We start from the raw sequence: 72,089 nt of genomic DNA, 5'->3' as shown, positions 1-72,089 counted from the left end.
GCCAGCGCTTGAAGCGGAAGCCGGGAGGCGCGGCTGCCTGCTTCCTCGTCCTTATAGTCGTCGATATCCACGCGTATGATTTCGCTTTATCAATCAATCAATCAATTAATTAATTAATTAACTCTTAATTCTTCAATTCCCGTGGTGGTAATGGACTATCCAATATTACAAGTCTTATTTTAATTTGTCAATCACGTCACCCTAACTTTAACCTCACGGGTGAACACCACCGAATTTTGTGTCTAGAAGAACTAATTGCAAGGTTTTATGTAGTGGAGGCTTTGTGTGCATCGATGATCGTTTGTTAATGGTAATTTATGATTTAAATGTGTGTTTTTTGTTGTGATATATTATATATTTTAAGAGCTTTTAATTAAAAATATATTGAAATAATAAATATTTTAATTTTTTATATTAGCAAATCAAAATCATTCAAAAACACATAAGATTATTAATTTAAATTTTTTAAAAATAAAAACTAATTTACTGTCCATGAATTATTGACTTTTTAAAAAAGTTTGCTGCATACTATTTTTTACTCGAGCTGATATTAGATACATATGGGAGTGATAAAAATTAAATGAAAAAATAAAATATTTATATATAAGTATGATGGGTATGGCATGCATGGAGGCAGAAATATCACCATGCATGGGCGACAACATACATATATCAGTGGTTGGGGAAATGCATGCAAGCATGTACCATAGCAATCTGGATTCTTGTGAATAGTTTAATGTAAGTACGGCGCATAGGCAAGGCGACGAATCCGATAACGACAGACAGGTTGAGCGCCGGCGGGGCGGCGTGTTTGCGTTAAAGTTGTTTTAAACACGGGGTCCCATTTATCACTACCACCATCAGAGACGGCAGATTGCCTAGTGATACGCCACGTTTCACGCAAGTAAAAAAATATTAGAAAAAGAAAGCAAGCAACCGCCAAAATAATAAAAAACTTGAAATTAAAATAAAAAGAAGCCCTAACCACTTATTACTATTAAGATACAATAAAATAAGAAGGATTAGGTTTGGGGCGGCTACTGGGCTGCCGCCTTTTTAAGTGGACTTTTTGTGTTTTTGTTGCCTAAGGAGGTGACACCTCCACCATCCCTTGTTTTACCAACCTATCTGGGTTCTAGAAGGCTCCACCACGCCGCTGCTACGGCCGCCGTTGTGAATCTGGGAGCGGTTCATGCTTTCTTGGGCTAGAAAATGTGGAAACCGAACGTTGAAAGTAGCTGAATTGAATTGCAGCTACTAATTATTAGTCAAAAAAGAAAAGAATCGCAGACACATCCACAATCAAGCAAGACTTCACTCATTGGGCATCATGGGCAGCCGTGAGTGCATGCCGCCTATAATTAACATAATAGTTTAGAGTTGATTCAACAAAAGATTAAGAGCACCGTCAACCAAAAATATGCGCGGAATGATGACAGAGACTAGCTGCAGATCACTAAGAACGAAAGACCTGTGTGGGACTGTGGGTGCTCAAACTTTAGGCGGAAAGGTGGCCGATTGAGAGAAGAACAAAAAAAACAAAACAACAAGGATCGAATGAAAGGAAGCAGTTGCATCCATCAAGAGGGTTATTAAACATGTATTGACTGATTTAATTGTTTTTTTAAATATATTTTTTAATATATTTAAATAATATTTTTTATTTTTTAAAATTTATTTTTAATAATAATACATCAAAATAATTAAAAAATATTAAAAAAATTATTTTTTTTTAAATTTAATATAATATCAGTTCACTCAAACGAGATCTAAATGATCCATTTGAATCAAATATATATATATAAAAAAATCTGATCAAATCATAACTGTTGAAATTCAGTAAGAATTGGTTCACTGGACAGATTGATTCAAGTATAAAAACAATTATAAAAAAGGAAAAAGAAAGAAACTTCAACTTCAAACTCAAGTCAAAGCCCTGATAGACATAAATGGAGTGTTTAAAAATATGGTACTGTTTTTTTTTAAAAAAAGTTTTTTTGATTAAAAATATATTAATTTCTTTAAAAAAATTATTTTTAATATCAGTACATCAAAACAATTCAAAAATATTAAAAATAATTAAATTTTAACAAATCTCTGTTTGTTCCGCAATCCCTAGCAACTCGAAATAATTTCAAAGAAATGACAAGTTCAAGAAATTACTTCAATTTTTTTCTTTTTCTTGTGATACCCAAAAAAATTAGGATTGCTTGAATTATCTGAATTAAATATTTTTGTTTTATACATTCTTAAAATTTATAGACTTGTACTTTTTCTTGGATCTAATTTTAGCTAGTAAAAACTCTCCCCGAGCCTAATTTTGGCTAAGTAATTATAACTCTTTTAGATCATAGGTGAAAAGGAATTTAATGAGTAATGGGTAAAATTTTTGGATCAACCAATGTGAATTACGTGATCTGATTGGGTAAATTTAATAGAGAAAAAAAAAGCTCAAGAAATAAAAGAAATTGTAAATCTTAAACCTAATTACTCGAATGTTAAAATTTTTTTGCAGAATATTTTCTTTTGGTGATGTTTAAATTGAAGAATTAATTAACACTTAATCCCCATGGTTTCTATTAATTAATCAATTAATAATTAATTTAGTCCCTGTAGAGCTGAAAATAGTTAAATTACTCATTTGGTCAAGTTGATCATCCTTAATTTAGGGTTTTTAGTTCCAAACCTTCTTTTCTAATTAATTTTTCCATCTTGTCCACTCTTCCTTTTCTATTTCTTGGAGAATAAAAAAACAGTAAATTAAAAAATAGCGTGGAATTTAATAAAGGACTAAGTTACAAGTGGGTTTCAAGGGGGTGTGATAATAAGTCTTGAAACTACAAGGACTAACTAATTAATTATGCAAAACTTTATATAGGGACTAAAATTGAAATCGCTGTGTTTTTGGTTAAATACTGCAAATTTATTGGTCGAGTTATCTTTTCGTATTGGCCCCCTAAGTTATTTGTACCTTTTCAACCATATCAATATTTGACAAATGCTCTTAATATCCTTACATCATGAAATAAAAATAATGAAATAGTTTACATATCTAAGTCAATCAAATCAAATTTTTATTCAACATGAAAAAAATTTCAATTCATAGAAAAAAAAGATATTATCATTAAAATCAACTTAAGAGTAAATTTTAAAATCTTTTTACTTGATTTTGTTTTTTAGTTGAATTTAAAGTAAAAATTATTTTAAAATGATAAAATTAACTTGACAGATTCAAATACAACCCAAATATCAAATAAAAAAAATTATAATTTGACTTTTAAAAAAATCAAGATAATATTTTTTTTAATATTAAAATGATAATATATTGAATCAATCTTGATTTTATGGTTTAACTAGTCACCTTTGTGACCCAAATCATGGAGTTATGGATTCCATTAAAAGAGTGTTTGAGAGTGAGTTTTAATCTGTTTTTCATCAAAATTTGATTTTGTTTTTGCTTCAAATTATTTTTTTAGTATTTTTGAATTGTTTTGATGTGTTGATGTTAAAACTAAATTTTAATAAATAAATAAATTATTTTGATACTTTTTTTAATGAAAAATATTTTAAAAAGCAACTGCTACTACGCTCTCAAACACCTTTTAAGTTTGATAACTTTGTCTTTTTTTATAAAACTATATTTTACTTAATTATACAACAACAAAAATATACATTCACAAAATCAAACACAAACCTAATATATAGTTATGTAAATCAATCATCATGGCATAAGTTCGTAATCTTCAAATTTAAGTAATCTACGTTAATCCTTGTTGATTGAAATATACTCTGGTTAGAGATTAATTATAAATGAATAAGAAGCATATAGGTTAGTGATAAGTGAATAATAATAATAAAAAAAACCGAATAAGAAACAAAAAGCACTGCCACATGAGGATGATAAAATGTTTTTAATTATTCATATATGTGTGTGTTTATCATATTCCTTTTCAAATCACTCCTCTCCTCTTTTGTAATGTTGTTTTATTTATTTAAAAAATAGAAGTTTAGCTCATGAATTAAAATCACTCAAGTTATTATTATTATTTTTTACTCAAGAGTAATTACATTGAAAATTACAATGAAAACCATATGTAATTACTTGGATAACTCAAAAGCAAAATAAAAAAAATCCTCCATCCTCATTATGCACTAAAAATAGCCAATTAAATCACTTTAATTAAAGATTTATTTGAATGCAATATAGTAAGTGATGGTACACAATTTTCACCGAAAAAAAAAAAGAGAGAAGCAACAAACATTGTTGCCTTGTTTTCATTTAGACCTCTACCTAAACAATTACACCGAGTACCATGACTATTATGGTAAAAAAATATTCAAAAAAAAGTAACTCAAATCTTACCAGAATCTATATACTAACTTCTAATTAGTAACTTGCATTTATATAGTATTAATTGTTAAAAAATATAAATAAAAATCAAACATAAGTATATATAAATTGGAGACTAGTGTTTATGGTTGATAAATTAATCCAAATTCAATGGATATTGATACTAATGAGTGCAATTTTTTTTTGATAATTATCCTACTAAATATAATTTTGATATTACCAAACAAATCGATATATATACACATTATTATCATATACATATACAAGTTGAATATTTATACTTTTTGAATCCAATATAATATACACATGCTTTAATATTTATATGATGCATATATTTAAATAATATTTATAATTTCATAATTTAATACATATATATTAAATAATAAATAGTAATAAAATATCTATTAAATAATAATTTTTAATAAGATATTATATAATCTAACAAATATACCTAACAGATATCTAAATCTTTACTTGAATGAACAATAAATATGATATATGTATGGTAAAATTTTTATTCATAAATACTCGTTATTTATCAATCACCTGTGATAAGTTTGTTTGTTTCATAGTTATTACTATCGTTATAAATAATGATAAACCATCATAAATGGAGCAAACTAAATTCTCAATTTCACAATTAAAAAAACATAGTAGAATTAATGGAAAAATATAGGCATGAAGAATAGAGGAGGGGAGGGGATCTCTTGATAGTTGCAAATGATGATATTAAATTATCTCCTTTAAGAATCACTTTGTGACCTCGCCATATAAATGTCATCCATATCTCTTTATAGTTGCAAATGATACTTTTCAATCTAGCCAACTACTAAATTTTTAAAATCATATCATAAATTTTTAATTCTAGAATAAAAACATTAGTCACAAATTCAACTCCCTACATTGATTATTGCAAGTTTTTGCATATTGAAGTACAAGTTATTCTTCCACCATCTATTAGTTGTATAGTCATAGGTATAATATTATTGAGCTTACAATGCAACTTATAAACTACTTGGGTGTTGATGAAATTGTGTGTGCTTCTAGAATCAACAAAGATAAACAATGATTGTTTGTCAATCCTTCCAGTGACTCTAAGGGTGTTTAGGCTAGTAACTCTTTCTAAAGCATTATGGAATATATATGGACTGTAAGTGTCGACCTCAAATTCAGTCGCACCTTCTTCCTCAATAACCTGTTATTTTGCTTCAATAACATACAATAAATAAAGCTTCTTGCTCTCATAAACTTCTCATCATACAAAAAACAAAGGCATTTTACTCTCCTTTCATCTAGGTCCTTGTGCTTCATAGGTCTAGTGGTTCTTTACTTCTTGTGATATTGATGGGGTTATGGTTTGGGGTTGGCAAAATGCATGTATGGATTGGTTTAGAGGTGTCATTATGTTGTTCTAAGTTAGTTTTTGCAGTAACTAAATTCTCATATTGACAATTAATAAATCACATAAGAATTAAGGGAAGAATATAGGCATGAATAATAAAGAAGAGAAGGTAAAATAGAGAGGGAGAAGGAGAGGGGAGAGAAAGGAATTTTTGAATTCCTTGAAGTAATTCTTAATTCATCAATTTTTACTTATAGCATCTGTTACAATAAAAAGCAATTATAAGCTGAGAAAATCAACCTAGAATTCAACACCTCAGCCATTCCTTCCAAAGCTGCATGGCAATTATGAAAGTTAACTAAAACACACAATATCACTTAAACTACGTGTCTTTGTTTTATTTATCCATATTATTTGAACATAACAACTACTTCAACAGTTAGTTCTTTCTTTATTGGCCAACCCTTTCCATATCCTTCTTCTCCTTATTCTCCACTAGCAACATAAAACTTAAAAATAAAACAAAAAAAAGAAGAAAAGAAAACAAAAAGAAAATTTGAGGTCGGTTTAATTTTGGTAGCAAGAAGAGAGAGAGAAAGAGTAAGGTGGTTGTAATGGGAGGGTATTTTTAGTGGAATTAGAGGCTGCAGGTGATGGCTGTTATAGATGCAGGTTCTGCGACCCCCTTTTTGCTCTCACCGATCATCTCCTCTCCAGGGTAATTCTCTCTTTGTTCCTTTCTTTGTTTGCTTTTGTCTTTATCTTTTTTTAGTTCTGGTAATAATTAGTTAAAGATTTTGAATTATTTGAAATGACTGAAAGATTGATTGAACTGATCATTTTAAAGTGAAAAACAAATGGTTTTAGGGTTTAGCTGGGTGTTTTCCTATTCTTTTTTTTTCCTGGAATTTGGACTAAGGGAAGCAATTTAAATCCTTTTGTTTTGGGTTTGTTTCTTGCTGATTTAGTCATTGGATCTTGCATGCAGTGCAGGGATTACTTTTTTTTTTTGTATTTGGGTTTAACATTGTCAAGGATCTAAAATACAAAAATTAAGGACAAGATACATGCTTTCATAATTGTGGTGTTCAAGTTTATTGCCGATGATAATAATGATCTGATTGAGTGAGTTTTGTCAAGGATGATTCAGTAATAACCGAAAGACTTTAAAACACATGTAAAACATTTTTAGGCATTTCATTTGATAAAAAAATAATTAGATTCACCACTGATCCCTTTCACATTAAATGAGCGCATCTGGTGACAATTTCTTCAACCTCATATGACTATGTGCTTTGTGATGGATCAAACTCTCAATTATCGTAAGGGGAGGGCATACTTATTCAGCAATGTGTGAATTCTTTTTAATCTTTGTTTTAGTTTGTTAATTCTTTTTTAGTATTAATTCATTTATTGGCATTCATTATATGAGTGTTGGAGAACTGGCTTAATGTTGTGTTTTGCGACGAAGGAGGTGGGAGTAGGTTTATTGTAATGACTAATTCCTAGCTGGATTGGTTTTTTTTGTTTACCACCTTGATGTTTACAGTAAATAATGAGATCTAGCCATCTACTACTTTGATGGAGAGACAATTAATTATGTTGCTTGGGGTGGTCTTTTATAAACCACTTCTAAAACCTGAAAAGTCCCTCAATCTTGCCCCACTTAAGTGATACAAGAAAGAATTTGAACTTTAAATTTTGATAGCATGGAAAGTCTTATAACAACAATATTTGCGAGGATAGTAGCTTGTTGATTTGAATCGTGTGCTTTTATTATCCCAGTGTTTAGCTTGTTTTTTTGAAGTTCTATGATGGTTTATTAGAATCGATAAGCAAAACAAGTAATAAGAATTCAAACTTTTTTCTTTCATCAAGTATAAAAAGACCAGAGCATATGATCTATGGTAAATTTACCTTTTCCCTTCCTTCCTGCAGGGTCAATATACAAATTGGACCCCCTGAGGAAAGGTTGATGCTTTGTGGTATGTATATTGTAGAAGATATACTTTGTTGTTGCTACAGGTAACTACTTGGTTGGAAATATATAAGCTCCTCTCATCTCATTTATTGTTTCTGGTAGCGAGTGATCTTTTATAAGAAGTGAAAATATAACTACAACAGTATTGTGAAAAGTGCTATAGGTGTCAAAATATCAAAGGTTTTTCAAGCTGAAGCACATAGCACAAACATATGTATGAGCAAGTCGAGGTGCTCATCTTTGAAATAAAGTGTAAAACATTTTACAGGAGAAAAAAATGATAACACAATGGGAGAAAAGTCTTAACACCTTAATAATAATACATTTAGCTACCGGCTCATGTGGTAGGGCATTCCTAGGTTATTAGTCCAAACCCTATATCAACATAGAGATGTTACTTTTCCTCTGTTTGTCATCTCTTTCTTTCTTTCTTTTCACGATGTAAGTGCATGTTAGTCTTTTAGCTGTTTACACTGCTTCTCTAAAATAGGAAGGAGTATCTTACCAAAATGATTGTGTAACCAAAAGGGAAACAATTGTTCTGTGCTCTGCCCAGAAAATAAAAATCACACACACACACACATATATATATATATAAACTATGCATGCTTGTGTGGCCATGTGTCTAAAGAGAGAGGGAGGATTTAATGAAGTTTAATAATAAATAGTGATGGAAGAATTTTCCCACTAACTGAAAAATTGTTGAGGCATACATTTTTTTCTTTTGTTCCTGAAGCCTTTGTCACGCCTGTTATGCCAAAGTGAAGGTGCCTTCCCTCGGGGTTTTGTAGTAAGTCAGTCTTGTGGCTCAAAAATACTCAACAGCTCTATGAACATGTCAAATCAGCTTCAAATTTCTGTCTCTATTCTATTTTCACCGAGAGGAGTGGAGCCTATGGATTGGAACCTCATATTTGGCTTGGCTGTTTATAGTCTAAAAAGTGTGAATAAACTTTATGGGGCTGAATCTCCAATACTGTAAAGGATTTCCACGTTGAAGACGTGCTTCTCGGATGAAACTTTCTTATAAAAAGCATGTTTATTAGAATTATAGTCCTTTGAAAGAATTTGAATCCAGGGTATAGCTTCCATATATGCGTGTCAAATCTTGAGACGAAGCAAAAAAGTATGTTGAATTCCTAATGTCTTGGCTGCTATGATCTTAGATGTTTCTATTCGGTGGCTCGCTAATCATACGTATTTCTACTTTTTAATTATCACAGGTAAGAGAGCAGATTTAGGGGTGTTGTGGCTTCTTTTTCGAAACTAACATATCCATAGAAAATGTTTGTTATGTGGGACAAAGATAAACTGTATATAATATATTTTTTTTTGTGAAGTTGTTTGGTGTAATTTTGGACAGATAAAAATTAATTTTTGTTTTGTCCAAAATTATTTTAGAAGAGAAGTTTTTGTCCCATTAAAAAATAAAACAAACTTTAATTCTTTGCACAAGAATTATTTTATACTCTTCATATAAAACATAACATCACAATATCTTTTCTCATTTTTTTCATTTTACTCGTTGTTGCAAGGAAAAAAGAGAATCATTTTAGAATAATCAAGAAAGCTAGGGTTTTTTTTCTCTACACACAAATCATAATCCATTACAGGTAATCAATGGATACTTTCTTCTTCTCTGCTTCCAATTTGTTCGATACAACACTAATTTGGCTTTTATTGATTTTGAAACTAGGGTTTTTGATTTAGATTAAATTGGAGTTAATTGTCTAGTAGGGAAGAGGGGAGAGGAAGAAATTTGTTCTTGCCTTCGAATGCCTTAAAGGATTGAATTAGAAGCACTTGTCATGTTGATGTTGGTTTTTTTTTTCTTTTCATTATTTACTTGTTGGTTTGAAAGGAAAAAGACAAAAACAATTTTATATATTGCTTTTCCTGTTTAAGTACATACAATTTCATTTGTTCAACTTTAGTTTTCTCCAAATTATGTTTTGATAACCTGTAAATTTGTTTCAACTTTGGTATGCAATGCATACAAGAATGATGTGATGCTCCATTTCTAAAAACAAATGGTCAATTTAGGCTATTGATAGGTGCTTAATATCTATTTAATCCACACTAAATGGAAAATATGCTATAGGTTTGTGAAATGATCAACAAGTCTTGATGACTTTGTATTTTAGTTATATGGTTGGTTTGACTATTATTTTAATTGAACTTGTCTTGTATATAATGGTTTACCACTATGAGGTGATGAATTGTTCGGAATGTTAAAAGTAGTTTACATTGGTTCACATATCTTATGGATAATTGGTGTGGTTTTTATTTAGACATATTTTTGCATTCCTCCTATCAGTAGCTCCCATTATTTGATAGCCTTTTTTTCTATTTTTTAATTCCTGTATTTGTATACATCATACAAAAAGTACATAAATAATTTAGTGGATCCATTTTTTGTAGTTTGCAAGTGGATTACAATCATCAAGATTTGAACTTTCAACTCAGCAGTCTTTCTAAAGATGTAAATTTTCAAGAAATTATCTTAGTTTGGCATATAGTTACCTTGAATGTATGATGACATCAAGAAAATAATTATCCTTTGCATTTTTTTTATCTAATAGACATGTGGTTTAAATTGTGATTGAATAGGAGTAGATTTCATAGAAGTATGGACTAACAATGTAATCAATTTCTTATAAACCTTGTCCTCTAAAGGAATCATATAAACTTGTTAGTCATGTTTTTTATTTATTTAGCTTGGTGCTGCATAAGATGGATTTAAGGTGTAAGGAGAAGAATAGCCTGGTACAAAGGGTATTAGTTAGAATTGAAGCAAGAAGGATGAAATTGAATAATATTCTACATAGAGATGATAACAATTGTGTTTAAGAGTTAAGAATGAGTATTTTTTTTTGCACATTTATGTGATCTACTTCACACACGTGAAAGATTAGTATGTGAAGCCAACTAGGCACAATTGGTGCTGCCAAAGTTAATAATGTTGGGCACCAATTCAATGCCACTTCTAGCACCAATTGATGCCTCTTGTCTTTTGCATGGATGCTTGTCTATAAATAGGCAATGCATCCAGGCCTTAATTGCATCACAAGAGAGAAGAGGAGGAGAGGAAGAAAGGGAAAGTAATCTCATAAAATTATGAGGTATTTGTGAGAGAGTAAGTGAGGTGTTTTCTCCTAGTAATAGAGAGATTTAAGTTGTTCTCCTATTAGTGGAGAGAGGTTGTAATTCTCACATTACTTAGTAAAAACTTTCTATACTTGCCCGTGGACGTAGCCAAATTGGGTGAACCACGTAAATTCTTGTGTGTCTTATTTTTTATTTTATCATATCCCTTGCTTTTTATCTTGTTGGATTTGCATACTAGTATCCTAACATAGTAGATTATAGTTTGATAAATATAGAAGAGCATGCAACTATTTTTGAACACATCTTGGCTCACCATAAGAAAAACCATAACATTCAAGTAAAGTTTAGGATGTCTGATAGAATTGTCGATGAGTATGTTCATCGTGTTTTGTGTGCACTATTACATTGCTAAGATGTGTTGCTTGCAAAACCAGAACCAATATTTGAGAATTGCACAAATAAAAGGTGAAAATGGTTCAAGGTAACAATTTAATTTATCTTGAAAATATATTTTCATTTTTGTATAATCAAGTGTGATTAAATCAATTATGTGTTTTCATTTTTTTAGAATTGTTTGGGAGCATTAAATGGCATATATATAGTTGTAACAACACCTGAAGATTATAAACCTAAGTATAGAACAAAGAAAGGCCATATTGCCACTAATGTCTTAAGAAGTTTGTTCTTGTTATATCAAGTTTATGTTTGTGTTTCCTTGTTGGGAAGGGTCTGCTTTAGATTCAAGGGTTGTGCGAGATGTTGTCGATAGATGTAATGGCTTGAAAGTGCATGTTGGTACATAAAACATAGCAAAAATCAAGTAAATTATTTATCAAAATAAAAATATCTTGTGTTTAACATTAAATTTCAATTGTTTTATGTCAATATTATTTGGTTTATGTTGGACACACAAATGAAAGAGGTTTTCATGCACTATATAAAGGGACACGATATCATTTAAAAAAATTGGCTAGCATTATACGTACATCTAGAAATAATGAAAAGTACTTCAATATAAAGCATTAACAAGCTTAAAATGTTATTGAAAGATGCTTTGGCTTTTTAAAAAACTGATAAGGTATTTTAAGAAGTCCATCATTTTATTGAATTAAAATACAAGGTCAGATGATAATAGCTTGTTTTTTGCTCCACAACTTCATTAGAATATACATACTTGTAAACCCAAAGGAATCCATTCTAGTGTCACTTGAGGATATGTCCATAAAAGAAGATCCACATGATGGTACTATTTCAATTGTGGAGCCAAGTAATGAATGGATATAATGGAGAGAAAGCTTAGCTAAGCAAATTTTTTATCAATAAAGAGCTCGACAAAGATGATTTGATTATAAAGCTAGGCTTAAAATGTATGCTTTTGTTATGATCTTTGCTAGCGTTTTATTAGTTCAATAAAGAGAACCAATTCTATTATATTATATTATGTTTTGTTTTTTTAGTTAATAAAGTTATAATTAATTATAGTTTTTTCTCATTAAATGTTTTTTTTCTTATTCTTTTTTTCCATACAACTTCTGTTTAAGTTATAATCAATTTTTAAAAGAATGTTACTTTTTTAATATTTTTGTCTATCATCAATCTTAATTTGGTTAATGAACTTCCTCTTAAGAATAAGGGCCATTTATGCCACAATATACATTTTTCTTTTTTAGATACACTTTAGGCACATGTACTTTGCTCTTTTGCCATTGATGCACACAATGATTTTGTTATGATTGGTTGTCTTGACTTAGAAAATATAGTTTAAATTTCGAATTGTCCTGAGGATATGGTGATGCATGTTCATCATTGTTCAGAAATGGAGTTATAGCTTCTATATAGAAACATGAAAGCAATTTTTTTTATAGCAGTTTAAGTTGCTATTAGAAAAAATAGCTTACACTTGGTTTTTGATAATATATGTTGTCAATTCATATGTTTTCCCTCCCTCTATTAGATGTATATGGTAGGGAGATGTTGGCAATAAAAATGTAAAAAATAAAGATTAGTCCTGAAATGAGATGAAATTCTAAAGATATTACCATAAATTATCATGATTATGGTTATGGTTGTGTATTTTCAAATTAATATACTTTATTTAATTATAGAAATACATCAACAAGACTTATCTACTTGATAAAAAAAATTATGTTTAGTGTTTTGATGCAATTTATGGAAAAGATCATGCAAATGAAAAAAATAGCTAAATCACTTGGAGATGCATAGGAGAATGTTGAGCTTACAGCTGAAAATGATATTAGTTATGACAACTCTTATAATATGTCATTACCTGCTCCATCAAATGTTATGCCTCTCTCATCTCAAACTGTTAAAACTGCTAGTTCAATTAATTCTAGATTCTCTAGTCAAAATAAAACAAAAAAATATATATAAGTTCTTAACATGTAAGTTGGTTGAAACGTTTAAGATAAGTATTGAGTTATTAGATGAGAATATAAGAATGGTTACAAGCAAAATGAATAATGATGCTAGTGCTAAAGTTAGCATTGTTGCATAACTTAAGAAAATGAACATTATATCAGCTATTGAGTCTCTTTTATTTTTTATGCGATTGGATCTCTAGTCAAGCTTTATAAAATAACACCTATCTAATTTTTTTTCTATGGGCCTTGGCCCATTTAGCACATCAATAAGAAGTTATTAAGCAAACCTCTAACTTAATCAAATCATTTAAAGTCTACATTTCTTACACGGATTTGGGGATTACGATATCCAATTATCTATGCATTTGTCATGGCCTAATGAATAATTTCTAAGAAGTAAATAGTCAATTGCTTGATCAATTGTCAACAAAGAAAATAATTGACAGCGCAATTTCCTGCTTTTATAAAAGGAAGAAGGGGCGAAGAATCTATGGGTCCCAACTGTGCCAAAAAAAATGATAATCAAAGCAGAATGTGTAGAGTCATGACAGCTGATAAACAAGCACTGCAGAATCTGAAGGCCCCACAATATCCATCCCTTTTTGCAAATCTTACATTTCTCTTAAGGGTGATGGCCCACAGAATAAGAGGGTGCGGTTGTGCCTGCGTCCAGCCTCCTGAGCCCCCACAGCTCCTCAACACGCCATTAAAAAAGAAGGGGGGAAAAACAAGAAAAAGGGAAAGACACTCAAAATCATGTCGAGTTACTTACTACGACAGCCTATTTTTATGGTTTTTGTGAGCTACCAATTCTATCAGCCCATTGTTTCAAATTAATATTCAGTCGTTTTCTTTGGGAGGGTGGTATTGCTAACTCCACACTCTTTTTGCTCTTTACAATCACATGGCAACCACACCGGGCATGATTATGTAAACGGAGGAACGTGATTGGGAGGATTTACGGCGGAGCGGAATTTTTTTAAAAGTATTTTTAATATTTTTTAAAAATTTATTTTAATATTATTACATTAAACAATCTAAAAACATTATCAAATATTTTTAGATCTTTTATTAAAAGGAATATTACATGATTAAAATCTTAGTTTTTTTTTCATCTATTTCTTCTTGGATTAATTTTTAGAACTTTTAATCTTTAAATTTGTATTACAACACAAAACCTAAGCTACAAACTCAAATAATATAAATCTAGCAAGTCAATGTATTTCACCTTTTTTAAAAAATATTTGTGCTACTTGTACAAGTTTGATTTGCTATATGTTCTAGTTGACCATGCTGAAAAAAATTATACTTTGGTTATGTATATTTATATTAATGTTGTGTTTGAAGACGTGGTTGAAACTGTATTTTTTAAAAAATTTATTTAATTTTTTTATTTTTAAATCGTTTTGATTTATTGATGTGAAAAATAATTTTTTAAAACTAAAAAATATATTTTAATATATAAATATAAAAACACCTTGTCAGTTGTCACATTTACTAACACCTCTCAAAACATAAATTACGCAAACACGTCGTTTTCAATGCCCCATTTGTCTCTGTAGCTTGTGAGACTGCCAATATCAATTTGCTTTTATTAATTGCTAGAGCATGTCCTCGAATTATAATAGAAAAGTAAGAGAAAAGCAGAAAGGGACAAGAAAGACAATGAACTTTGTTAGGGCCCCACCTCACGACGGGACTCCCTCTGCCACTTCCAGAAAAGTCCCTAGCTAGCCCAAGTCGGAAAAGCCACATCATCACTTTCATCATCGTCATCATCTCCACATACATACATCATCTTTATCCCCCCCCATGACCCATCATGACATGTAACCAATGTGGCATAATGATGCACCCTATACTTAACAGCACCGTCAGGTAATGAAAGACGCGACAAGCTGTGAAAGAAGCTAGATCCTGACTGGAGGACAAGGGCTGTGTTTTGTAAAAACGATGTCGTGCGCCGCCATCGTCACCGACAGGGTCACGGAGTTTCTGTACGACAGACAGCATGAAAAAGCAGCACGAGCTTTTCTTCACGTGGTTTATGTTAGTGTGGTTTAGACCGCCGCGACGCCTCTGCTTCCCACAGATTCGCTTACGAGAACGGACACCAATTTTCTTGTCCAAGAATCGTGCAGTGCTGCCACGTTCGATAGCATGGGTCCACTTTAGCAGATTATTTTGACGATGGAAGAAAAGAAATATTAGAGCATGCCTTTCAAGAGGGAAAAAAAAAAAAACTCGTTTCCTTGAGCTAGTATTTCCATATTTACTAAACCTATTTGTTTTTTTTTTAATTGAATGATAAATCTATAATGACTTTCAAGTTAAATTAAAAATATATTAATTCAATTAAACTTAATTAATTTGACTAGATTTTAATTATTTAGCTAATATTGTAAAATCTGATCAAGTTGAATCTAAGATTTTTTTAATAAAACGATATTATTTTAATTAAAATAATTAATTTAAATTAACCTGATGGTCTGTAAATTAATTCGATAATTTAGTGATTTAGATTTTTTTAAAGCTTAGTTTCCAAGAGCTTGAAAATATAATTATTTCATTCTTAATCAATCTTACAGTATAATAAAGATGTTTTAAAATATTTTGTGATTAACATGTAAAAAACTATTTTTAGGAGTGTTTTTTCAAGACATTGAACTCATAGTCTGCTTATGTTAAATAGAAAATCTTGTTTTTTTCTATATAAATTATTCTTTAATCTTAGTCTTTGTTTTTTTAGGAGTTACTACTTTTCCATTAATAGTATTGTAGTCTCTTTCTCAATATTCTCGTTATCCATCACTCTTTTTTTTTTTTGATAATTTTGCCCCTCATTTGATAAAATAAAAATTGTTGTAGCGAACCATCTAATAGGTGGTTTAGTAGTAAAAGTTTGAGATCAAGAGATTTATTTTCCTTGTGATTTCATCTTCGAGTTATGTAATTGCTAATATGATAGTCACTGTAGATTTATATAATTGTTAACTTTAAAATTTATGGAATTAGTCGAGATACACAATAATAATAATAATAATAATAATAATAATAATAAACAATTGTTGTAGCGCGTATTTCTCTCTCTCTCTCTTTCCCTGTGATAAATATTGAAAGTGTGGTACCACTAACTAATTAATAGTTTTTTTTTTATGAAAAGGAACTTATATTCACAATTTTTTTTTTATTTACGTAGAATAAACCATGAAAAATATGTAGTCAGCTTAGAGCACAATCAATTGAAACGAGATTATAGGCCCAGATGGTGACTCATTGAGATACAAGAAAGGAGATTTTTATACATTGTGGAAACTATACTTTAAATTATGGTTTCACAAGGTTTTATTTTATTCCACAATCAAAGTTTTTTTTTTTAAAAAAAATAGCATTGTCGGCAAATTAATTTTAAAAAATAGCACAACACTGAAAAGAATTAGACAAATAACAAATATTTTTTTTTTACATCAGTGTTATTGGTATAGAATTAAAAAACATTTCTCTTGTCATGCTACTCTCACCACCACAACAAAATCTGCGATATTGTGATTGCCGAAACAATTATGTTTTTTATATGCGGTTGTAAAACTGCTGCATCATGATTTTAAATCGGTACAAAGAAGAGTATGTTAATTTATGTGTTTTAAGAGTATTTTTTTAAAAAAAATTAATTTTTTTTTAACTTTTTTATTAATTTTTTTTATGTTTTCACATCATTTTAATATGTTATGATATTCTTAAATATCCTAAAAAATATATTTTTTAAAATTTTATAATATCTTTTTATTATATGATATATAGTTTTTATAATTATAGTTAATTTGTAATTTTTATACCTTCCATGTTTGCCCTTTAAAATCTTCAACTCCAAGGAAATCATATTACCGCGAGAGTGATGTTTAAGGAAATCATCGATTTAACAATACTTGTCTTTGATAACAATAGCTGGTGGGGGTGGGGCCGGGAGGTCGGGACAAATTAAAAGACGGAAAGTGAGTAGGGGCGTCGCCGGTGGGGACCAAAAGGTGAGCTTGCTTGGGTGGGTAAGAGGTGAGATGACGGCCGGGCTGGGTGCATGCAGCTGCTGGTGCTGGTGCTGGTGCTGGTGCAGGTGCACACTGATCTGCCACTGCCACTGCCACGGACTGAACGCAAACGACACAATGGGAAACCTGTAACCCTAGCTTGCGTGTTTGCCTCAGTTTTATGGATTTATTGCTTTTCAATTCCGCTGTAATAAAATCAAGGACGACATCCATTTGCAACTGTTTTTGATATCAGTTGCTACGTTTTCCAAGACAAGGATCGGCCAAAAAATAAACTGTCCATGCGCTGTTCATCCACAGTTCCAAAAAGAAAAGAAAAGAAAAGAGAGGGTATAATAATGGTATATAAATAAACCGACACTTAAATTAAAAATGAATAAAAGGGTATAATAATGATATAATTTACGAACGGCCGGCGTTTTGCTCGACCTGAAAATGACCACTGAGGGAGACACCGATGCTTCTCTATCATTTCCACCCTTTTCTTCTTCTTAAAAAAATGGCTACCATAACATTTGAGGGCTCCTTTCGAGATTTACATGCTTGGTAGACAAACCCACCGTCCAACAACAACAAAATGCAGAAAATGAACTTGTTGACCGATAAATTGAGGCAAGATCATCCCACTCTTGTCTTTTCAAATTTCCCTAAATTATTTCACACTCAAAAGAATCTAATAGTTGATTTGATATGAAACCTTACACGTTAAGAATGGGAGACACATTAAGACATGTACAAGATTAGAGCTTTCCTTTTACTATATTCTAATCCTTGTCTTCTTACACCGCCTCCATTATAATATTGTTTGGCCAAAACCGTGTACGAGAATGTCATGCATTGGCAAGGTTGGTGTCAAACGACGTGTTTTTTTTTATATTTAAAAAATATTTTTAATATTTTTTAATTTTTTATGGTTTTAAATTCTATTGATATGCTGAAGTTAAAAATAGTTTAAAAAGTAATATTATTTTAATATATTTTCAAACAAAAAATATTTTGAAAAATATTAAAAAATAATATAAATCATATCTTAGAACCTCATCTAATAAATAACTTACGTTATTGAGTTAAAGATGGTTCTTTAACATGGTACTAGAGCCTTGATGTCCAAGCGGTCACGAGTTCAAATCTCATCATCCTCATTTATTTAATAAAAATTAAGCATAAGGTAATGTAGATCATGCAAATTTCAAACTTAAAAGACTTTCACTTAAAAAGATATATTAAAAAAATAATATAAATTATATTTTAAAACATCAACTAACCACTTAAATTATAAAATTAAAATAATTTTTCAACCAGAAAAAAACCACCACTGCTGAACTAGCTAGTTGGAATTTATAGGGATACCTGGCGACTGTCGTTGCCGGATTCCTATCTTCAATCTTTTAGTATTTGGAGCTTTTACTTTTCCATTAAATATATCAAAATATCTCATTGAACAAGACAACTTGGATAATGGTGTGGTCCTGGACAAATCTCTTTTACCCTATGAATATTAGAGGGTGGAATCTAAAAATGCTTTGTTTATATGTAATCCATCTTACAAATTAGGTCACGAGGATGTACGTATTCAAAAGTGAGGGAGAAAAGAACACTATGTAATTATTTACAAATGTTTAATCATGCCCTAACCCAGTTCATGCATGAGTCTCAGCTACTATGAGAAATTATTTACAAAAGAAATTAAATAAAACCAGTAATGGTACAGGCGAGATATTGTTTTTGTAATTTATTAATAAGACTCTGTGTTTTCCAATTTCACAGACACACAGATTCAATTTTTTCTCTTGCTAATTTGATTCTTTTCTGTTATTTTGGATTTTTTTGGGTATTAAACTTTCCGTATAGAGAAACGTTCACGGAGGCATAAATTGTTTTTTCAGTGAGAAAAATGATTTTTCACCTCGAAATCTTTTCAAAGAGAGAATAGGAAATTAATTACCTTGCTACTCTAAAACAAATAAACTACAAAAGATATCACCATCTCAGTATTATCAATGTACGTAGTCAATCAACTGGATGGTGAATTTTTCAGAGTAAACAGTAATACTTATTTGATTTAATATATCATTTTAATATTAAAAAAAATATCTTGAATTTTTTTTATAAAATCAAATTATATTTTTTTATTAATTATCCGGGTTTCCTTTCGAGCCTTGAAGTCGATGAATCACATGGAATAAATTTTTATATATTTTAATTTTAAATCTAAATTAAACAAAGAAAAAATCAAGTTAAAAAATATTAAAGTTGATTTATTGCATTGTAAATAATTCTTTATGACTTTAAACCTTTCTTATATATTTTTTTATTTATTTAATCCGGAGCATGTTGCCATGCTTTAAACACTATTACTCAACAATAACAAGTTAAGTTAGAGGTTAATAGCTGACCTTATGACTTTTTTAAAAAATAATTATTGCAAAGTTTGTTGAATTTTGACTAAATTAACTCTTCCATATTCCTAAATCATTTCACCATCTTAGGTATGAATTTTTAATTGTTAGTACGTGGTCTCGAGGATTCTTTGCTTTAAACCTTCCACAATTGGTTTGAAATCATTATTTTAAAGCTATCCCTAGAATGGGAAACTTTATGCAATGTTTTAATTCATGCTCTTTTTCATTTTTAATTTCTCTTCTTTTTTTGTTTTTGTTTTTGGATAGATATTAAAGCAGGAAGATAAATACAAGGAAGGCAAGAAATTTTTCCCATTTGCAAGCTTACTTTTGAGTATCTTTAGTTGCTGGTTTCCAATGGAACTGCAGGCAGTACAAGGCGGCGGATAGTGTTTGAAATGCATGCATGCGGGCCTATGGTGGATGGCCAAATTGTGATTTTTCAAAGAGTAAACTAGGCTGCTTCTTAACTCCATTAATTTGTCTTACTCTTCTTTGTTGGGCGACAGGGGAGTTAGGTGTGCGTGCCCTTTCTTCATCTACCATTCTGGTGCATCACATTTCTATGAATCTAGCTAGGGTTTAAGCTTTGGTAAGCATCCTACGGTTTTTCCTCTCCCATTGTCTTAATCTTTGGTTTTTCAACCGTCTTTCTCTTTTCTATTTCGTTTATATTGTTGTTAAACCTCGTACATGTTAAACCTGGTTTGATAAGCTGGACTACAAAATTTGAAACTCAAGATCTAATCCATGATCTAAATCAGTTTTCAATTGAATTAAATAAGAAATTGCTGGCTTAAAATTCAGTTTATTTAACTAAGTTTTTAGTAACTTTGACAAATTAACACCAATAAATTTTAAAAAGAGCAAAAAAAAATATTTTTAATTAAAATAATTAATTAGGATGAGTAGATGACTTGAGTGTTGACTTAATAACTCATAGTCATTCTTTTAATCAGGTTTCACATCTATATCATGGAACACCCAATGAATTTCTTACAAATTATTAAATTTGTCCAAATCATCAATAAGTGAATGATCTTAGAACTTGAATATTTTTGTATTTAAATTAACTAATTGATTGATTAATAATATGTCAGTCATAAAATAATGTGTACAGATTAAATGATGTGTAAATATTTAATTGATTTGGTTCATGATCTTAGGTGATAAACCAAGTTCATTTATGTATTGTTTGGTATGATGTGATGGTTCCTTGCAACTATAGTACTCCTCCATTACATACAAATTTTACAAATTGCATAACCAAACATGGAAACATAATAAACAATTACATTACATGATTTATTAATTACATTCGATCAAATACGTTGTTAATACTTAAATTAGCATGAGTGTGTAATTAGTTAATTAAATAAGAACATAAATTCTTAATCCCATTATTTGAGCACCATATGGTTTGTACTTTCTACACATATTTTTCCCAAAACAACCCAGAGAACATCATCTCCAAGGAGCCAAGGAAATTAATGGCAGATCATCAAGCAGAAATGGGTTGCGACGTCACCATCCCAATTCATGGCATTGGTGTCCAAAGTATGGCGGCTTGAGCCTCCTTTTTAGGCATCAGACTTTAGTTCTCTGCTTCAACTGACGGTACTTTGTACCTTGTCTAAGCGAAAAGGTTGTCGTGTGAAGCCGTGTTGCGTTTGCAGGCCCTAACGACTAAGGTAACGTGTGCTAATCGAACATGTAAGTAAGGAGTTTCTCCGCCACACAGGTAACGTGTGCTAATTGAACATGTGCTCAGGTAACGTGTTGCCTTTAACAATACGATCATGGATGCTTTTTACATTTTTACTCCTTGACACTAGTAGTTCTTCTCTTTTTGTCTATGAAACCTCACCTTCCATCCTCTTTCTCCATGGAAATCTACAATTTATTATAACATCACAAAATATATCATAATTTCCTTAAATATTAATCCTAAAACAGTCTCAACTTTAATAGTTATTACAAGTTTACAAGGCTAGAAGAAAACTATGATCTTTGCAAAGCTAGTAATGATGTGAGGTGAGATGAAGTAAATGAACTGTTGTGTTTTCTAATCATTAATAATCATGAACATATATAAAATAAGTCATTCATTAAACTAATGAGACCTTTATATGCTTAGGTTAGCACTAATGTGAGAGAAATTAAGCGTTAAAAGTTATGTTATGTGTGTTAGTGGAGAAAATATAAGATGATTAGAGGTTGAATAAGAAGATAAAGTGATATAAGAGATTAGAACTCTTTACGTGATTAAGTTTGACAAGAAAATGGCCTATTTGGGTGTAGCTAGGGGTGATCATTTTCGGTTCGATTCGATTTTTACCTATAAAAACAACTAAATTGAAATTTTGAAAAAAGAATCTGAAACCAAACCGAACCCGATTCCAACCGACCGGTTTTGGTTCGGTTCGGTTCTGTTTTCTATGTTAAAAACCGAAAAAAAACTTATATTTTTAACATCCAAAAGCCATAAAATCAAACTCATCTTCATCACCAGCAACCCACACGACAGTGTTAAATCCATACCAGCCTTTTCTCAAACAAATGGCCTCCCATAGAACCACAAAATTAAATACACCGTGCTCTCTCACAATAATCAATCACTCACTCTCACAAATCTAGAAACCTACATCACCGAAAGCCATACTCTCAAACACAAACCATCACCACCACAATAAACACTGTCTAGTGTCCACTGCCACTTTCTTAACACATTTTCCTTTCATAAAAAAAAAATTCTAGTAACTGCCAACAATCCAAACCACAGAATTAAGCCCAACCCCCACCCTTATTGCCTCTACTAGTCACCCGTACCAGTCGCCCTTATCCCCAAACCACACCAGTTTCTCTAAAAAACACACGTTGTCAATAACCCAACAACCCAAACCACCACTAAAACCGAAGATCACTCATCATCAAAAGCTCCACCTTTCTCTCATCTCTCTATTGCCCAATTAAATATATTCATCAACTCCTTTCATTCTTCATAAATAATCATCAAATGTCAAATTAATTTTACTTTCTGTCAATAAGTTCTGTTGGATTTTTCTTTTTGTGGCATGGCTAGAATGGTGCCAAAGTGAAAAACAAAAACTATTAGGCAAAAAAAAAAAAAACAGAGAGAAATCTTACTGCTGCTAAGGCTTAGGGGTGTTACTGGGATGATAAATTTGGAGATGCAAATTGAAGAATGAAGATTGAAAGGTTAGGTGTGGCGTGTGAGAGCTTGGGCGGGGGTGGTTGGTTTGCAAGATATGGTGATGCCTAATGAAGATTATGGAATGAAATTAATGAAGATTGAAGAACAAAGAATTGGGTATGGACTTGTGAGTTATGAGTGATGTGGGATTGAGAAAGTATGGTGTGGGTTGTGTGGCATGTTCGTGTGAAGGGTATTTATAGAACCTTTTTTTTTTAATTTGAATCGGTTTGGTTAAGTTTGGGTTCATTAGTTTTAGCATTACGAAACTGAAACCAAACCGAATCGGAAGTTTTTCTAAATATTCTAATCGGTTTTTTTTCATGGTTCGGTTTTTTCAGTTAATTTTTCTTGGGTTTTTTTGCTCACCCCTAGGTGTAGCAATTAGATTTAGAGGTATAAATCATGTTTGGAGGTATAAGTTCTGTTTGAGAGTACAAGTCTTGTTTAGGAGAACGTGTGACCAGTTTACCGATAAGGGATACAAAGTTTGAACAAAAGACATGGTTAGTCCACTAAGAAGGGATGCAAGGTCAATATAGGGGATGCATGGCCAGTTCATTCACGTGGGTGCATGGTAAGTCCAAAAAATTCGTGGCCATTCCTCTAAGGAGATACATTATCAGTTGATTGACAAAGGATGTATGGTCATCTATTAAAAAGGAATATGCAAACCATATAGGACTAGTCTAGAATAATGTCTTGTTCGGGTTCTATAAACACTTTAGATCCAATCTAGTAGGTGATGTAGGGGAAAATAAATTTCATCTCTCATTAGTCGCCCTTATCTTAAAGTGAGGTTCACTTTGTTTGAGATGAAATAATTTTCTTGAATGGTGTAATTTAAGTAAACTATGGTTTTTAATATACAGAATCACCTATTATGGAATGGGCATGGTCTTTACTTGCTCTTATATGGGGAAAAAAGCATTTATGAGCATTTTTACTTGTTGGACTAATTGAATAGATTTGGAGAAACTGATGAAAAAGGTCTTAACTAGCTTATATCTTGAAGATTTTGGATTGCCATCTATGAAAAGAATTGAAAATATATATGAAAAGTATAGAACTTAAATTGGCTCTTGTTTAAGATTTCTCATAAAAGGTGCCACTAATAAGGTTAGAAGAAAAATTTAAAAGGTCTAGATTTTTCAAAGCCGATAATGAGCTAAGATGGTGTAAGTGAATTTGTATAATAAGCTATTGTCAAGCTTAGAGGACTCTCACATGCTTAAGTTATCACTATTGTAAGAGGAATAAAGCCTTGGAGATCATGTTACGTGTGTTTGAAAAGATGTCGAAGATTATCAAAGGTTTAAGAAAAAGATAAAATGATTTTAGAGATTGGAATCCTTTATCTGCTGACTTATAGATATTTATATACTTATTAACCACACTAACTTGTATGAAAACAAGTATAAAGAAGGGAAAACATTAGCACCTATCTTTGAGTTTCTTTACTTTTCAAAAAAAAAAGAACTTTGAGAAACCAAATAAAGAATTTAATAATTTCAAGGGGAAAATGTTTAATTGTTATGAAATACTCAAAAATTCAAGGTTGAATTGAAGTTTTTCAAAATTTTAGGGGTGTCATGTCCCTGAGAGTAAAGGGTAATTCCATCCTTGATGCCTAGTCATTGTTGAAAGAAAATAGATTTGAATAATCCTATTCAAAGTAAATGAAAAGAATGTAATTTTGAAACCTTAAATAGTACAAAAAAGGGAACATTTTTTTAGTCCTCTTGTTTGGAAGGACTATTTGTTGGAAAAAAATTAAATAGCATTTTTTTCAAAAAAATTAAAAAACAGCATAAATTAATTAAAAATACAAAATAGCAAATTTAATGGGTCACGTTGTTAGGAACGACTCAACCATATAGATTACGTTTTTTCTAATAGTCCAATTGAATAAGTTATGTTATTGAGAACAATGTAATCTATTGAAATATATTTTAATTTTTTTAGTTTAATTTAAAATAATTCTTATCTTTTATAAATAAAAACAATAAATTTATTGGTCCTCAATAGTAATCTATTTAAATTTCAATAGGATTCATTAACTTTTTAGGTTAATTAATAATTATGATAATTATTAATGAAAACAATTACTTGTAGTCAAATTAAAATTTAATAGGATTCCTTAATAGGTTAGTTGTAGTCAACTTAAAGTTTAATAAGATTCCTTAATAGGTTAATTAGTAATTATGAATAAAATTTTGGGAATAAAATAATGACTTTAATAAATCAATTTTTTTAATAGCAAAAAAATTGATACAAAATTTTTGATAGAGAATTGATTAAAATAAGAAAAATATTGAGAATAAAAAAATAAAATAAAATAAATTTTTTATTTGGCACATCATGAATATGTGAGGACATAATTTTGTTTAAAAGAGATAAGGGTAAGATTTGGAAAATATTTATTTAATAGAGAAACTAATTTAAAAATAGGTAAATATTAAGAATATAAATAGGTAAAATAAATTTTTTATTGGAACATTATTAACATGTGAGGAAATAACACAATTTATAGGATTGCATTGTTTCTATCAACATAATCTATTAAAATTTATTGTTTCAAAAGATTTCTTATAGTGCTTTATTGTTATCTTAATATATATTTTTAATCATGTTAAAACAATTTTATCTCGTAACTAAGTTCGTTAGCGCAAGGGACAAGCAAGAGATTGCAGGTTCGAGCACGGGGGCATAAATAAACTACCTATTTTCTGTCAGATCTTTTTATCTTAAAAAATACATTTTGTACACACCTTTAATAATAATAATAAAAACTAAATTAGGGTATTTTTTTCATATAAAAATAAAGGGTGGACAATATGTCATTCTGCCTTCTAATAAGAAAAATGCCTTCTAATAAGAAAAATAAACAGGGCAAAGCAAGCAGGTCTATCCTGGTATTGTCAAGTCAGGCATTGAATCTAGCTCTTTGCTGTCTTTTTCTTTCTTTCTTTTTTTATTTTTTTTTGGGTTTTTTTTACACTTCAAAATTCTTTACTAAATTCACTTACTCTTTAGTTTTAACTTGGTTCTTAAATACTATTAATTCACTTACTTTTTAGTCTTGACTTAATTTTTAAATACTATTATAAATTTTTATTTGAATTTTAATAATTTATTTTTTTCAAGTATTATGTATCTGATATGAAATAATAATTCTAATTATGAATTGTTTATGAAAATTTGATTAAAATTGATTTTTTATTATTAAGATTTTAAATAGATTTTGAATATTTTTTTATTATATTTATGATTTTCATTTTAGTTTTTAATCACACATATATTATTTTAATATTGGTTGTCAACTTTTTTTAACAATCATTAAATATTTTGTTTTTAAACAAGAACAATAATTCCACTTAAAAATATTACATTGGCTAAAATAAATAAGAAAAGTGTTTATTGAAAATTTTATATTGAAGAAATTTTTTTTCAAAACAATTATAATTTTAGATTTAATAATAATATTAAAAAAAATTGAATTTTCAGACGATCGCCACGGCACACGTGCGATAACAGCAAATAACTTAGGGCGGATATACAAAATAATTCCTTGTAAACAAACATATCATTTATGTTCTTACAATAAAAGATGGCATTAAATAAATATTTTATATAGCACTATTTTATGAGGGCCAAGATGAAGCTCAACCTTCAAAGCACTAGCGCGTCTCAAACAAGCGCGTGAGATGAAATTGCAAAAGGTAAGGAAAAACAAAAGAACTCTTTGTTTACAATAATATTATCATTTTCTGTCTTCTTCGTGGTGTGGGTCTAAACCAGGACGCAGAATCCAGGCCGGAAACCGCAGAGATTGACAGGTATATTATAACGGATGAGAAGAAGTTGCCACTGATACAAAAAGAAGCTGAAAAGCAAAATTATTATATATACTAGCAGAAGTGCTTCATGATTCTTAGTTTTTAATGATTTTGTTGTTAATATTACTCCCTCCTTTTCTTAATACAAAGAGAAGATAGTAAACAGTACAGAAGGGAGATAGAAACTGGAAAAAAAAAAAGAAAAAAAGAGATGGTGGTAAGGTTAATAATAGAAACCTAGAAGACGAAGAAGAACAAGAAGATACAGCCCATCATCATCAGTTAAATTATAACTAAAAATATTCAATCACAGCCACAAAGGCGGGGGCTCGTTCAAATCTATTGGCAGCCCACGTCGCACCATCCCCAAAAATGAAACTGGAGCAACATTTTCCGGCGCCGGAGTTCCAGCAACAGCACCAGGACCAGGACCCTTATTCTTCGCTACTGACCCAGAAGCTGCTGCAGCCTCGGTAGCATGGAGGTTCATTTCATTAAAAACTACTCCAGTCTGCAAGAACTCACCAAAACCACCAAACCTGTGAGACCCCAAATGAGGACATGAACTCCAATGAAGATGGTGGTGGTGAGGATCCGATGGAAGATTGAGGTCAAAAGAGAGACCAGAAGTGGAGGGAGGTGATGGGAAGTTAGTCTTTGCTTTAGCTCCACGAAGAGAACGAGCTGCACCATCATAAGCAAGCGCCGCTTCTTCAGGTGTGTCAAATGTGCCTAACCAAACTCGTGTTTTCTTCCATGGGTCACGTATCTCTGCAGCATAGCGACCCCATGGTCTCTTTCGAACCCCCCTGTAGTGTCCTTCCCTCGAAGAAGCCATGAAAAAAAGGAAGCAGAAAGGGAGAATAGAAAAGGAAGCTCTGAAGAAGTAGTAGCAAGAGAGAGAAGTGAAAAGAGAAAGGAGAGCGAGGGAAAGAGAGAGGGAGTAGAAAAAGTGGAGGGTCCCACTTAGTCACCCGTAATCGTCGGCTGGACGGCACGACCAGGTTGTTTATATAAAGAATTGATTGGCCCTTTGTATGTGCAAATCCATATTTTAATTAATTTTTCTCATTTAATTAAGGTGTCTGCAGTTCAGTTAAACTGTAATTTTGTAAATTTTATTTTTTATATATATTTTATCAAAAATAAAATAAAAAATACCACACCCTTTTGATCTTAAAAACAGATTGTTTATACGTTTTAAAATATTTTTGAAAAAATTTAATTTTTTTATATTTTTACTTTAAATTAATATTATTTTATTTTTATATTATTTTGATATATTAATATTAAAAATAAATTTTTAAAAAAACTATTGTTTTAATATATTTATAAATAAATTTTTTTCAAAAAATAACTATTACCACCGCACATTAAAAAAAATATATATGCAATTCAAGGCAAGTTAACATAAAAGGACTTTATTTGGAGCTTGTTAAACTCGGTCTGTCGGATCAGTGATCCAGTTGTTCGGATCCCAAGTTGGATTAGGTTTATCATTGAGTCAAGTCTGCGATTAATTAATTCGTGATGTCAGAGTCATATCAAGCTCACTTGATCATAAAGCAGAATTAGATTGAAAAACAAAAAAGACTAAATACCCCCTCTCGTGTTTTTCTTCACCTCTAAGTATAATGATCATTTTGTCAAACCAATCAAAAATTACTTCTCTTTTGACCAGAAATATTTTGATATTTTTATACGGTATATTAATAATTTTTAATTTAATTAGGGTATTTTTATCTATGAACAATTAAATAACCAAAATATCCTCAAGAGTAAAAAAATAAACAATTTTGGGTGAGGGTATTTAAATATTTTTTTTATACATAATAGAATTACACATGTATCCTTGGATCCAAGAAATTTAATTCATTAGGATCAGGGATATTAGGGTCTTTTAGCCTTGATTTTTTTTTGTTACTTATTAGTCTGGTTGAAGGTAATAATGTGATTTGACATTAAAATATTATCTTTTATTTAAAAAATTGCTAATGTGTTAGAGCATCATGCATTTTAAGTGGTGCATGCAACGGCTTCTAATAATAAAAAATAAGATTAAGTCATATCATTTTATTTCTCCCTATCTTTTCTTCCATTATAAGTGATGCGTGTCATCCAAATATGACTAGTTTATTTTCATTAATCCAAGAAAAAATGGAAGTTATTTTTTTTTGTGTATGTTAACTATTATATGTTACACTATACATAAAAGATTTCTATTCCAAGTGTAACTCTGAGAACGACACCATTAGTATTTCAGAAAGATTTCGATGAAACAAATCCAATAGCACAAAAAAAAATACCAACAATGATTAAAGCAAGCCACACGAATTGGCAAATGAGCCCCATCACCTTTGAGAGGTTCGTGTGATCCACTTCGTTCATCGTTAATATCATTGAATTTGTTTCGTCGAGATCTTGTCGATAATACCGTTGGTAATGTCATTGGGAATTTAGTGTGCTTTTGAGGTTTCTTTCTTTCTCTCTCCTCTCTCCCCTCTCTTATATCTTTATTGTAAATTGTGTTAGGTTATTTTACAATTTTGATAATCACTAGTGTCCTTTCTATCTTGCGAGTCTCTAAATTATGATATTTTTATAAATATGTTTTGAACTATGGTATTTTAACAATGTTGATGTATAAAATTCAAATAAATAAATAAAACTCGTTTAATATCACTAAAAATTATGGAAGGATATACAAGTGAATATCTAAAGACACAAGCCAGTCTTGAGTATTATCATTGATTAAAATACGACCAGGTCCTACATACTAAAAAAAAACAATAATAAATAAATAAAAAGAACAATAGAATATCATAGCCGCCGCCTGATTAGACATGACAAGGGAGAGCGTGTGTTACAAAACACAACATATGTACGTGAGCGAGTGGATGTTGTGTGGCCACACATTAGTGCTTGTAATGTTGACGTCAGCCCTAGCAAGCGAGCAAGTAAACAAATCCCCAGATGTACGGTGCTGCTGAGCCCACTGATATAAAAAATAAATTTTAAAATATAAAAAATTATTATTTTTAAAAATATATATTTTAAAAAGCAAACATCCCTTATATTATATTTTAAAATAAATAATGAGGTGGTCTCTCAATTTTGCAGAGGCAGATAGCTAGGGTGCATGCATATGCGTGTGTTATAATAATTATGATTATTAGATCGATCAGATATTGCAGGGTCTAGTGGTTGGCGTGTCTGTTAGTGAGTGGATGGTAGCTGCTGTCGTTTTTTAGTTGCAGAGAGCCGAGAAAAAGAAAAGATGCACAGAGCCCCCACGTGGAGGGTACATGGGGTTGTGGTGTCTGAGTTGGGGAGACAGGCCCGAGTTTGAGTTATATTTAGATACTGTGTTTGACTCAGTTTTTGGGCCTAACAAAATATACTGAAACAACTATCATCAAAATGTATTATCGTGGTAAAAAAAAATCTGAATATTTCAGAGTAAATGACAACTTAGCCTTCTTCTTCTTTAGTTTACCAATGTATCAAATCGATTTTGCCATCGTCATAGGAGGCAGCTCGAAATCATCCTCTGTAAAATTTTGGTCACCATGCTTAGCTATCAGATTCCCTACAAACCCTGGATATCCCCTTTCACCTGAAGTATCTATCTACTCCGGCAACTCCATGGCTGCCACCGATGGAAGAGCCCTTTTGGTTTCTTTCTCCTTTTCTTTCCTTTTCACTTTTAATAATGCCATATCCAACTGAAATGTATAGTTATAAAATCTAGTTGGAGCAAGGTTCAGTTTGAATTTGGACAGTCTAAAATAACGTAATTTCAAGAATTTTTTAAAAAATTACAAGTTGTTTAAGAAAATTACCTGGATTTTATCTACGTTAATCATGTCATAATTTAACATATTAAATGGATTAAATTTAACTGAATAAAATACAACCCTGGCCAAGAATCAAGTTAGCAGGTTATCAGATTTACCCTCCAAACCTGAACTTTGTTTAATAACACTTACAATTGTATGTTTTTGAAAACCCGAGTTGTCAATTGGCAAAAAAATGAAAGGTAGTTTTGTTTTTTAACTAAAAGAAAAACAAAGGAAAGTAGGGTAAGAAAAGAAAAGGAAAAAGAAAAAAAGATTATATATATATATATATATAGAGAGAGAGAGAGAGAGAGAGAGAGAGAGAGAGGTACGGTGGTGTGGTTATGGTGGTGGGTGGTGAATCTTGGGGGTTGTGTTGGTGACTGAAAAATCTCAGGGAGGGTAACTGACACATGTTCACGTGAAAGGGATATTATGATTATTATTATTATTTTCATGATTTTAGTTCTTTTCTTCGACTGTGCTTTAATTATTACATCAGAGACACGTGTGGTGTATCTAGGAATTTTTTTCATTATTTGTTTTTCTTACATAACAAATTTTAGGGGAGGCCGAGGAGGAGGGTGTCTTGTTCTAATCAGAATCATAGTTGATAGGTCAGTTGCATGGATAGGACCACGATATGGGCTTATTATTATTATTATTATTTACTCCCCTAAAATCTGGATCTGCGAGTGCGATTTTTGTCAAGCTTGCATCAACGGATTTATACTCGTAAGAATATAACGAATACATTTTTCTCTGTGTTCATCATGCCTTACTAATGACTGCCACTGATTTGGAGGATAGGAGAACATGAATCAGGAAAACAAAGAAGAAGAAGAAGGAGAAGGAGAAGAACACCATTTTAGCCCTATTCTGCTTTTGCTCTCTGTGGACATTCAACACGACACAGAGTGAAAAAGTTTGCCTCTGCCAAAAGCTAGCCTTGCGGGAGGAGTGTTTGAATGGTTATTTGTCCGAAACGTGGTCCAAAAAGATCAAACTCGATTAAAGAAGAAAAGTAAATTCACTCTCTAGCTATGAGGTCAGCTTTCTTCAGCTTCGAGCCCCCAACTTAGAACCAGATTTCAAATTATGGGTTACTAGCAGTTTGTAAAAGATCTGCTTGCTGCTGGCCAAAGTGTTAAATAAGTTTCTGACACAGAGTTAAGCTTTGTTCTTAACTATCTGCACATATATTCGTTGAATAGTCTTGAGGGCTAGCTGTATCTTCTGCTTAAGCACACATGCATGCATCCAGTAATTAAACAATGACATCATTCATGGATTGTAGTGCTGTCTGTGTTAACTCTAACCATTTATGCTTGCTCCTTGAGCATATCCTTCACTGGATAGAGATGAAGAGATGATGTCGCGAAAACCTCATATTCGCCCCTCTAACGCCACTTTAGACTCTCTCCCTTTCCAATGCTAACCCTTTTTTTAGGTCATGTTTGGTTTGAGGTTAACGGAAATATTAATTTCCAATTCCTTGACCACTTATTAACCTCCTTTTTTTTAATAAGATACATATCCTTTCAAAGTATAGACAGGAATATTACTGATAGGAAGTTTTTTTTTTTTTTTTTTTAGAAGATGCATGGAACTGCTGGACTTGCATGCACAAAGGCTTATATACACCACGTACCTCCAATCTAAAAATCTTGTACATAAACGCACACATATATTTTTTTTTAATGTGAGAATGTGTTTATCACTCGTATATGCACTCAACAAATATCTTCTCGCATGGCAAGTCAGTCCCATTTAAGCTCAACTCCTCTAGCACAAGTACTTAATAATATTCAATTAAAGCTTGGAGTTTAACTCAACAATGGAGAAAGCAAAGTTATGGGAGCTTTGATACTAATTTGTTAGATTATTTTTTTATATATTCAAGGAGATGTATGGGTCTCTCCGTTCACATTAGAATTGTGTACACAACTTATATATTAATCCAGTTCTATATATTAATTACCTAAGCATTAGTGCTGTTACTTTGTAAAATTAAGAATATGCAAGTCAAGTTTTCGAAAGAAAGATAAGAAAAAAGAAGAACGTGAAAGAATAAAATAGTGAAAGGACCTTCAATCCTTGCAGAAATTATAGAACGTGTTTGGCAGTGTGGTTGTGGGTGCTTTTCAAATAACTTTTCGTGCCAAAATGCATGCCAGAGATGTTTTTTTATTTTTTAAAAATTATTTTTGACATCATCATATCAAAACGATCCAAAACGTACAAATCATATTAAATTTTATTAAAAAAAAAAACAAAAAATTTTCAAATTTTTTGAGAACGCGGCCGCAGCCGCGTTCCCAAACGGTGCCATAGAGTTAGCATGGAGTGTCGAACTGAAATATAGATGAATCTATAGGGTCAAAATGCAATTCAGCAAGGCACAAAACATGAAATTAATGGAATCAATGTATTCTTCTGGAGAAAGGTAACAACAGGATAGAACAAATATGAAACAGCTAAAAAGGTTGGTGGCAATTAAATTTGTGTATCTGTTATTATTTAAATCATAGTTTGTGTATATATTACAACAATCTCTTTCTATGAACCTAAAAAAAAAAACAGCAACCATTTTGCTATCACTATGCACCAACCCTTTGAAGCCATACAACCTTCCCTTGCCAGAACTGAACCAAAGAATGGGAGACGAGAAGCACTCTGTATGATTTTTCACTATATATGACATTTGATGCCACTGAAGGAGGATAGGATCATCTATTGATGTTTCTGACTTTATAAACTTCATCACAAAAAAAATTTGCTGAACCCTGAGTTCCACAAGAATGGGAGTTCAAATCGAATTGGGAGGGTTCATGTTCAGAAGGAAACTAATCAGAATCCAAAAACTCGAGTAGAAGCAAATTTCAAACGCATTGGATTCTGTGTTACTTGTTGATTAATCATGAGAGTAAGATAGGTCCATTCTCAGCAGCTGTCCGGGCGTTGCCATGATTATAATGCCTTGTCAACTGGATATCATGCGATAAATGTGTCCTTGCTTTTGCGTAAGGCGCGCCTCTTGCTGTAAATAACAGAAGGAGGAAAATATAAGCTTGCAAACAAGAGAAAACTAATGGTCCTTCTCAAACAGGCATGTGCTTTTGAGCATTCCATCTATAACTGTGTCTGAGAACAAAGTATTCTCTCTATTACAGCAACCAATAAATTGAGTTGTCATTTACAATGAACTTTACGTGCTACAATATTTTTCAGTAAAAATAGCAAGCAAATCACTATTAATAAACGTTGGGAAACCAAATTATGCCATCATGTAGCTCAGAGTTTATCATGCATACCCTTACCTGCAATCTTCTGCGCACGGAGAATATTCTGTCGTCTTTTCCACCAACACATTGAACAGATAACCATTAGAAGGAATCCAACAGAAGCACCAAATGCAACACCAATTTTTGCACCAGCAGAGAGGTGAGGGCCACACGTAGGCAATCCAGGTATGCCACAAAGACCTGCATTATCAGTAAAACTGCACAAACTACAGTGAGTATTATTGTAGACCTGGTAATAAATGGAATTCAGTTATGGCTTCTTTTTTTCCCACCATGACAAAACAAACCAATGGTTATGCATGTCTTTAAGTCAACATGTTCAAACATATCAAAAACATGTTATGGCATGTATTCCGTTCAAAGCCAGCAAATATTTAAGAGCACCACTTATTGCAACATACTTGAAGCTAGTTCCATGCAAAAGCCTTCCTCCTAGTGCTGCTGGGACTCTTCCAGACAGAGAGTTACCATTGAGATTCCTACAACATAACAGCATAAATTATAGTCTTGAATACAATTTTTTTGTGGATTATTAGCTGCGTGTGAAAATTCTTACAGTCTTCGCAATGATGTCAACTGTCCAAGGCTTTCAGGAATTGATCCATTGAAGAGATTGTAGGAAAGGTCCCTGCATGCAATATATATGAGGAGAAATGTTATTAGTACAGTTAGATCACATATTTAGGACCGGAATATGCACTTCTATTTGCATCCAGCTTGTGTTTGAACCAGAAGTTAACAATCAGCTGATTCACATCCCACATCAAAGGGCTTTTATAAGAGTTTCTAGCATACTTGAATGATCATGACTAATGATTAGAATGTGTCAGATTTATATGGGTATTATCAGTTTTCCTTTCAAAGAATAAATGTACCAGATAGAAATTTATTTTGTGCTCTGTTCTTTTTCTTTAAGCATTCCTTTCCTCTCTTTCTTTTGTTGGGTAACCAAATTGAATTAAGCAAACATCAACTTCCTCATTTGCATCTTATCAAATAATACAAATGCAAAATCAGTGAAAGATCGGAGTTCTATTTCCTGTTAATGTAAGCAGGAGATGTGACCAGTTGGAGGAACAATGGACTTGATTAGACAATTTACCTATACACAAATTGTTTATGAGAAAATAAATGATAATTCAAGAATTATCATCTAACTAATCATGTTTTATCAAGTGTCAGTCGCATGCTGTCCCAGTAGCTAATTTGGTGGAATCTATTATCATCAGAAAACTGTTTTGTTTGTATAGAAATCAGAATCAATGGTGGGATAAATGGATAGGCAGACTTACAGAACTACCAAGCCAGCTATTGATCCAATTGATGGTGGAATAGCTCCATGGATGCTGTTGTCACTCAAGTTTCTGTGAACGTACAAAGTTAGAGTGAAATAGAAGATGAAAATGAAGTGTTATTAGAAAGTGAAGTGACCAACGTTTCAGGAGTTTAAAATGCAAGTAGAAATTATATGTGCTAGATGCTTACATGCTCTGCAAATGAAGTAGCTTGGATATGTCATTTGGCAAGAAACCCCTCAAACCTTGGTTGTCAAGGCCACTGCACATGAAGAAGTAATCCATGTTAAGTGATGTATGATATTGACATAAAAAATACCAAGAACTGAATTATTAGTTTTTATGTCAGATTAACTGGAGATGAGACCTATAATTAGTTAATTATAAGACAAATTCAAAGGTACAATTTACTAGTAGATCTACATATTAATTTGATGAAACATATGGATTTCATGTTAAATTCTCAATAGAAAGTCTGGTCAGCAGATACTTAAATCAATTAGAGCTTTGCAAGTTTTCCTTCTCTCCCCAAAATAAGTGCATAACTACAGAGAAATACTTAATAAAGCCTCTTTATATGGATGACATTATTTGATAATGCCATGAAACTTGTTATGCACTGCTGCAGAAGGATTTCTTGTTTAACAATAAATGCAGAGGTGTTCCAAATTTTCTAAATGATTTTTAGTGGCACCATGCACCAAGATGATAATGAGTTGCACGAATGAATAAAAAGATGGAATCAATAAAAAACAATATTTATTCCCAGATAAATATAAGTAAAACGTGAAAATAAATCATTTTGATGAAAAGGATCGAGACAGTACAGTCCATCAATAAACCATTTGCTGCTAGGTTTGTCATAAAAGCAATCTGCTCCATTCCATGGATGTTGTTGGGGAACACACGGATCACCATTCCATCCAAACCGAAGAGGAAGGCCCAATGCACTCTTCAATGATTGTAAGGCTCTAACTGATTAAAGAAGAACAACCAGATTAGTAACAGTTTATACATTCCAAACTTTCCAGAAATGGTTTTCCTATCTGTTGAATAAATCCAAGCAAAAGGCACCACAAGACACTAGAAAAGATGTGTTTAATGTAATGAAGATCAAAGGCAGATATACAGCAGTATAATATGTGTTCGAAACTTTGTCTTCTGAAAACTTGCAGAAGGACTGTATTAATGCTCATGCCAAATAAATCAACAACGTGATGCAGTTTGTAAGGTGATTAGGAACACCTGTTAAATAATGGCCAAAGAGGTGCAACAGAAGATAACAAGAACCAGAACGTATATGTACCTTCTTCCAATAAAGTTTTGGACTCGACTGCAACAATCTCAAACACCTCAATGGCATTGATTATGGCATGACTGCCTTCTTTAGGATGCAAGCTGATGGTCAGAGCTCTTCCATTTACAGCAACTGTGGTGTTAAGTACAAGAGCAGTATAACGATCCCCACTCATTTTGACAACATCCACCTCTTCAAATGCAACATCGCCATTAATCAAAATGTCAAATACCCTTTTCCCTGCAGTTGTGACTGAAGAATCAATCTCAGCAAAGTGTAACCAAATTGAGTAGTTTCTGTTGGGGTCCACATCCATTGTGTATGCTAAATCTGGCTGAGTATCGGTGCTCACAAGGGCTGTCTGATAAAGAGCTTCAGGATAAAAATTTGGTGCATTTGAAGCCATCTTGATGCCACTTTCAGTAGATGTGGCTAAATCAGATCCCTGGCCAAAAGTTTTGATTGGACTCCAAAATCTATCCCCACCCCAATGATCCCCACTATAATCAACATCAAATTTTGGTTTCCCATTACCACAGCTCAATCTGGCAGCTGTTCTCAGGATTATCCCATGACCCCAGGCTGGGCCAAAATAGTATGCTCTATCATCAACTTGAAGAATCTCAATAGAAAGTATAGCTGGATCTCCATGACCTGTGCTATGGAAACAGAGAGAGGCTGTTCCTTCATTTAGAAACACTAGAGCTTCAGTAAAAACTTGGTCATCTTGGTTAGTCCACCCAGATTTCAAAGAATAAATTTGGGTGCCTTCTACTGAAACGTCAAATAAAGGTTCATTATCAAAATTAGGATGTCCATCCAGTCCAAAGAAGATCCTTACAGCATAATGTCCGCTTGGCACCTTATTAATATTGTAGCAATTATTGGGACCTGATGATAGGGGAAAATAACGAAGAGTTTTTAGTGGAGGACTGATGTAGCTGGGAAGTGTAGCATTTGCTGGAATCCCTCCTGTATAAGCAAAGTCCTTAAACCAAAGAGTATTGGTTGGTGCTGTGTGAACATTTAACCGAGCTCCACAACTTATGCGCATAACCCAAGGTGCTGTGCCAGGAGTGGAAATCTAATAAGTAACACTGAAAAGGAAGAATGACTTTTATAATGTCAAAGCAGATATAGTCATTGATCTATCCTCTGGCACTCCATTCTAACATAAAAGATTGAACTCACATTTGCTAAATGAAGAAAATGGTGCAAGCCTCTTACCAAAAATATATGTATACACCTTGTTACTTAGACATTTACTTATTTGATCGTTCAAATGTGAATTTGAACCCAAAAGGCTACGCATTTTTGCTTTGTCACCTCTAATACTAAACAACTTATAATATATCTACCAATAGTTTCTGCTCTAGACTCTAGTAGCCCGGTCCATTGGACAAAGTTACAGAACAGATCAAATACCCAAATACACCTACAGAATCAACAAAAAATAAAGAAAGAATTCTTTCTCTTGCCATTTCAATTTTCCCTATACATTAGAATACAACATGTTTTCATGTTCTTGTCCCCAAAGAAATGATTAGATCAAGAATAACCAAACCCCAAATAGCTGTCTTAGTCCCAGTTTAGTAGACTTCAGTATTCTTGTTTTCTCGACAGATACACAGCAAAGAAAGAAAAAAAAATGTAACTTTCTTTTCCAACACTTTCTTGCCAAGCAAACAGATCCAAATCATATTCAGCAGTCAATATCACCATATCCAAAGATTTTAATAACAAAAATAAAATAAAACACTCATTGTTTTCTCAGTTCTGCTCCTCTCCCCGAACACCAATACAACAAGGAAGTTAAAAAAACCCCTCCTCAGAAGCAGGCAAGAAACTTAAAAACCAAAAAAAAAAAAAAACACAAAATCATTAACAACATTCAAAAGAACAACTCACAAATCATAAAATAAACTAAAATGCAAGTGAAATTCACTTCAAAAATCACCAATCCAAATCCCTAACCACAAAAGAATCGATCTTTTTTTGTAGCACAATTGAACAAGAAAAGTCAATGAAGTTGAGTGGAGAAAGCTACTCACGTTGTTTAGCTAAGCAAGTAGAGAAAGCTAAGCAGAACAGAAGAATCCGTGATAGAAATGGAATTCTCTGCATTTTTTAGCTTCAAAGTTGGCTTTCTTCTTCTGTAGCCAGTCGCCCTTTCTCTATTGTTTGATCGCTTGCCACATTCTTGCACTTCCTTTTTTTAAGGGAGAGAGGAAAGTAGCTGGTAGAGCTAGTGTGTGTGTGCTTGGACGTGTTTGCAGGTAAACTGTTCTATATTTAATTTTATGTTAGCAAACTGCAACTATAGTCCTCGAATATATAATAATGTTTAGTTTGGTCCTGTAAGTTAATAGTTTATGTGGCCAAACACCATCATTTCTTTCTGCGTTTCAAAAGCGCTTTTAAAAAAATTTAAATTTATTTTATTTTTTATTAACTTCAAATTAATATATTTTTAGTGCTTTCAAATCATTTTAATGTGCTGATGTTAAAAATAATTTTTTTAAAATTAAAAAATATCATTAGCATGCATTTTAGCACGAAAAATTATTTGAAAAGCAACCGCTACCACATTACCAAATAAGAAGAATAAAAGATTTTGATGAAGCAATTTTGTCTAAATGAATAGAATAATATCAACTGAATCTTACTATAACAATCAGTTATTTATTCCTTTTTGCTATACTATTTTTTAATTAAAATAAAAAATATATTTAGATAAATGTCCACATTATATTTATTTTATAAGATAACAGCTTTTATATTATGATTAATGACTTGTGTGGAGTGTGATATTGTTAAAAATAGAGCATCGGGGAGTAAGTAGCAAAATCACATACAGATGGTGGACATATATGTAGGCGATTGCGGGGTTCATGAGCGCTGATGGAAGTTTTAATCAGACGGCGCAGCTGGTTCTCGTGTAAGCATCAGATTCGTTAATGGAGGGGCCCATAAAGTGTCTGGTGATGATGCAAGGTTACAACTTACAAGAGCAGGTGCATGTAATTTCAGGGCAAGCAAAGTTACTAATTCCAGTTTCATTTTTGTTACTTCCAAGTGAAAATCCCCTTTTCGTTGAGAAGGGAAATAGGAAAAGAGTTCACGGGGAAGAATAAAATGGGATGCCTTGTATAATTTAAATGGGAAAACTTCAGATTGGTCCCCGGACTATACAGAGATTCTCAATTGATTTCTCAAGGAATTTTTTATTGCAATCAGGTCATTAAAAGTCCCAGATTTTAATCAAATCACCCCATCAGTCTCCAATAAAAACATTTGATGAGCTCCTAAATCCATTTTTCTGAAACATGAGACACCGTCAGCCTTGAATTAATTCAAACCACTTTCCAATTGATGTTGTGATTCTCAATTAAGTTTCCCAAATTCTTTGTTTAAACGAGATCGCATGTACATGTCAGCAATAATATGAAATGTTCTAGTGGATCTCATTAAAAAGCTTTTTAAAAAAATTTAAATTTATTTTATTTTTTTTATTTTAAATTAATATTTTTTTGATGATTTTATTTTATTTTGATGCACTGATATAAAAAATAATTTTTTAAAAATAAAAAATATATTATTTTGATACATTTCCGAGTAAAAAACACTTTAAGAAGCAACCACAATCACACTCCCTAACACGTTTGTAATGATAGTAGATGGAAGGGTTTGATTGGAAACTTTTGATTCTTTGAGAACTTAATTAAGATTTTATGTATAGTTGATGGACTAACTTTAAATTGCTTCCTTCTGAATCTTACGTCAATGCCACTAAGTGTTGTTGGGCAATAGACTTTAATCGGACGGTTGAGAGTACTTGTGAGCTAGCTAGTTTGACTTTTGGTGTCATTTTGACTTCGTCTTTTCTTCAGGGAAGGACCATGAATTGGTGCGCAATCATCGGCGGCGATCAGTGCCGAAAACGAAGATGTTGGGTCAATGTGAAGGGGGGTTGTTCTGACATTGATAGGGCCATGAAACTTGACATGGTCACTTTCATTCTTCTACGAAATCTAGGTCTTGAGTTTCCCAATAATTCAAAAAATCAATATCTAATTCGTTTGAGAGGTAATGTTTGTTTTTTAGGAATAAATGCCCTTTTGATATTTTTATTTTTTAAAATTTTTTTTAAATCTTTGGATTATTTTAATATATTAATATTAAAAATATTTTAAAAAATAATTACTATCACAATATTAAACACTATTAAAATATCAATAATTGCCTTACAAACAAAGAATAACCATAAAAATAGAGTGGACTCCTTTTTTTATGTTTTAGTGCTTCGGCAAGACTTATTGATTAAAAAAAAGAAAGAGAGAAGTTAAAGGACGGATGAATAGCCTGTAAACTACTTTACTTCTAGCTGTGGTTGTTGAAAAATTATCCAAGCTGTGGAGTACTTTTTATATTTTTATTAAATTTAACTACTTACATATGTAACCCGCGCAATCCGGGTTAATAATTTTTGTATAAAAATAAAAAAAAATAAGATCTAAAAGTATTAAGTCTTTTTACAAAGTTATATCTAATAGTCTTGGATGTGGCTGCAACGCCTAACCTAAAGGTAATATTTATAATATTAATAATAATATTAAACTTACATGACCCAAATGTAAGTGGGTCTGACTGCAATACCAGACTCAATAGTCTTGGATGAGGGTCTGGCTGCAAGGTCGTGTCATAAAAATGTGATAATTAAATAGATTAAGTAAAAAGAAAAAAAACCAAAAAGAAAGAAAAAATTAATGAAGAAAAAGGAAAAAAAATTGAATTAACTGGGTTAACATATCAAACATTGGATTCATGTCGTGAAAGTTTGATAACTAAATAGAAAAAAAAAATTGACGGGTCACCATAAAATTAACTGGGTTAACCTGTCAAACCCGGGATCCGTGTCATGAAAATTTGATAACTAAATAAAAAAAATTGAACATTAGCAAACTAAATTAAACGAAAGAAATTAATTAAAAAGAAAAAAAACAAACAAAAAGGCATCAGCCTTTTTACTATGGATTGCAGTGTGTAGTCTACAGTTAAAGGCATAAAAATATCAAAAAACCAAAAAGAAAAAAAAACTAAAGGCATTAGTCGATAACTAAATAGAAAAAAATTTAATATTGATGAACTAAATTAAATAAAAAAATATTAAATAAAAAGAAACAATAAAAGAAGAAAATTATAAGAAGAAAAAAACTAATGAAAAAAAAGAAAAAAAATCTAAATTAAGTTGGTTAACCAGTCAAACCTAAGATCCGTGTCATGAAAGTCTGATAACTAAATAGAAAAAAAAAATTAATATCAACAATCTACATAAAAAAAGTAATTAAAAAAAAAGCATCAGCCTTTTTACCGTGGACTGCATTGTGCAATCTACAGTGAAATGCATAAAAAAAGCAAAAAAAAAAACTAAAGGCTTTAGCATTTTCACTGTGGACTGTATACAATATTAAAAGATGAAATCAGAAGAGCAAAATTAATGAGGAAACAGAAAAAAAAACTGAATCAACCTAGTTAACCCGCCAAATCAGGTTAACCCGTCAAATCTGGAATTCGTGTCATGAAAGTGTGATAACTAAATAGAAAAATAATTTATTATTAATGAAATAAATTAAAAAAAAAGATTAATTAAAAAGGGAAAAGCAAAGAGAAAAAAAACCTACAGGAAGAAAAAAACTAATGAAGAAAAAGAAAAAAATCTGAATTAACTGGGTTAACCCTTCAAATCACGTTAACCCGTCAAACTTGGAATTCGCTTCATGAAAGTTTGATAACTAAATAGAAAAAAAAATTGACGGGTTAACCCATCAAGCCCGGGATACGTGTCATGAAAGTCTGATAATTAAATAAAAAGAAATTTAACATTAGAAAACTAAACTAAACGAAAAAAATTACTTAAAAAGAAAAAAAGCAAAAAAAAAATTTCGGGTTAACTCGTCAAACCAGGTTAACCAGTAACACCCGGGATCCGTGTCATGAAAGTCTGATAACTAAAAAAAAATTAACATTAACAAACTAAATTAAACAAAAAAAATTCATTAAAAGAAAAAAACACAAAGAAAAAAAACAAAAAAAAACCCATAAAGGTATAAAAACTATATATAAAAAATAAAACAGAAAAAAATTAAAAATAAAAAAAAAAAAACAGCTTAGCGTTTCACTGTGGACTGCACAGTGAAACACTGAACATTTTTAGTATATGTTGTTAATTAAAAAAAATTCAGGTTAACTCGTTAAACTAGGTTAACCCGTCAAACCCGGGATCCGTGTTATGAAAATCTAATAACTAAATAAAAAATAACATTAACAAACTAAATTAAACAAAAAAAATTCATTAAAAGAAAAATACACAAAGAAAAAAGCAAAAAAAAACCAATAAAGGCATAGAAAAAGAAAAAAGAAGAAAAAAAATGGGAAAAAATTAAAAAAAAATTAAAAAAAAAAAGAGGAGAAGGCTGCTCAGCGTTTCACTATGGACTTGCATAATGAAACACTAAGCAGTTTTAGTTTATTCTTAATAAACAAAAAAAATTCATTAAAAAAACAAAAAGAAAAAAAGCAAAAAAAAAAACCCATAAAGGTATAAAAACCAAAAAAAAATTAAAAAAATTAAAAATAAATTAAAAATAAAAAAAACAGCTTAGCGTTTCACTGTGGATTGCACAGTGAAACACTGAACAATTTTAGTATATGTTGTTAATTAAAAAAAAATGTGGGTTAATTCGTTAAACCAGATTAACCCGTCAAACCCGGGATCCGTGTTATGAAAATCTGATAATTAAATAAAAAATTAACATTAACAAACTAAATTAAACAAAAACAATTCATTAAAAGAAAAATACACAAAGAAAAAAGCAAAAAAAAAAAAAGGAGAAGGTTGCTCAGCGTTTCACCGTGGACTTGCACAGTAAAACACTGAGTAGTTTTAGTTTATTCTTAATAAAAAAAATCATTAAAAGAAAAAAACAAAAAAAAACCCATAAAGGTATAAAAACAAAAAAAACAAAAAAAATTAAAAAAAAAAACAGTTTAGTGTTTCACTGTGGACTGCACAGTGCAACACTGAACAGTTTTAGTATATGTTGTTAATTAAAAAAAAAAATCCGGTTAACTCGTTAAACCAAGTTAACCCTTCAAACCCGGGATCCGCGTTATGAAAATCTAATAATTAAATAAAAAATTAACATTAAGAAACTAAATTAAACAAAAACAATTCATTAAAAGAAAAATACACAAAGAAAAATGCAAAAAAAAAAAAAAACCCATAAAGGCATAGAAAAAGAAAAAAAATGGGAAAAAAATTAAAAAAAAAAGAAGGAGAAGGCTGCTTAGCGTTTCACTGTGGACTTGCATAGTGAAACATTGAACAGTTTTAGTTTATTATTAATAAACAAAAAAAATTCATTAAAAGAAAGAAACACAAAAAAAAAGCAAAAAAAAACCCTATAAAGGTATAAAAACAAAAAAAATAAAACAGAAAAAAAATAAAAAATAAAAAAAATAGCTTAGCGTTTTACTGTGGACTGCACAGTGAAACACTGAACAGTTTTAGTATATGTTATTAATTAAAAAACAATTCAGGTTAACCCGTCAAACCCGGGATCCGTGTTATGAAAATCTAATAACTAAATAAAAAATTAACATTAACAAACTAAATTAAAAAAAATCATTAAAAGAAAAATACACAAAGAAAAAGGCAAAAAAAAACCCATAAAGGCATAGAAAAAGAAAAAAAAACAGAAAAAAAGGGAAAAAATTAAAAAAAGAAAAAAAAAGAAGAGAAGGCTGCTCAGCGTTTCACTGTGGACTTGCATAGTGAAACACTGAGCAGTTTTAGTTTATTCTTAATTTAGCGAGTTAAATTTAAAAATTTCCGACTTAAATTCTTATCAAATTTAGATTCGTAATTAAATTATATAAAAATTATTTTAATGTAATTTATTTAACTTGATAAATTAAAAAATAAAAAAAATCAAATAACAAGAAATAAAGACCAAGCGTTCAAGTTTAAAAGGAATTTGGATTATTGGTAAAAAAGATTTGAATTTAAAAAAATAAGGCCAACATTTTTTTTTAATATTAAGAGAGGATGATGTATTGGATCGATTTTGGTCAATCAGGGTTAACTCGTCAGATTCGTGATCCAGATTATATTTTAATTATATAATAAAAATAAGACCTATTAAAAATTAACTAAATATTAAAGAATAAAATTTTAAAAAAAATAAGAGAATTATTAAAAACCAAATATTGAATGTTTTGAGAGGGTGAAATAGGTTAATCTAGGCATTCTAGCCAAAATGGCCCAGTATATTAGAGCCTTAAAAATAAAGTTAATGTATGTGGGCCCGAGTCAGGCCCATGCTCCTTGGCCATATTTATTTTTTATTTTTTTTTATAAGGGGAAGATATTATAGTGTTCACCCTTTATAAAAAAAAAACAAAAATAAAGAAATGGGTGATGTGTCACCTGTTGACATGCCTAACTCAAAATCCAGCCATTGTTGTTGTAGTAAAAAAAGAAATTATGAGGTGGTGTTTTTTGGGTTAAGAATCTATTTTTTTTCAAACTATTTTCATTTAAAAACACTTAATAAATATCATAAAAGTCTTCATAAATCACATATTAATCACAAAATATCCTAAAATCACCTAAGAAAACCAAAATCACTCGAACTTAAAAAATAAAAATGAAACTCAATTTTCTTCAGACATGTTTACAGATAAAACCTATCATCATCGAATTCCCCTCATCAAATAGAACTTGTTGGATCAAATTAAACTATTTTTTGTTGTTAGTATAACGACAACCAATTATTTTCTCTCTCTTTCGCTATTTTTCAACAATTTTCTCTCTCATTTCTCTAATTTAAGGATTGAAAAGTAAATAAAATAAATTTTTAGATCAAAATAAAAATTATCATGAATTTGAGGTGAGTAATGTGTTTTTTCCATGTTTTAATTTAGATCTTAATTTTATATAATTAGACCAAATTAGCGAGGAGGCTTATTATTCACATGAACAATGGTCGACCTATTTTTTTAGTTTTTGTTAATGGGTTCGGCTATTCAAGCTTTATATTAACATTAACAATAAACCTAAAAGGATCCTTGAATCCATGAAGATTACGAGGCAAAACATCATATATGCATAAAGCGTGTTGCTTTTTTGTTTTTTTTGTTATTGATTTTTTTTCATTTTTTTCTAGTGACTTTGTTTTATCTTTAAAACTAAGACTAGAATGTCAGCAAAATAAAACTCAGGGACTAAAATGACAACTTTATTTTGTTAACCCAAGCTTGTGCACATGAACCTTTTTTTTTAATTATTTTTTGTTGATTTTTCTCTAATTTTATTTTTCAACATTAGATTTTTATTAATTTTTTCAATTTTATCCTTAAATATTTGGTTAATGATCAATTTTGCGAGCCTCAATTTTTTATCGTATAATTAAATAAATAATAGTTTCACAAAAAGCAAGTTTATTAAATATAGTAAAGTCCACAACCTGCACCACAGATTCGGACGGTTAACCTGTGTTAATGGATAATTTGGCTTCATAATTTGTTTTATTTTGTTTTCTATGAGGTTTTTATGATCTCAAACAAGCATCCTGATATTGTGTTGGTGCTCGATTTTAAAAGTGTCTATTTTTATTTTTATATAATTAAATAAAAAATAGTTTAAAACATGTTATTAAACCTAGTGAAGTCTATGACTTGAGTCGTTAGTTTAACAAGTTAGCTTGAATTGATTGAAAATTAAGCTTTGTTATTTTGTTTCAGTTTATTTTCTATTGGGTCACTGCGTGTGTCAAACAAATGCCATAGTTTTGGGTTGGTGCTCAGTTTTGCGCGTGACTATTTTTGTACAAAAGTATAAACTTTTTTAAGAAAACTCAAATCACAAGTTTGACAGGTTAAGCAATATATTGACCCAATATATTACCTTCATAATATTTTAAAAATAACATTTTGTAATTTTTTAAAGTTATATCATGTTTTTACTGCTCATGTAAGTTATTTTTAAACATATCAAGCCGATTGGGTCAAGTTGAGGTAACTTTCACATAATTTAATTTATAAACAAGACTAGGTAAAAAGTTAGGTCGAGAAGTTTCAAGGATAACCGCTAGGCAAAGTTTAATTACACTTCTAAAATTTCTCCACAACCTACACATTTTTTCACATTTACTGATCCATGACAAAGCTTTGACCAATTATCTATTAAAAAAAAGTTACAAGCTATTGTGAAATAATATAATGAAATCTTTTCCCTCAAAATAAAAACCAAATGAACTGCCTTTCTAAGGTAAAATGGTATTTTTCATATGATCCATTTATTATTATTAAATTAAACAAGGTTATAATGGTCTTTCCATATTTTTCTATCACAATAAAGTTACATATTTATACTTGTAAGCAAAAAAAAAAGGCTACAAAAGGCTTTGACATCATTTATTTTTATCTAAAATAGTAAAATGACCTTAGTGCCCTTCAAGACAAAATTTGTAAAACTAGCTTTAAGGGATTTTTCTATCTTTTCCATATGGCTTTTAATTTTATTATAATCATGCTGACCAGGGGAAATATAGATCTTTTAATAAATATAAAATATTATTTAGAAAAAAACTAGTTAGTGCTTGTTGTGCACGTGTCAGCATGTGGGCAGCTTTCATGTCCTTTCAGAAGGCGCGTAAGCTGTTGTCTAACCACTAAATACTATCTTTTGCGATGGTGTATGATTCATCATGGTGTCCCCTTCATACCCAGGTAGTGCGTGTGGTTGAAGGGGCTCTGGTTTAGCGGTGATGATCTTTTCTTTTCTTTTTTTCTTTTTCTCTCTCTTCCAAGATTCCCATGTCTGACCCTCTAAATTTTTAAATTGACCCTTCAATTTTTTCTTCCTTCACATTCGGTCCATATTATTATTGTTTTTTTTATTTGGGATATTTTATGAAATTGTTAAAAAAATTAATTTTACCCTATCAAATTCTACAATGATCAAATTTGGTCCTCATTCTTTTAATTGCTATATATATATATATATATATATATATATATATATATATATATAGGATGATTTTTAATTTTTTTTTGCAATTTCATCCTGCTTTATTTTTTTATGTTAGGAAAAAATAACTTGGCCCACAATGTAATGCTATTCATCTATCTAGTTAACAAACACTAAGCGTTGTGACCTATTCACTATAGCATTTTTATTGTTTATCCTCTCACAAATTACTATGAATTGAAATAGTAATTTTTTTTAAATTTTAAATTGGTCCTACATATGAAAAGTTCAGTTTAGTCCCTTGTCTTTTTTAGCTATTAAGTAATCCATCCTTTTAGTTTTTTGAAATTCAATTTTAGTACCAAATTTCATTTCTTTTATTTTCAATCTTTTTTATGAGAGGACAGAGAGAGAGGCTCACCGGATTCCGGTGTGAAGAGAAATTCATTATTGATAACGTTTTTAGTCATAAAAATAGTCGATTTTAGTGTCAATGAGTTATATTTCATGAGGGGAGTTTGATCTAGGTGTTTTTTTTTCCTTCTCATTGCCCAAGGAGGTAGATCCAACCACAAGAATCATTTTGGATTCGGGTTAATTTTGGTTTTTTTAGCTTATTTTGTGGTCATGGATAAGTCTATCAAGGTATTTGAGGTGTTTTAGGTAAAAATGGGTTAAAAATGAGTTTTAAATTGAAAAAAATAGAACCCCTGATTTTCTAGCGACCTCTGTCATTGGAATATGTAGAAAGCAGACAATGTCATTTGCTGTCTTTATTTTTGTTTTTAAAGAAATGGGGCAGATGACAAGAAACTCACCCCTTTAAGAAATAACAATAATAAAAAAAAAAAAGACAGGCCCAGTGCGCGATTTAGGTTGGAAGGCCCACATACCTGGGCTGTTTTTTTAATGCCTAAACCCATGCGGTTGAGCTCTTTTTTTTCCTATTGGTTTTAAGAAAATTGATAAAACAAATCTTTAATCTAGATAGCATGTTTAACGGATAGTCCATGACATCTAATGTATTATTTCAAGAAGAAGTGTAACATCCAACTCATAATCCATGTAAGAGCTACGCTATATTTTAAACTTGTGCTTACTTCAATATATTCCAACCGTCATTCCCATATCATTTAGAGTTTGTTTGATATTATAATAGTGGTTGCGTATCAAAAGATTTTTTTTTATTTTTTCTATGGTTTAATGCATTTTCTGTCCCTCAATTTTTTTAAAAAAAAACAATTTCACCTTTTTTTATAATCTATTTTTTTATTTAAATCGAACCTAAAAGAATGCAATTTTACCATTTGTTGTCAATGATCTACCTTTTCTATTTGGCCCCGTATGCCTATCACAATTTTTTTACTTTCAAAAATATGTTTTTTCATGCAAAAAAATATCATGCACTTTATTATTGTATAATTAAATGAAAAATAATCTTTGGGTTAAAAAGTTTATTGCATCTAATGACATGCAAAACTGTCATCGTGAGTTTGTTTGGTTGGCTCGAGTTCACTTTGTTTTTTAATCAAATGTTGTATTTCACCGATTTCATCCTTCAGCATTGAGTTAATTTAGAATTGAGCTTTTCAATTTATTTTTTTCAAGATTATCCCCGTGAGTTTTGCAAGTCAGCCCAAGTTAACTCAAGTAAATCAATTTTTTTTTTGCATCTTAGTATTAAATCGAAATATCATTCAATTTATGATTAAACTTTATTTTTTTTAGAAAACACCTTACAAATACCTAGATATTTTTCTTCGCACTCAAAATTGTTTTTAATATGACCCACAACATATCACATCACATCACGGATAAATATACTAGTTACTTAGCTATTTAGGGTGGGTTGTAATCCATGGCCACTCTTCATTTTTAAGTGGTGTGGCATTGATGAATGAATAATCTCAATCAAGTTTAAGAGCACGTGATCAGATATCGATTTAGCATTGAGTGAGTTTTCTTCATAGTAAAAGAATATAGTTTGAAATTAATGGAATCCAAAATCTGAACATGAAACCTCATCATCTTCATCGACTAAAGAAGTGAGCAGTAAATTACATTCGACAACTTCAAATCATGTGGGAAATATGATGTGGTTTTGTTGGCAAGTCACGTCCATGAAGACATGACCCCTCAAATATGCCAAAACAATGCATTTTATTTTAAACTGATCAATCAGCAGGTCCTGCGAAGTTCATCAAATATAGCAACCTCTCGCTGGCAATGAAATCTTCAACAGGCACACCTAATGCATCATTGTAGAGAGGAGTACATTGATGGGGGAAGGCTAAACCAAGGACAAAGGAAAAATTGAAGGAAAAAAATGAAGCCACCAGCGCAAAATTCAATATATTTTTTGCTATACACGCCGCTCAGTAATGGAGGCGATGTGGTGGAAGAATACATTATTTTCATATACACACACACACACACACTCAATTTTTCATGATTAAACTAGATAATAATAATAAAAAAATACTAAAAGACAATATTGCCTAGGCTAATTATGTTTCGTTGATAGGGGCAAATCATAATTTAACTATTCCAATTCATATTGCTAACTAGTCTAGAGCACAATAAAAAGCTCAATAAAACCACTTTCCCTTTTAAGTTTTTTATTTTTAAAAAATTTTTTGCGTGTGTGCATATTTAAATTCCATTCGGGGATGAAGGGCTAATCATTTTGATGCTTTTCATTAAAAAAAACATGGGCTGCAATGCGGGTACAATCTCGTTCCCGTACAAAACCTTAATAGGTTGGGTTTGGACTCGTGACGAAAAGGAAAAGTGCAAAATAAAAGACATTATATTTATTTTGTCAAGCTAATGACAAAACTATTTTTGCCCGTCTTCAATTTTTCAAGGAACATTTGGGACAATGACCAAGATGGAAAATTTAATGAATGTTTTTTTTCAACTTTGCACTCATAATATTTTTTAAAAAAACAAGAAGATATGCTTCTCATAAAGTGCGCGACATCAAATGATAGCGAGTTTAACTCTTGAAAGGTGTTGGAAATAAGTTTTGAGTTTAATTATAAAGTTCAAGAGTCGTCATTTAGTGTTATGCTCTGTGAGAATAGAGGTAACAGACTGGTTGTATAAAGAAAAGACACATCACCCCCAGTGCACCCTACCTAAGGTAAACTGCATTGTTATTTAATTGTTTTCTAGATCATATTTCTGTTCATTGGTCTTTTCTAAAGTTTCAAGCAGATCTCTCTTCAAGAGGAAGTTTCTACTTTATTGGGTTAAATCTTAACTATTCTAAGAGCCAGACTTATTTATTTCTTGGATATAGCTAAGTCCTAACATTCCAACTAACAAAATAATTGTTACGAGTTTTTTGTATTTTGGTCAAACCCTAATGGATAATCAGAAACTGATTATAATATCCATTTTTATATTTGTTAAAACATGATAAAAATGTGAATTTTACCTTTTAGAAAATATGCATGAAAAACCTCTTAAGATTTGACCGTATGCACAAAAATAAAATATTTTTTTTTAAAAGAGGAAATTAATTTAATATTTTTTGAATTTTCAAAAAAAAATTAAGAAAAGTTTCGGAGAAAACCAAGTATTTTAATACCAGATTTATATCTTACAGTGTAAATAATATAAATATACAGCTTAATATTATGAAAAATTATTGGGAACATATACGAGAAAATCACAAATATTTTGAATGGACTCTTGGAATTTTTTGGATTTTTTTCCTTTATTATTATTATTATTATTATATGTGCTAGACCCAGCCCAATCAGGTTAAGTCAGGTTGGGCTGACAGGTGACCCACCAGACCTATTCTCCCTCCCTCTCTCTCTCTTTTGAAGTGGGCTGGATCCGGCCTAGCCATATGAGCTAGGTTGAAATGGGTTTAACTCGGCTAGGTTAGGCCGACTAACGATCTAACAACCTTTCTTTTTCTTTTTCTTTTTCTTTTTTTTGTTTGGGCTGAACCCGACTCAACCATTTGAGTTGGGATGAAACGGGTCCAGCCACGACATACATGGTTGATGGTCTAGCCTAGCAACCATGTTAATCAATCTTCCATTTGCATGCAGAATGGGTTCTTGTTCTATATGTAAATGACTGCAATTTTTGTAGCTGAAGGGAAAAAAAAAGATTACTTGGTGTAGGGAATGGCTAGTTGGCAGTGTTGAGAAGTTTGACGTGCGGCTGGTGGTTGTAACAACAATGAAGACATGGCAGAGGAAGTGGGAGAAAGCTGCAAGGAAAGAAAAAAGATGGAAACATGAGGAATGACTCTCTTTTTTTTGTAGACTTTAGCTTCAAATTTCTTCCTCCTCAGGGCATGGAATCCACCCATATTTGAATCCATCCCTATATATAAGGGGTGGAAGAGAGACATTTCATCTTTACTGGTGCCAAATATTGGCCTTTAATTCGAACCGAAAAGATTCAAACCATTGGTTCAAAGTTATCATTATGAGTTGTCAGATTTTAACAACTCAAGGCTGCCTGAGTTGACCTCTTTGGGGTGGCGTCGAGGTTGTTGTGCTGTCAATCGACCAAAAAGAACCATATCAAGGTATGATCAAGTGTCAGGCCATCATATTGGTGTATGGTTTGGTTGATAGATGAAGCATTAAATGCTCTGAAAAGGTGGCCACCCGAGCAACTTTTAGGTGAAAAAATGATGAAGAAGATGACCAATATTAAATGACGCGTCGTCTGGTCTATCTTTTTTTTTTTCCATCAAAGCAGCGTTGTTTCATTTAAATGAAACAATATCGTTTTGGATTTTAGGGTTTTAATTTAGGGATTTGATAAAAGTTGAATTTTGTCCCTCAACTTTTGATTTCTTTTAATTACATCCCTAATTGATCTTGAACTTTTAATTTTATGCAATTTTACCCTTGAAAAACTTCAACATTAGCCCAAAATTTCAACATATTTTTCATTGCGACCCTTGATTTTGAAACTATGCTAATTGACCCTCAATTGATCATTAATTATTTTTTTCAATTTCACCCCTGATTTCAATCAATTGAGCTCTTATAGTTCGGCGCCTTTAGCAAAATGGTTATTGACTGTGAATTTATTCAACTTAGCCATTAATTAACCTTAAACTTTTGGTTTTCTTGCAATTTTACCCTTGATTTGAATCAATTGACTTGGTAAAAAATAAATTTGGTCTCTTAAAATTCTAATCTTCTCAATTAAGCCCACATTAAGCTCCCAAACTTAATTTTCACCAATTAAGCACCTCATAAAATTAATTTGACTCATTTAAAGTATAATTAAGTCATTGCACCTAATTAAATTCTTTAATTGGATCCAAATTAATTCTTAAGCATAATTAAACCTTAAATTCGACCCATGATAAAACCAAATTGACATATTAAAAATCTAATTATGTTCATGGACTTAATTTTTATACAGATTTGTCCAATAATCATTTAATTTAATATTGAATCTGCATTGTCTCTCCAGTTTTGGGCATAACGAGGTACGATCAAGCTTCCGTCTTCGTTCAAAATTGCAGCTTGATTTTTTGCATATCTGAAATCTTTTATCAGCTAGCTTTTTCCACATCCTCAGTCTCCTTGCTATTATTATTATTACTATTTTAAAAGGAAAAGGGTAAATTTTAGGGAATAACCTAGAGATGAGTTATGACAATGCTAATTTGAATTTTTAAATCTAAAAAGATTAAAATTAACTTTTTCGTTGGTTTATTTTTTATATATAAATAATTATTATGTGTAGATATATGTTTAAGAGACTTTAAGAATTGCTTACATTTATACCATAAGCTTAATATGCATAAGACTATTGATGAGCTTTTTCTATGCCCATATCATTTGGGCCATGACCCAAACAAATACATCTTTACCTAAAATGGTGACAACCATAATGTTTAGGTTGTGGTCTAAATGATGACGTCCACACTGTTTGGGTTATGACCTAAATAGCTACATCCCTATAAAAAATGATCAGATTAAGTGAATATATCTTGAGGTAAATTTTTATAAAATCACGTGTATTCTGAAGTAATAAAGTATAGTTGTAATTTTTTCAAAAGAATTGGTGGCGCCATTTATTGCTTGTTTCAAGAAATAACATGTTAAATGAAAAGTATTACCTCATAAAAACATTTTGATTGGCTCACACATGGGCCAAAAAGTATTCATCAACCAAATAAACCATAGTCATTGGTCAAACATGAAGGACAACACATCTTGCTTTGATGGAGAAAGCATAAAAATAATAATCACACCTATATATTGTTAGATGGGCTACAATTTGCTATGATCAGGTAAATCATGTGATCATCAGTGGCAGGTGTATAAATATCCCTCACCACCTATCAAATAAGTATGACCTTTTAACCATTACTCTCATTCTCATTTTTCTTTCTCTTCGTTTTTATCTCATTTGTTAAATGAGTTAAGTATCAGAGGGTCCTCTATCTATACAATAGATTGTTTTGTAGGAGAATAACCAAGCCTAAATAACGTAATTAACTCGATATTAAGCCAAAATATAAGCCCAAATATTATAGTCCAATTTGTGAAAAACCCAGATTCCTCATTGAAGTTTTTGCGGCTTCATCAACTATTTATAAATGAAAAGCAGACATTATCTATATTTTGTTATGTCTTGTCCTCTATAACCAAACAAAAGATGGAGATAAAAATCATGTCTTGTTCATTAAACTAGAATTGAATAAGTTCCTTCTCAGCATCTTGTTTTATAGTGTGTTATCACTATTGTCTTGTCCTTTCACACTTGCATACCATTTCTAACCTACTCATTGTGACAAGAAAAAATGCTCAAAGAGGTGGATGAAGAGGTCTAGCTTGATTAAACACTATCAAAGTGACACGTATATAAATATCCCCTATCACCCATCAAATAAGCATGACCTCTCAACCATTACTCTTACTTTCATATTTTTTTTCTTTTAGTTTCTCTCTCATTTGCTAACTAATTTAAGCATTAGAGGGTCCTCTATCTATACAAGGGACTTGTTTTGCAGGAGAAGAACCAGACCTAAATAACCTAATCATCTTGATATTATACCCAAATACAAGCCCAAATATTCTAGTCTAGTTTGTGAAAAACCTAAATTCCTCATTGAAGTTTTTGTGGCTTTATCAACTATTTATAAATGTAAACTAGACATTATTTATATTTTGTTATGTCTTATCCTTTGTAACCAAACAAAAGATAAAGATAAAAAGTATATCTTATTTATCAAACTCGACTTGAATAAGTTCCTATTCAACATCTTGTTTTATAATGTGTTATCACTACTGTCTTATCTTTTCACACTAGTATAACATTTCAAACCTAACCATTGTAATGAGAAAAAGTCCTGAAAAAGGTGGATGGAGAGGTCTAGCTCGATTAAACATTAACAAAGTTGATTTATAATTACAAGTGTATTTGTCTTAGCTTTTCAACGTGTTTTTTGTCCAAAAAGCATGTTAAAAAGCTAAGACAAATAGGCCTTACATCCAAGTTAGGTTGATATATGATATAGGCCTTTAAGATCGAATTGAGCATCTTAAGTTTAATTAAAATATATATTTTTTACCGAGTTATGAGTTTTGCTATAGCCTTCCTTGATGCTCATCTTTCACTTAAATACAATTTCTTTCTTTTTTTTGAAATAAATTCTTTAATTTTTTTTATTTTGAAGTAAAACCACAAGAAAATACACATCATATTAACTACCAAGTACAAACTCAATTTTTTTAAAAAAAGATATCATACCTTAAAAGCTTGATGATAATCGATGAAGTTGTAAAACTTCATACTGTATTTGGGCTTTTCATAACCATGTCTTAGGCTGAAATGTCTAGGCTTGAATGTAAGCTTTGTCTTTAGATTTAGTATTCCCTGCAGAATAAGTCCTCAATTAAAATACGGGACCTGTTGATGTTTAAGTTAGTAACTTGTAGGAGGGAGATAATGCACAAGAAAAATAAGAAAAATGAAAAATGTATTGTTCTTATGGAGTTATGTTTCGTATTGTTTGTTCTCCTAATAATTTGGAATATTTATTCACCTTGATCAAATGAACTTACCTCGTGGAGAGTAAAGTAATGATGGACAATAAGTGTTTTTCCTTACAGGTAACCTAAAAAGATGAGTATGTTTGTCCTTTTTGAGAAAGATTGGTGCTCAAGGGGGATTGGCATGAAAGGTTGAAGTCTTTCGTGGAGACATGTTAGCTGAAGATAGTTAATGAGAATGTAGACAGGGAGATGACCATTAGGAAGAAAGGTAGCGCCACATTAACATCTTACACGTAAGCATAAAAGACTATAACGCTGTTCTAACTTTAATAGAGATAATAACTTTGCCTTATAATGTGTGTCAGTCTTTAGACTTGGAGAGTTGAACGGCCACGAGCATGGATCGCATGATATTTTTCCCTTTCTTTCTTTCCTTCACTTTTTACATTACATGTTATCGGTTAAGCAAATTTAAAGAGAGGTTTAGAGGAATTAAGGATTCAAATGGAGAAAATGAGGAAAAAGTTGTTGATACGTGTAATATATGCACCAACATGTGAATCACGTATACGACTTTTGAAGGGCTCATGTGTCTCACTCCCAACTCTGATGGTGGCCTTTCTTGGGGTTATTAGATTCATCTTAGTGAGATCTTTTCAATGATGTGGCGTGTGTGCTGATTAGAGCTTCGATATGTCTCTGATATCCAATTTCTTATTTATTTTCTCTCTCTTTCTTTCATTTCCTTGATTCGCATGCCATTTTTTCTTCTTCTCTCATGCATGCTAGTTTCTTTTTTTTTGTTTTTTTTATAATCCTTGTGCTTGGGCCTAGGCCTAACTAGAATGGTTGTCTTGCACACCAAGCCCAAACGACAGGGTATTGAGTTATTTAGCCATTTAGGGCAACTTAAAGCTGTTTTTTTCCCCTTATCAATTACCTATTCTATTAAAAGAACCAGGGCGAGCCCAACCCTTCATTGTTTATATGAACAATGAAGAAGTTACCTCAATTTGTTTTTGTTTTTTTTAAATCTCATCTTACTTTTGCTTTCTCTTTAAACTAAATTCTTTTTAACTTTTTTTTTTAATTTTATCCTTAAATAATGCATTGATTTTGAATTGATCTTTATAATTTGTTTCGGTTTACTTTCTATGAAATTATCGCAGTTTTAAACAAATATCTCGATATTTGATTAGTGCTTAATTTTGTGGGTGTCTATTTTTGTTATCATATCATTAAATAAAAAATAGTTAAAAAATTATTAAACCTAGAAAATTTCATGAATCAGATCGCGAGTTTGACAGGTTAAGCTTGAAGCCCGAGTCGATCTAATATGTCATCGTTTTTATATTTAAAACAAATGTTATCTTGGATTTTTTCTTAAAGCTAAATCACACTTTTTTACCAATGTCAGAGTTGTTTTTGAACCCATCAAGTTGATAGGGTCACATAGGGCAACTTTCATACAGGTTAATTTTAAATATAGGCTTGTCAAGGAGTTGAGTCGAGAGGTTTCAAGGTTGACACACTGGATCGAACCCCTTTGTTTTTTGTTTTAAATTCCATCTTCCTTTTTTTTTTGTTATGATTGAATCCTTTATTAATTTGTTTTTCAATTTCATCCTTTAATATTTGATTGATTTTGAATTAGTCTTTATAATTTATTTTAGTTTGCTTTTTATGAGTTTATTGCAATCTTAAACAAATATCCTGATATTTGATTGATGCTTAATTTTATAAGTATCTATATTTGTTATCATATTATTAAGTGAAAATAATTTTTTTTAAAAACGTTATTAAACCCAATGAAGTCTATGATCCGAGTCCATCATAAGTTTAGCACTTTAAGTTACAAAGCCTTGATTGATCCAATATGTTGTCGTCTCAATTTTAAAATAAAAAAGACATCATCTTAATTTTTTTTTTAAGTTAAACCACACTTTTTAGAAGGTGTTCATTTACGCGGTAGCTTCTACTTTTAAAGCTCACTACGTAAACATCATGTTTGGTAACGGCTGAAAACTTAATTCAGTCGTGCTGGTCCCAACAATTCCTACATTAAAAATGCAGGTTACTGAAAGCAGCACAATGCTGCTTTCAGTGTGGAGCATTGCTCCATTGTTCACTTTTAAGTGCATAGTGGAGACATGCACCACTGTTCACGTGAACAGTGGTGCATGATTTTGATTGGACCGAGTCCGGTGCAAAGCTAAATGCATTGAACTTGGTTCGACCCAGTAAAAAAAATTAAATTAATTTTTTTTAATTTTTAATTGTGTTTTATTAATGACGTAGCATTTGCAGAATTTGATCGCAATCTTAATTTTGTTTCTGATTATATTTTACCTGATATTGTGGCGCGTTTAAAAAATCAAGAAAACTATAGCATTGTCGAATGTATTTCATAAGTGATGAAATTGTAGATAGTTTAATTGAACAATAAAAAATATTTTATATAAAGTATTATTTGTTTCATGATGTAATAACAATAGTTAAATTTACAATATTTAAATTAAAACCATCAATTTTAATATATATATATATATATATATATATATATATAAAACCTTAATTTGAAAAGTAATTTTTTAATCAAACACAATAAACAACTTTTTGTTCAATCTCAAATTCAATCACAGTTTTAACCAAACATATATAAATACCAAACCAACCTCAACTAAAAGTATTTTTTATAAAATAATTTTTTTAAAACCACAACCACAAAAGCTATCACAATACTAAATAATAATCTGAATTATTTTTAGATATGTCAAGTCGAGTGATATCAAATCAATTCTTATATATATTAATTTGAAACTTAGATTTCATAATAAATCAAATTTTAAAAATTTAAAATTAACATGTTAGATTTAATTTAATAATAATATTAAATAATTTTATGTGGTATTTCTTTCATGTTAGAAAACATACTAATAAACTAGTAATATCTATGTAACAAATTGTGAAAAGGGGTTTTTGCTGGCCGATTTTTCTTGGCTTTACTACCTATGCATAAATACCCTGTTAAATTTTAAAATATATTTAACAGTGTGGTAGCAGTTGCTTTTTAATTAATTTTTCATATTAAAATATATACTAATAATATTTTTTTATTTTTTAAAAATTATTTTTGATATCAGCATATCAAAATAATTCAAAACATACAAATTATATTAAATTTTAATAAAAAAATTAAATTTTTTAAAAATACAATTTGCATCACGTTCCTAAACAGTTTTTAAACACTCCAATGAGAAGTTATTAATACGAAGGTAACTCTTAAAAACTATCAATTAATTTATTAGTATGTTAACGTTAAATAATTTTTTTTCAAAAAATTATATGAATTATTTACAATGTAATGTCTATACAACGGAAAAAAAAAACACGATGATACTCTTAAAAACTCATTACTAACAGAATTTATTTAGAAAAACAACTTATGACAAAAATCAAATCTGACAACAAATTCCACCACCGTAGACAGCACTAACAACGCTAAAAAAATACCACAAGTTCCACCGCGAACCGTACGAACCGCAACGAGAAAAGAAAAGAAAAAACCGAACCTGGTGCACTGAACACAATGCCACCATCAGCCGCCGCCACCGGCGACGACGACGAAGACCACGCCCTTCCCTCTTCCAATCCATCGTTCGCTCAAATCTCGGGTTCCGACATGGATATCGATAACGGTGATGACGAAGAAGAGGAGGATCCGGAAGAAGAAGTAGGCGGCGGAGACGACGACGACGACGAGGAGATAGAAGAAAAAGAAGAAGTTGAAGTTGAAGTTGAAGAGGAGGAAGTTGATCAGAGACGTAACGGTTAGTGATGATATCTGTTTGATTGATTTTTTTTTTAAATTAGGTAATATTGTGATGTTTTTGCTACTGTTTTGTTTGACTTACTGCTGAGCGTTAGCATTGTATGGATTGCTTCATTGATTAACGTGGCAAATTATGTGTTTGCTTTAAATTTGATAAGATTAGAAGTTTTGAAGGTATTTAACTAAAAAATGGCTAATGGTGTATACCGCGTTTTAGGTTTTAGTGGGAGATTGTTTAGGTGATTGGCATTGAAAGACGAGCCTTTTCTCGATTGGTTTTGTCGGAGGGAATATTGCCAATGCTTGAGGTAGTGTGATTATTGCTTGAAGTAGAAGTGAGCTACTATAGGTTTTGTCAGGTTTCATTTGATTTTGATGGCGTGTACTTGCTTCGTTTGTTATAGTTATTGTGATATTACAGGGATAATTAGGTGTTGCTTCCAAAAATTTTTAGTCTTTTTATGATTGCTCTTCTGAGTTCTGGTTGAATTGCTAATTACGGATTTTCAAGGAAGCATGCTGAATCGTACATTAGAGAGTTTGATTAGCTATGAAAATGGTGAGTCTTTCTAATGGGTGTTTGGGTGGCATATGACTGACTAGCTTTTAAGGTGATGCATTTGATGGAATTGTATGAACTTCAAGGTTGTTGGATAGTTCTGTTTTTTCGGATATGCTTTATGAGTCATTTATCCATCACATAACTCCGAGAGAGTATGATAGAATAGAAAATTTCCATCACTCAACTTTACTTGCACGCACACATACATGCTACCTTACATCTTCAAAGAAAAGGGTGATGAAAGAAATGTAGGCATTGACATTGGCTTAGTAGAGGTGTTAATCTGTTGTTTTCAAGCAGGTATTTACATGCTTAAAATTAAAGTTTGCTGCTGCACGATACCTCTGGTGCGTTTTTTTTTAAAAAAATGTGAAAAGCAATTATCTTACCCTTTTTCTTTTGAGGTTTCCTCTTTTCTTTGTGTATTTTTGAACTGTATCAAGATGCTGTTTCATAAGAATACAGTTCCAATGCAGTCTGGCACATGTCAAAGCCATTTTATACGGGTTTTTCCCCATCTTTTCTCTCTCTGGTTGCCACTTCTGCCATCATGTTTTTGCTTCTATGCCACATGCTCATCTTTTTTTCTTTACTGAATTCATCCAATGTGTCATCCTCAGTTTTGCAGTGTATTCTTTCCATTTTACTGCATTTTTTTAATTCCTATGCGCTTAGTCCAATTCTTTTTGCAGTGGCACAGTGGAATGGTTCTTTATGGCATCCTTTTAAATTAATAGAACTCCATATGGACATTTTCATTTTGTACATCTAATTTTAATTCTTAGTATAGCATTATCTTTAGCTTACTCTCCTTGTGAATGATTGATGGTCATTTAATTGATTAATTTTCTCTAGGTTGTCATTGTGCTTTTACCTTGATTACTGTCCATTCCATGCATATTGTTCTCTTTCTATTAATTAATTAATTTTTCATTTTGAAGTGCCTTTTATAATTCCTATTTATATAATTTGTTGAAGCTACACCATTAAGAAAAGTAAAACAGTGATGTGAAATGATAAAAGAAGATGGAGGGTGATTAAGAAATCAAATAAAAATGCATTGAAATATGGAGATATCTATATACATGCTGTGTGCCTTGTGAAAGAGAAAATCTGAAAGAATATTATGATGCCACATTATCAATTATCAATGTTAAAACATTTTCATACTGACTGGTGTTTATTGAAATCAGGTATTGTAGTATTTATAAAAAGTCAAGAAAATTTCATAATTGCATAATAATAATTTTGCAATTTTAACACACTATATATAATCTCACATAATAATGAAATTAAAATGTTGTAAAGAAGCCATTGACATCCTGAAAATCAGTAATTAATGATTTAGCCAACATAAATGCAACAAATGACTAAAATTACAAACAATAGAAACAGATATTTGCAACTCTTCATTATTTTCCAAAGAAAAAAAAAAGAGTCTTCACCATTTGCCATACGATGTAAAACTAAAATAATCAGTGAACATAAAGAACAGTCTGCCAAAATAATAATAAAAAATATAACAATAATCAATAGGATAAATGAAATATATGGAAGTGTAATACGATAGAATTATGTAAATTAAATTGCTTAACTGATCAGAGGAAAAAAATAGTGCTACAACCAGAAACAAAAAATACATTACAACATATCCAAATGCAATGCCAATTAGATTGGATTTTTTTTTGTTGACTGGGTGGAGAAATCTTGACTTGAAAGAAATCAAAGTGGAAAATTTGTTGGAAACCAAAAATAAGCAACTATTGATAGAACTCTCAATTACTTTAGGTTTTTTTTCCCCTTTCAACTATGCTGTTCAACAAAGACAATAATTTTGGAAAACTATTGAAACTAATGAAAACTAAGGGAAGAAGAAGCAATGATCTAATATTTTATACCTGATTTGAAGAACAATCTAGGACATCATGATTGAGCCAAAATTTAGGACAAAAGTAGGGAGGGAACAATGATCTTGAGTTTGAAAGCAATAGTGTCATTGGTGATCACAAAGATGGTTTTGAGTTTGAAAGACAAGATAGGTGATTTATGTCATTCATTCTTGTACCTAGGTGGATAAGGTGCGAAGGATTGGGAAAATGGAGGAAAGAATTCTCAAAAGCACTGAAACGAAAAACTGGTAAAAATTGAAGTTAAAAGGAAATGCATAAAAGAAAACAAGAAAAAGAATGGCCAAGAGGAGACCTAGAGAATTTCAAGAGAAAGTAGAAATGGCAAGGTGACTACTTCTCCCTTATCATGTGCCTTACTACTCTGTTTCCTTTTTTCCTCCCTCCCTCTTCATAATTGGGAGTTTGGTCAAAGGTGGGTAATTGTTTCCTTTGGGCAAAGCAGGGGGGGAGGGGGGATGCAAGACTTTTGAGAGGTAAGCATTGCCTTTTCTACTCTCTCTTGCTTCCTCAAGCTTTGAAGTTGCTCTCTTTTCAGCTTATGCCTCGTAACTGTGGTCCATTAAAATGTGATGTGCCACTGTACTTGGATTTTAAGCCATACATCTTAAAAAATTAACTTTTGCACCTTTGTATTTATGAAAGAACTTTTCGTTGATTAGATAAACTAAAGAAGGATCTCACCTTTAGTAATTACTCTTGTCCAATAATTTTCTACTATTGCTTAACCTCATAACAATGTTACCCCACACTTTATTTCTTAGTGATGTGGCTTTGGATACAATAAGTCTTATGATTAGAGTGGAAGAAATGCTATGTATTTACCTCTCAGGTTTGGTAGGGGGCAGGGGGGATAAGATCATATGCTAGAATCTTTGACGACAAATCTCCATTAAAACAACTTCCATGGGATAGAAGAATCTTGTGATCTCTTTACAAAGTACAAAATGAAGGCTTCAGATGAGTCTATTATCATGTGCTTGACTAAGCACTAGCTAGCTTTGCTGGTAAAGTTGCCTGGCATGGTACAGAGTGATCCGGGACTGATTCCTTCTCGCATTACAAATCTAATGGGGAGGTCAGGTTATGTTGGTTGGCATGGTACCGAGGCTTAATTGGGATCCCTACAAATAATTTTTGTTTTGTGATGTTCAAAGGGTCTGGAAAACCCTATTTTCCCTGTACTGTCTAGGAGAAATCCCTTTCTTATAATATTTTCTAATTTCGTAAAAAAAGGAAGGCTATTGATGCAGGTGCTATTTCAGCATCTATATGAGCCTGTAGATTAGCTTTTCCACCGCCACTTCCTTTTCAAACTAATTAACAACACTTTACAATTGATTTCACACAAAAAGAAAAGCTTACTACACCTCCGACCCCACCCCCAAATACATGATCATTCTTGCAGTTATTTCGAAAATGATTAACACAGCCAGCATCAACTAATTTAGGTGCTAGGAGTCATTTCATTCTAAAAGTTATGGGAATACACTTTCGTTCCACAAATGACTTGGACATTATCAATTTACCCTTTTCCATGATTTGTTTGCTCCTAGAATGAAGTTTGGATAGTCGAGAATTTTTGCTATGGCCTGTCCCATACACTGAAGCATGCTGTTAAAAATGTGGTAGATTTCTACCTTTTGCTTGATTATGCAATTTCTCAACAGAGCAACCATGCAGGTTCTTGGCTTTGACTCAGTAATTAGTTGGATAGGTGATCCTACATGGAGTTTCCTTTAACTTAAATCTCCAAAAAAAATCTTTTAGGACCTGATCTATTATGAAAACATCTGTCTTAAGAAGTTGATAGCTTTGCATTACTCTTTATTTAGCTCTTCTTCCATGTAGATAATAGACAGCATCTGGAGTCTGACAGGCAAATGGGATCACATTCTACACATGAGATGTCTGAACTGAGGGAAGATAGTGTCAGTAATTTCAAATGTTCTGGCCCTTTGGATGGACCATTGACATTGCAGAAGGAGAAGTGTGTGAATTATTTAGATTCATGGTCCCCCAAATTGAGTAAACATTTGGTTATTGCTCAAAAAAATGGAATTTTGGAACATGCAATTAATAAAACAGATGCCTTCGGCAATAGCAAGACTCATTTAAGTAATAGTAGCGAAGCTATAGCTGTTGAGACCACTGAGCCATTTGTTATCACAGGCATAGAGGTGGATGTTGTCTTATCTAAGAGAAACTGCTTGGGTCAGGAGGCTAATGTCGTTCTGGATTCTAAGGAAGAACTTAAACCAGTGGACGTGAAGTCAGAGGATAGCAAAGAGCAAACAGAATCGAGGTGTGGTGATGCTGACTTAGTCTTTTCTTGAACTTTAATTATCATAGAATGTTCTAGTTTGGGTTTTCCCTGAGTAATATCTCCTTTTCTCGTGGTATTCATACTTGTTACAAATCAATTAGGTTTTCCAGATTAGTGGCTTCTGGGACAAGGGCAAGAAGTTTATCCCCTTCTACTGAGCTTAGGGATGGAAACAAACGCGCAGCAGTAATTTGTGACTTTTTTGCCAAAGGGTGGTGCATTAGAGGGAGTTCATGTAGGTTCCTTCATACAACCAACAAAGCAGATAACACAGGCCAACAGTTAGGGGTAGATGAGGTTGCAACCCGAGAAGACCAGTTTGATGAAGGTATTTAACATTCTTGTAATATGGATTTTGAAGAACCTTCCCTATCAAGATGTTCTGAATATCTGATATGTTCCTTCCCCTGCATCAGGTGTGAGAAACATTTTGGAGACACCAAAGTTTCCTCATTTTCCTGACCCAGTTGCTGCTTCAACAGGAAAAGAAGCTACATTTTCTTCTCATTTCTCTTCAGAAAGACTCCCACCACTAGAACACAAAGAAAACGATTGGTTGCATCAGTTGGATGATAAGCACAAGTTGTCACTTAGACAAAGAGTGGGCATTCCTCTCAATGCCAAGCAATTTTCTTCCTCCAAAGACGATCCTGGCTTTTCTTCCTCATTTAAGGATGTAGGAATAGAGAATTTTAGACAACATTGGCCTGCGACTGATTATGGTAGTTACACTTCTCTAATTAACAGAGGTAGCTATCCTTAACAGCTTACTTCCTTGAGTTAACTTTCTTTGCACGGCTCAGTTTTCCATTAGAATGTGCACGATTCAAGCTTTGGTTCTTTTTATTAAGCAGTGTTTTGTTCTCATCTCACCATGTCTCAACCTGTACAGGATCATCATTTTCTTTTAGTTCCTCTTTTGATACAAGCCTGCTTGGTTCTCAAAAGCTGCTGGATAGTGATCGTGCTTCTAGATCATCTTCATTGCTGCAAAGTGCTTCTGCTTTATCTGGTTCTGAGCCAGAAAGTTTGTCTCTAGCTAGTGTACCTGGGGATCAATTGCGTCATGCAGAGCATAAAACAAAAATTTCTTCAAATGTCTGGGAGCCATCTGTACCTTTTCGCCCTTCCTTTATCATTACTCCTGAAATGATATCATCTGCTGGGAGCAAATATGATCCTCTTCGAGATAGCTTTGTCTTGCCCAATGTAGGAGACAAATCCTTCAAATTCTCTTTCTTTAGTCTAGGAGCATCCATCTCAAATACATCGCAGCAACCAATATATGGCGATTCCTTATCAAATCGAAACTTTGGCACTGAATTTAATGGTGACAAAAGTACCATGTCTTCTCATGATAAACCCCACGGAAGTCTGTCGGATAAAAATTGCAGTACACCTGGAAAAGATTCATTTACCACTGCAACAGTGACAGGAGGAGCTGGTACAGCTGATGGTGAAAATGGGAGTGCACTCAAGGAAGAAAGTGCCTCAGGTATTGGTTATGACAAAGTTAATCGAGTTACAAACAAAATTGATCGTGATGCTAGACCCCAAATAGATGGGTCAAGACACAAAAAGGACTTAAAGGCAGATAGTGTTAGACAAAACAATGACATGGAGGTTGATCAAAGGATAGGTGGGGATACGCAAAAAGAATCGAAAGTGCTGAGACATTTTCGTTCTGCTCTTATTGATTTTGTTAAAGATTTGTTGAAACCAACTTGGCGTGAGGGTCATCTCAGCAAGGATGCACATAACACAATAGTTAAAAAGACAGTTGAGAAGGTTCTTAGCACCTTGCAGCCTCATCAAATTCCAGCTACTGTTGAGTCAATTAAGCAATATCTTTCTTCATCTCAGCCAAAAATGGCAAAGCTTGTTGAGGTGAGTGTTTTGATTTGAGAGATCACATGAGGGATGGGATAGATATGGATTTTGTAAGTTTTTCATGCCTGCCACTTAATGGTTGCCCTTTTCATTTGCAGGGATACATTTCTAAGTATGGAAAATCTTGAGATGCCTGGCTATATGGCTTTCTTTCTGTACAGTTTCCGACACATCTGGTTATTCAAAAAACCATGACAGTTTGTATGAGGCTTATTTAGCAGTAGTTAAAACTGACATTCAGGCGGAATGTTGTGAATTTTGTAAGATATTTTTCTTTATGGAGTACTCTTTTCCTCCTAGCGCATATATTTGGAAGAAAATGAAACCATATATATACATTTAGTTTGGGATCATGTGTATAAAGAGTGATATAAAACTATTCTTAGGATCTAACTTAATAGCTTAAGATTTTGGATTGAGGTGTTGTTTTTTAATATAATATCAAAGCTATAATGATTGATTTTGAATTTTACCATCATTATTTTTTTAATTAAAATTAATTAGTAGTCTGAGAGAGTATGTTAGAGTATAATATAATTTATATATTGGGTCTTTACTTAACAGTTTAAACTATTGGATTGAAAATAGCCGATGTAAAAAACATACACAATGTTATAATAGAAACAAGAAAAATTGCACAATTCTTCATGTTAATGTTAATTTCGTTTGGTTCCTGAGAGCTTAGGCCAGCAGTCACTGCAACCTTTCTCTATTGCAAAGTTTCTTTTTCATTCAAGTTTAGCCTATATCGGGCTTCCTTGAATAATGGATATTCATTGTTTTTCTTTCATCTTTGTTTGAAATGCAACATTCTTATCTGATTTTCTTCTATTTTGTCAATGCCTGGTGCAATGATAGAAGAAGTCTTGGGTTTTGTAACCATGTGATATTATTGCACAGAATAACTTTAAATTGCCCTTCCAAAGTAAGGCGCCATTTTCTCAAACGAGATTCCAAATATTTTTTAACTGGCTTCTTATAGGCGGAAGAGAACCCTTATTTTGGCTGTTTAGGTGTTGTAAATTTCAGCTTAATGGTCTTTGACACAGTAGATTTCTAAGATTCAGGGTCATTTTCAACTTTTAGCCTCTGGAACAACTCTCTAGATATATTTTTACTGCCTTCGACGTTAAGGTCTTTATTTCTTCTTATTTTTTTGTTCTTTTTAAATTCATTTTCATTTATAAATTCCGGTGTCATAATTTCTACTGGTGCCTTTCAGATTCCTGTCTTTGTGGATGATATGTGCATCTTGCTTTTCTTCAATGCTATCAAAGTCGTATAAGGAGATACTTATGCAGCGAGGTATTTTAATCTTATTTTGCTTATGACTTATGCAGCGGGGTAATTTAATCTTATTTTGTTTATGACGTACTTCTGTTTCAAAAAGTCTATAGTGGACTCCCGTGTGCACAACTGGTCTTTCCTGATTTTGCTAAAGATTTTTCACAATGTTTGAGCTACACAGCGCTGATATTTGTGTCGTTCAAACGATAATAATTAAGAAACCAAATCTACGGGTTAGACCAAAATCCTAAAAACATGACAGAATGAGACATGGCTAGCTAAACCTGCTCGATTTGACTATAAATCCTAATTTATGTGATCACACGCATTTATATAGGACTAGAAAAGTTTGGTTCGTGTCAGTTGGAGAACAGAGATAAAGGCGACAATTATTGATCTACATTTATTTTCATAGGTGACTCTTAAGTTTGATTTCTTGGCGGTTCAAATTGTTTTGGCGCACCTTTTTTATCTGTCTATGATACAGTGGTGGAGAGAGGCAATGATAGGGAATGCGTTCATGCAATGCCATGTACCATGAGAAATTCACAAGGATTAATGGCGACCCAAAAATGGTGATTTTTCTTTCACGTGGAGTTTGTTGAAAGAGAGATCTTATTGCTTGTAGAAAGAAGTATACCATATTTATGGAAGTATTCGGAGAAGGGAAACATGATTCCACTAGTGTGCTTAGTAATCCTAATTATAATTATTGGAGAAATGGACACCAGGACATGTTTGATAGCCTGATTCCTTGCACCTATCATTTCCCAATATCAATTTTTTTTTTTTTTTGAGATATTAGTAATGGATTGATGAAGGCGGGACTTGATGTTAGGACCTGACACCTCTTGCTTTGCAAGAGAACCACTGAGCTACAAACTCATTGTTACTAATGATGGTTTTAGTACTAATTCCATTTTCATTTCCTTCAAGGACTCACCACATGTAAATTAATCTGAAATCCATGCACTGTTTATTCAGACAGTAGATGATAAGATACAATAGTTGTTGACTATTGACATCTATATAAAAAAAAAGGAAGGCTAAAACATAGAGATTGAGGTAAAACTGGTCCATATCATGAGGAAGTGTGACCCTAGGATACAAGACATACGGTAGTCTTTATACCTGGGGTGGGTTGTAGCATTGTTCAAAACAATATGAGTTGAAAAAAAAAAAACAATTTTTGGAGTCTTATTCAATTACTGTAATGCCTGAACTGATTATGGAAAAAACGTGAGATAACTTTGGAGAACCACACTATAGGAGCTCGTATTGAATTGGAGCACATCTTAACTCCTTATCTCAAGTGATGAATGAATGATTAGGAAATTTTGCTTTGAAAAAATCGTGAAGTAGAGCCTCAAGTTAGCGTAACTTGATAGGTTCTGCTGGCATGCTTTTAACAGTGGGCTTGTGAGCATGGCATTCCCTGCATGGTGAGACAAATGATTGAAATATTTCCTGGAAAAATGATGAACTTGAAGCAGCACGCTCCTTTTTCGTTGGTTTTTTCTCTTTACGAGTTGGTTTATCTGAACCATCAGTGCTTTTATCACTCGATCTCTTGTAATTGCCATGAGTTGCTTTTTTGGAGCTGAGGTTACGGGTCACCGTAGTCTGCTCTGATTGATATAAAAAGGATTGTAGTTGTAGCTTTGTATTGGAGATTGACATATCAGATGGATGATTCTTGTTTGAACCACGAGAAGCCAATACTGGTGCAGTGCGACCGAGAAATCCTTGGTCATGCTCTCTAACTTTGTTAACACTGTTAGTAGGAGGGGACTTTGATTCCAGATCTTTAGCAGATAGGAGAGTAGAAAAGCTGAGTGATTCAGATGAATGCTCTGCAGAAACATCAATAGAGATTTTATTTTTCTGATGGGTTGCCATTTTTTTTGGGTGGAAATTTAGTTTCATGAGACTTCGGCTTTGTATGCACTGACATAGTAGGATATATAGATGGAACTAGACTTTTGTTCTTTCTGTTTATGTTCCCTTGTTTTTTTCCCGCTTAACATCTCTTATGTGCCTGTAGATTCTGATTATTGATTATATTGTTTTTTTTTTAATTTATTCAGATACATGCAGTCACAAGTTCATAAATCTTGTCGATGCTTCCAAGCCTCAATAGGGTTTTACTTCATTTTATATTCACCTCGTACGTATAGTTGGGGTCTGCTTTACAACGACGGCCTTGAAAGGACGAGTAGATACAGGCAGCTTAAAAGGAGCGGCTGCTGCATGGTGGACATATCAATGAAGCAAGGTAAAACAAATTAACCTTGTTGTCTACTGTTTTTAGATCTAAAAAACTGGGTTTGGGGCCTGAGGGTATAGTTCGTACTGGTTACAGCTATCGTTATTATTGATGAGCGTACAAGGCAAAATGTTAGTGATGTGATTTTTTGTATTGCCGACGTTCCAAAGTAGGTCTTGCCTCCTTGTACAGAGCTACAAATACACATCATTTTGGACTTCTACCGCGTCTTAGATTCAGAAGAGATTTAAAAAATAAAATTACATTGACGGATAAAAGTTCGTTAAATCTCCATAGATTAGGGTTATGTGAAGTCTTGACGGTGGTTGCAAAGCAACACCTGCTTGTCTACCCCATGGGAACATGGCGTAATGCCTGTCATTTGTATTCAACTGAAATGCGTTTAGCGTAATGATAATTAGCAGAGGCCTCCCTGCTGGAAAAGGTTTTCGGCACTGAGATAAGCATCTAGTAAAGTCACTCTAAATTGTTTTTTAGTTTAAAAAATAATTTTGAAAATATTTTAATTTTTAAAATTTTTTATTTACTTCAAATTAATATTTTTTTGTGTTTTTAAATTGTTTTGATGTGCTGATATTAAAAATAATTTTTAAAAAATAAAAAAAATATTATTTTAATATATTTTTAAGCAAAAAATATTTTTTTGAGATAATAAAAACCATAAACATGAGATTATGTTTCTTTCATGCAAGATGAAGGCAAATGAGAGTCGATTAACAATCATATGCTGTATGTCTTCATAGTCTGTTTTTGTATTTCTTTGAGTTTTCTTTTCTTTTCCTTGTTAATTTTGATAAGATAGACTAGAGTAATAAGCTTTTATGATACTTGAGGATACGTTCCTCGTACTGTATACAATTTCTTTCTTATAATACAATTACTCTTATTCAAAAAAGAAGAAGCAAGAGTACACTTATGAAGCATTCACCCAACGTTTTAGCGCCGGATCATGAATAGATATTACTCGGATAAATGTCTCGCGCTACGTCGTGAACTGAGTAATTTTTTTTTTAATGTAAAAAATAGATGTTCAGGCGATGATAACCTAAATTAACTTAGGATAACTTGACAAATATGTGATTCAGAATATTAACCTTGTAGAAAGAAAAGTAAAAAAAAATTATAAAACTCAAGGTCTAATAACTTAATATTAAATGATAAAATTAAAAAAAAATTAATTTTTTTAAAAAACATTGAAAAAAAAATTAAGTTAACCCGAATTATAACTGTGGCTTCTTTCAAACAGAAAAGAAAGGGCAGACATAAATGTAAATATGATATAGGAGTAAACGAGCTATTTGTTGAAAATAAGTCGTGATTGAGCGGATGCTTGAAATAAATGAATTCAACCAACCTGTCACATGAGATATGAGATCGGGATTAAAAAATTAATTTTTTAAAAAAAAGATAGAAAAAAGATTGAAGTTAAGTCAATAAAAGAAACACTAAATACAATTTGAGTCAACTTAGATTAATTTGATTAACTCACATCTAGGATAACTCCACATAAAGAAAAGTAAAAAAAATCACAAAGCTCAAGGGGCAACAATTTAATATCAAATGATGAAAGTAAAAAAAAAATCAATTTCATAAAAAAACATCAAGAAAAAAACGAGTCAGCTTGAGATAACTCGACTAACCCGCTACCTGGTACATGAAATTGAGATAACCCCACAAAAAAAAAAAGCAAAACAAATCACAAAGCTCAAGGGCTAATAACCAAATATTGAATGATGAAATTAAAAAAAAATAATTTAAAAAAACCAAAAAAAAGAGCTTAAACTTGGCTAATATTCAAAACTAGTTACTCGAATAATGAAATTGAGATTACCTTATAGAAGACAAACATAAAAAAATAACGAAGCAAAATTCTTATTCATTGTTGTAATCCAATTTTGGCCCTTTGGCTTTTAATTTTATTTTTACAGGGTTTAAAATGTAAAATTAAAAGATTGGAGATTTATTTTATTGAAAAATGTGATTTGTCAACTTGCGTGAAAATTAAGGACTACAATGTGCTTTTGTCATTTTATCTTTATCTTCAAGATAATCCTTGTCTTCAAGATAATGATAATTATCCGCATTCAAATTTGATTCTTAATCAAATTCAAACTTCAAAGAAGAGAATGAGTTTGATTGAAACTTGGTTTCTCACATGCGAAGGGACTCTAGCACTATAAATACAGATCTCAGGGTATGAAAAAAAAAGAAAGAAGAGAGGACCGATTAAGAAAACAAACACAAGCAGAGAGAGGGGAGATCAAATAAAAAAAGAAGAGCAGTCGAAAGAAGGAGGAAGAAGAAAGAATTCTCCAGGAGTGCTCGACTGTTACTGTCGCCCTCGTCTTCGTCATCACTAGGTAAGGCCTTCCTTTTTTCCCTTCGTTTCTATTTATTTCATTACTAGAAGAAGAACACAGGGGCGAAGGTAATTTAATTACCTTTGCCGAGCAGTCGAAAGAAGAAGGAAGAAGAAAGAATTCTCCAAGAGTGCTCGACTGTTACTATCGCCCTCGTCTTTGTCATCACTAGGTAAGGCCTTTCTTTTTCCCTTCGTTTCTGTTTATTT

The 72,089-nt window shown here is 31.6% G+C and overlaps 3 protein-coding genes across 8 annotated transcripts; 1 reads left to right on the top strand and 2 right to left on the bottom strand.

Moving 5' to 3' along the window:
- Positions 1-26,696: 26,696 nt before the first annotated feature.
- LOC133703357 (ethylene-responsive transcription factor 12-like) lies at positions 26,697-27,651 on the bottom strand. The gene has a single exon (XM_062127834.1). It carries the CDS (start codon positions 27,500-27,502, stop codon positions 26,972-26,974), a length of 531 nt encoding a protein of 176 aa, XP_061983818.1. The 5' UTR covers positions 27,503-27,651; the 3' UTR covers positions 26,697-26,971.
- Positions 27,652-32,993: 5,342 nt separating this feature from the next.
- LOC133703950 (receptor-like protein 4) lies at positions 32,994-38,656 on the bottom strand. 2 transcript variants are annotated; one of them, XM_062128701.1, is made up of 9 exons: positions 38,452-38,656; positions 36,410-37,497; positions 35,931-36,078; positions 35,294-35,365; positions 35,101-35,172; positions 34,365-34,436; positions 34,210-34,287; positions 33,824-34,005; positions 32,994-33,543 (listed from the first exon to the last, which is right to left on the bottom strand). In XM_062128701.1, exons 2-9 carry the CDS (start codon positions 37,452-37,454, stop codon positions 33,422-33,424), a joined length of 1,791 nt encoding a protein of 596 aa, XP_061984685.1. In that variant the 5' UTR covers positions 37,455-37,497; positions 38,452-38,656; the 3' UTR covers positions 32,994-33,421. The 2 variants fall into 2 exon arrangements, with proteins under 2 accessions (XP_061984685.1, XP_061984684.1); XM_062128700.1 differs by having other exon boundaries at positions 36,410-37,465.
- Positions 38,657-58,842: 20,186 nt separating this feature from the next.
- Positions 58,843-69,777, top strand: LOC133703882 (protein FRIGIDA-ESSENTIAL 1). Of its 5 annotated transcripts, none has more exons than XR_009843951.1 (8): positions 58,843-59,259; positions 63,582-64,035; positions 64,158-64,384; positions 64,539-64,805; positions 64,949-65,943; positions 66,045-66,206; positions 67,169-67,251; positions 69,321-69,777. XR_009843951.1 is itself a non-coding variant. In XM_062128601.1 (6 exons), exons 1-6 carry the CDS (start codon positions 59,019-59,021, stop codon positions 66,072-66,074), a joined length of 2,280 nt encoding a protein of 759 aa, XP_061984585.1. In that variant the 5' UTR covers positions 58,845-59,018; the 3' UTR covers positions 66,075-66,339. The 5 variants fall into 5 exon arrangements, 1 of the variants encoding a protein (XP_061984585.1); XR_009843950.1 differs by having other exon boundaries at positions 58,844-59,259; positions 64,167-64,384; positions 64,473-64,805; XR_009843949.1 differs by having other exon boundaries at positions 58,845-59,259; positions 64,473-64,805.
- The last annotated feature ends 2,312 nt before the right edge of the window (positions 69,778-72,089 follow it).

Source organism: Populus nigra, chromosome 9 (assembly GCF_951802175.1).
Source record: "Populus nigra chromosome 9, ddPopNigr1.1, whole genome shotgun sequence".
NCBI classification, from domain to species: Eukaryota; Viridiplantae; Streptophyta; class Magnoliopsida; order Malpighiales; family Salicaceae; genus Populus; species Populus nigra.
The sequence above is the reverse complement of the archived record's forward strand: the minus strand, read 5'-3'. Positions and strand labels throughout refer to the sequence as shown.

Coding starts and splice junctions, on each gene's coding strand:
- LOC133703357 (XM_062127834.1), bottom strand. CDS start 27,502: ATGGCTTCTTCGAGGGAAGGACACTACAGGGGGGTTCGAAAGAGACCA.
- LOC133703950 (XM_062128700.1), bottom strand. CDS start 38,524: ATGCAGAGAATTCCATTTCTATCACGGATTCTTCTGTTCTGCTTAGCT. Junction 36,079..36,409: donor CAAAACTTTATTGGAAGAAG/GTACATATACGT, acceptor TTCTTTAATCAG/TTAGAGCCTTACAATCATTG. Junction 35,366..35,930: donor AAATGGTTTATTGATGGACT/GTACTGTCTCGA, acceptor CTTCATGTGCAG/TGGCCTTGACAACCAAGGTT.
- LOC133703882 (XM_062128601.1), top strand. CDS start 59,019: ATGCCACCATCAGCCGCCGCCACCGGCGACGACGACGAAGACCACGCC. Junction 59,260..63,581: donor AGTTGATCAGAGACGTAACG/GTTAGTGATGAT, acceptor TCTTCCATGTAG/ATAATAGACAGCATCTGGAG. Junction 65,944..66,044: donor AAATGGCAAAGCTTGTTGAG/GTGAGTGTTTTG, acceptor TTTCATTTGCAG/GGATACATTTCTAAGTATGG.